Consider the following 72,089-nt stretch of genomic DNA (forward strand, 5'->3'; position numbering starts at 1 on the left):
CAGCCAATCAGAGCGTACTATCCAGACTCTTGAGGATATGTTGCGAGCTTATATCATGGAAATTCAGGGGAGTTGGGAGAATCACCTGCCGCTAATTGAGTTTGTTTACAATAACAGTTTTCATTCCTCCATTCAAATGGCCCCGTATGAAGTTTTGTATGGGAGGAAGTGTAGGTCACCGTTGTGTTGGGATGAAGTTGGCGAGAGTAAATTGATTGGGCCTGAGATAATTCAAGAAATGAAGGATCAAGTTCAATTTATAAGGACTAAAATGGCGGAAGCCCAAAGTCGCCAAAAGAATTATGCAGATACAAGGAGAAGAGACTTATCCTTTGAGGTAGGTGATTGGGTTTACCTTTAAGTCTTTCCTATGAAGGGGGTTAAGTGCTTTGGCAAGAAGGGAAAGCTTAGTCCGAGGTATGTTGGCCCTTTCCAGATTGTAGAGAAAGTTGGGCTTGTTGCTTATAGAGTTACCTTACCGGACTATTTTGGAGATGTCCATGATGTGTTCCATGTGTCATCATTGAAGAAGAGTTTTGGACAGCAAGAGCCGCGTTTTGTTGACCCTGAACGCATTGAACTTCAACCTAACCTTACTTATGAAGTTGCCTCGATGCAGATTGTGGATTGGAAAGAGCAAAGGTTAAGGTCTAAGACAATACCTTTGGCGAAAGTGACATGGGGCGATCTATTGGCTCAAGACTTCTCTTGGGAGAGAGAAGCTGACATGAGCGAGCAATATCCGTATTTATTTGAATGACTGGCGGTATGTTTCTTAAGTCTGCTCTTAGTTGAATCTTATTCCTGTCTTAGCTTTAATGTTTGACCTTACTAATTTCGAGGATGAAATTTTATTTAAGGGGGGAGGATGTAACACCCCGTATTTTAGTGTATTTTTATTGAATGATTATTTTTATTAATTCAAAATTTATTCTCTTGTTTTAAAATTGTCAGATTATTTAAATGGTTTATTTTTATGATTTTTAAATTGTGAAAATCAAATTTGATATGTTTCTTAATATTAATTATTATTATGCATTTAAACTGTTCTTTATTTTTTAAAATTAATTGATTGTTAGATTTAATTATTTTATTTTCATTTTATCATTACGTTTAAATTATTTTAATTGACTTGCTGTTTTAAAATCTTTTTCGTTTGATCATTATTTTGTGACCCAAGATGTGAGGATTGGACCTCATTTCTTTCCATCACTTTTCTTTTTCCTCCTTTTTCTTTTCTTCTTTCTTTTTTTCTCTGCATTTTCTTTTTTCTTCTGCCTCTCTCTCGCGCGAAGCATTGCCTCCCTCTCTCCCGTGCATTTCGTCGCCTCACCCAACCCACCGTCGCCGCGTCGCCGTGATCGGCACCGCCCAACCCATCTTCTTCCTCTCCCTTCGGCGGCGACCCCCTCCATTCTCAGCCCTTTTCGCGCCGTCGTTTGCCCCCACGAACCCCTCATAGCCGCGGCACATCTTGAGCTCGCACGCCGCCGTCGCGCCACCTCCAGCCACCATTTTTTCACCACTTTATCCTTGACTTCTTAGCAACCCAATGCACCCATCCTTGGCCCCAATCTACCATTGGTGAAGCACTTTCATCAACATTTCCATTTTGGACTTTTTGGCCTTAAACCGTCTCCTACGCCGCCACCCACGGCAAACCACCACCACCACTAGCTTCACCGACATCCCTAAGCCCTTCCCTATCAATCTCAGGTCTCGGTTTGTCCCCATTCAAAAGTAGGCTTTTGAGACCCACGGTCACAGTGCATTTGCATTGTTACGTTGCTGAGCTGCCACTTCTTGTACCTCTGTGATCCTTCGGAAATCATTATATAGCACTGTAAGTATTTTTCTAAAGAACTATCGTGATTTAAATATATTTTTGCACTAACTCATTTTATTGTGATCTGGTTGGTTATGCCGGATTGAGTCCGAGGAGTACAGGGGTTGGATGGATGGGAGGACGGAGTTGTTTGTGTGTTTGGTTTGTGTTGAGAGTTGTTGGTTGTTGGTTAAGGCGTCGTTTCATGTACATGGCATATTTGCACGCATGATCATGTTTGTAAAGGAAACTGGGCTTTCGTGTAATTGTATTCATGTTCATGTGTTTATTGAAAATTGGGTTTTCATGTGTTAAACGATTTTTGGATGTGTGTGTATCACGACCCCAAGCCGAGATGGGGCATTATCTCGGTAGAGCTCCTCTGGTCACTCGGGAGCGGAATATACTGAGTGACATCCCCTAGGTTGTCGCTGAGCGACAACGAGATCAGACGAGATGGTCTCATGCCGACTCCGTGGCCCCTCTGCATATGGTAAAATGGATTAATGGGTTATTTTCTGGAAAAATAACGTGTATTGAATAAAATGATTTTTATGTGATTCATTTTCTGGAAAAATGATGTTTTATTGATTTGGGTCATTTTCTGGAAAAATGACAGATTATTATTTTTTGGTCAAAATGGGATTTTGGCGTGTGTTAAAAAATATCCATTTTCGGAGAAAATGATATTTTTGGATCTGACGTATATTTCATCATATGCATGCATGTTAGTTGCACTAATATGTTTTTATCTCGTGGTTATTTGGTTTATACTTATCTGCGGTTCCGTTCTATGGTAATGCAGATTTTGATGCAGAGGAGGATGAGGGTGAGCCTGAGGATTCGGCTCCGCCCGAGGAGTGATTGGGATCACTCGTTCTTGTTTTGAGACTTGTATTATATTTTATTTGGGATGACTGTATAACTCTTTTAATCATTTTACTTATGTTAGTTTGTATTAAAAATCTAATACTTAGTTGACTTATTTATATTATCCACTGCGTTGTTTATTATACATTGTTGCATGTACACACACTTGGCACTATCGTTGGGATGCGTGACCATATTTTCATTATCCCGACGTCTCGATTCTCGTATTTCCTTACTTGGGGGTAAGGGGCGCCACATATTACGTGCGATCATTATTTGTAATTCGTGCAAATGTAAACCTTTCAATTGCCATAAACCAAATATACGTTCACTCTAATAGTTACGTACGTTCGCACGTATTATTAAATACGTTCAACAACTTCCTCACGTGTGAACGTGATATGGTTTATATGTTCCAACGTGTATATGAGCCGTCACGTTCGAACATTTATCATATTACATTCGAATGTTTATACTAGATAATATAACGTGCAAACATAATAACCAAAACATTCGCACGTATAAGCTTATCCTCCAAACGTTAAATTTTATGTTTGAACGTGTACCAGAAATAATTTATATTAGAATACATAATATGCTTCATAATATTAATATTGCTCGTTTTTTTTTTCTTTTTTTTCAGGATATGGCCCATCTTCTGACTACTAGGAAAAGGGGGAGAGAAGGAACAACAGAGGACATGTCTCAAACCGACGCTCGAACAGTGATGTCTGAATGAGAGGTCATGATCAATTTGAGACGTGTTCGTTATGAGAGGTTGGATGAATATCTGCATATTAAGGGGTATCTTATACCCCTCAATGGTTCGGGAGTTTTATATGCAAATGTGCTCCATGCCTAAGGATGGATCCTCTCACACCGTGACAGTACGTGGTATTTAGTTCGAGGTCTTTTATGATGTCATTGCCAAGTTTTTAGGGATCGGTTGCATAGATGAGATATTAACTGCAGGAGATGCTTAGCCTATGGATGGATCCCGAGTAGATGCAGATGTAGGCACTTTTGCATCATTTGCTGGCATAGTTGATCGGTCGGAGGCTGGGGATACTGATGAGGAGCATGACGACCGAGATGAAGATTTCTACATCCTCACTAGGACTAACCGAGACCAGATCGAAAGGAAGAACTCCTTCAGCCAGGTACAACTCCTTCCTTTTTTCCGTATGTTTGTATCTTATTGTTGCAATAAATGTAGATCATGTGGAACATAAGGCCACATTTAGCCGGAAACGCGCACAGTTCCTTATACAAGAGGCACGTGGAAACCCCATCAACTTGCCACTTCTTATTTTTGAGAGGATACGTTACAAAGTGAGTGTCGTCTCCACAGACAATGTAACGCTCCGATCCCAAAGGTTCAAAGATTTAGCTCTTAATACTTTATATCAGCTTCAATACCACAACTAAAAATCTGGAAAAACTCTATAAAATATTGATTCATTTACTCAATCCAAATATCTATGTTCGTTCATAGGGACAAACAAGAAATTCTCAATAACATAAATTAAAAAACTCTCAAAAGACTCGAAAATATCCTTAACTCATCAAATCAAAATAACCGAAATAAATCAATTTGCTAGCTATGACTCTCAAATAAGCACTTGTACCCTCAGACACTTATTCCACTACGATCATCACACCTTGCTAAAACTTCCTATTCTTGCTCTCCAGCTGGACCATAAAAAATATCTGAAAAATATTTGGAGATAAGGAGTGAGTTATCAATAACTCAGTAAGCATACAATATATACTAGTGTGTAAACATGAGCATTTATCAGAATTCAGAATGTTGAACAAAATATTTTCTTTCAGAATGCAAAATTAGAATACTTGTTTTCAGAATGCAAAATCATAACATATTACCAAAATATAAGAGCGAAACTTACAGAAAACATTCTTATGTAAAATTTCCTTTGGCAGAGCATAACTGAGCATATTCATCTTATCTTATCATATCAGAACGAAGACCATATTTAACCAACGTGGTAGGGTTGTGCAAATCCCGGTAGCTAACCGAGCAGAATAGGATGTGAATCTTTTCCTTATTCATTCTCAGAGCCTCGAGTGTGCAGATAGGAAAGACCACGCAGAAAATCACTTTACTTCCAAAGTGGGTGCACAAGAAATAAAAAAGTTGGTACCAACCCGAACTGAGGCCACAGTTTTACACCTGTGGTAAGGTCAGAATGGAACAGAAACATAAACAGAATGTTATGCCAGAGGTTTTCAGAAATCACATCATATCATATCAAAGTACAAAACATCTTCAGAACAGAACAAAATTAGATCACAAAATTCGACACCCCCACTTCCCCAATTCTGCCCCCCCCCCCTCCACTCCACAGGCCACACATCCCCTTTTCTGAAAAAGCAAGTCCCAGACTCCCAATTCCAAAACCCTAGCAGTCGCGCGACCGCCCTCCTCTCCAGCAGCCCATCCCTTTCATTGGGTCCCTTGAAAATTCCAACCGGCAGTCCGTCGTCTCTGCCTCGCTGAGTCACTGGTCTCGTGAGTCCGTGACCTCATCTCTGTCTCTGTCTCTCTGCAATCTGCCCAACTCAACCGGTCCGGTGCTGCCTCAGTGCCTCATTCTCGGTATGTTAGTTTCATTTCATCTACTTGTAATTTTAGGAGTACTGATTTATAAGTGTCACTTAGTCATATTTCCATTGAGAGATGTTAAAAAATATTCGATCCGTTTGTATTGGAGGCCGACAAATGACGAAGAACAGGAAAATTCAACTTGGAATATATATCCAATTTTTTGTGCGTCATGTGTGTATTAATTAATTTGTGGTGCATCATTTATAAGCATTTTGGCTCCTCAAAATTAAAGTCATGAATAACACCTATTATGACACCAATCCATAGTTCTCACCAACATTGATACTGATTAACAACCTAGACAAATAAATAAAAAAGATCCCGGAATCAAGAGGAACACCATATAGACAGATAAAAATTTGGACAGAAGGAAACAGGCAAATGCAAAGACCACTTTTATCTCGACTAATATTGTTCGTTCATACTTGCATGCTAATTACCAACTCCACTTTTTAAGTCTCAACTAATGGTCCTACAACAACCAGAATTGAGTATAGGAGGGTAATAAATGAGATTTAAGATTGTTTGGGAGAGACAAGTTCTTGAAACTTATAATGATTCCAATGGACTCTAATTGTAACATTGATTAACCATTATAAAGTATAATCCCAGACTTTTGAGAGATGATTTTTAATGGAGTATGGGAATGATGGTAATTGAATGATTGTTTTCCGTATTATTTGTCTTGACTTGTGACCCTGAACATTTGTCACTATTTTAGGATGACCCTCTAAACATGAATGAACCATATGATGCTGAAAGTCAAGTTGGAGTAGGCAGGATGGCTCTAAGGTGTTAGATGATATCATAAAGTAAGTAATGGACTAAATTAAAATCAAAAATCCCTTGTACTTGGGCTACGCCTACTTTCATATCAATAAAATTTTATTTTACCTATAAAAAAAAGTAACGAAGAAAATTGCATGGAACTGAGTTGCTCAAAATCTACAAATAGCTGCTGAGGGGTACACTATTTGGGATTGGATTATTAATATAAGCCTACAAATGATCAATTAATTCTAAACAAACAATAATATTTGTACGTATGTAATTCACCCCTTGGATCCCATGATTTGAGTATATATGTTTGCGGCTTGCTAGCTGGCTGGGTGGCATTATTGATTATTCTGTAGCCAAAATGGGTTATCATTGGAAATTATTTTACCAAGTCAGTATGTTATTTTCATTTAATTCCATTTCTTTCTTTTATAGATGGAAACTATTCTAGAATTATTTCCTCTACTATAGATGATGTAAAGTCAACATAGGCTACACATGGGCAAGGCATTCCTCCACTCCCACCCAATGTAAGTGTTAATACTACACAGAGTGGTAGTGGTAGATATAGGTCAATGGTTTAGGCTCACTTTACAAAAATACCAATAGGTGATCCAAGTAAACCTAGGGCTGCATGTAATTACTGTGGTGCTTCGTATGCATGTGATACGAAGACCATCGGTACAAAGTCCATGAAGTATCACATTGAAAAACAATGTAAGAAATGTCCATTGAGACAGACGGATAAGTCCCAAACTACTCTCGGTTGGAAGGCGGGTGTAGAAAGTGATAGTGGGGGATTTGTGCCCATATCATTTAGTGTTGAGGCTTGCAGACAAGCCTTAGCAGAAATTCTTATTCTTGATGAGTTGCCCTTTAGGTTCGTTGAAGGGGATGGTTTCAAGAAATTTATGCTCGTTGTTTGCCCTAAGTGGGTAGGGATTCCATCTCGTGTTATGGTTGCGAAAGATTGCTTTAGTGTGTATATAAGGAAAAAAAGTAAGTTGAGAAGTGCTCTTCAAGGGCAACGAGTTTCCCTCACCATGGATGCATGGACATCTATGCAAAACCTTAACTATATGTGTCTCACTGCACACTTTATTGATGATAATTGAAAACTACACAAAAGAATTCTTTCTTTTTGTTTGGTTGAGAATCACAAGGGTGATACACTTGGTAGGGCCATAGAGATGTGCTTACATGATTGGGGGAGATCGAAAGTACTTGCAATCACACTTGATAATGCAAGTTATAATAACGGAGCAATTTCTTATTTGAAGAAAAAAATCAAGTATAGGAATAACACTGTTTTGGAACATAAATTCTTGCATGTTCGGTGTTGTGCCTACATCCTAAACTTAATTGTCCGTGAGGGGTTGAAGGAATTTGATGAGTCTATTGTGAAAGTGAGATGTGTTGTGAAATATGTTAAGTCATCACCTCAAAGGTGGACTACATTTAAGAAGTGTATTGGGTTGGAAAAAATTGCAAGTAAAAGTGGCATTTGTTTAGATGTACCGACTAAGTGGAATTCCACCTATCTTATGTTGGAGGGGGTTTTAAAATTTCGAAAGCTTTTGAACGGTTGGAAGAAGAAGATTCAGGGTTCCTTAGTAGTGTTGGAGACAATGATGACGATGATGATCAAATTGGTGATGTGGTGAATAGGAGAACATCAAAAGAGTTAGGACCTCCCAATAATAACGATTGGGAGAAGGTAAAGTTGTTTGTAAGGTTTCTTAAACTATTTCATGATGCAACGTTATCTTTTTTGGGGAATCAATATGTAACTTGCAACTCATTTTTTCTGGAGTTAGTTAAAATATCCGATGCAATTGAAGTGGAGTGTGAAATAGGAAGCCCCATGGTGGGATTAATGGCCACAAATATGAAGAAAAAAATTGACAAATATTGGGGCGACTTAGGTAATATGAATATGTTGCTGTTTGTTGAGATTATTCTTGATCCTCGGTATAAGATGCGATATTTTGACTTTGTATTGGAATACATGTATGCCAATGATCCCACAAAAGCGGTTTATTTGAGTTGGAAGGTGAAAAACTTTAACCCACATGTATGAGGTATACGCTGATGATGAGGGAGGCAACAATTCTGGTCTACAACAGCAGCGCACAAGTCCCTACGTGAAGAAGTAAATTCTACAGATGGTAGTAGTAGTGGTAGAGTTGATAGGACGGCAAAAAGAATGGCCAAATTCAAGCAACGGTTACAGTCGGAAAATACTTTGGGGAGTAAGAATGAGGTTAATAGATACTTAGCTGAAAGTTGTGAGGAGGCATTCCCAAGTTTTGACATTCTTATTTGGTGGAGGATTAATTTAGTTAGATATTGTGTACTTTCAAAAGTTGCATGAGATGTATTTGCAATACCGGTATCTATAGTGGCCTCTGAATCTACATTTAGCATTGCAGGTCGTGTTCTTGATCCTTTTCGAAGTAGTTTATCTCCGATGATGGTTGAGGCTCTCATTTGTACACAAAATTGACTTCGTTCTTCTTATACTCCAATCAACCTTAGCACTTTAATGAATGAGGTGGGGGATTTTGAGAGGCAGTTGGGTATGTTTCTTACTTACTTCATTTTATAACTTTTTTTTTTATAAGTACTTCATTTTATAACTTTTATGATCTATAATACTATATGTTATGTAAATTTATATAATTTGTTTTGTTTCTTTATTGTATAGAACTTCTTCAGGACGGTGACAATTCTATGAAGGCTTCAAATACAATGTCTACAACCAATGCAAGTTAATGAGGTGAATCTATTTTAGCTTGTTAGTTTTCAATTTTCACTTTTGCTATTTGCTAATAATTCATTTGTTTATACTTTACAGCGTACTGTGAAAACTGAAAAGTATGCCAAGCCAAAAGATGTAGGAAGCTAGGACTTAGGAGCTGCAATGAGAATAATTGTATAATTTGTATTTAGAGATTTTAATTTTTCAGTTATTTGGGAATTGTATAATTTTTGGTTTTCATTATCTATGCTTGGGAATGATTTTTTTTTTTTTTTTTTTACTTTCTTTCTTTTAGAAGCTAAATTTGCTTGGGAATGTTATTTCAATTTTCTTTCATTATCTAGTATAATTTTTAGTTTTAACCTTGTTTAAATTGTTTGGATGGATTAATAGTAAGAAAATCAAGTAGCTATTCCTTTTTGGAAGTTTTTGATGGATATAGACAAAATTTATTTTTTGTAGTAAAACCTTTTATTCAAATTTATTCACTGTAATTTAGTTAGCATATTGCTTGGCAAACAAAATATCATGTCTCATACTCTGGCTTTATAAGTATTTTCTGGGTGGACCGTGGGTATGTCTCAGACTCTCAAGTCTCAATGCTGTTTACAATGCCGAATATATCATATGTTTGCAACACTAGTATACATTGGGAGATCCAGAGTAAGTATTATTAATTTATTATATTGACAATTTTTTTTATGATTATTTTTATTTCCCCTTCAAGTTCTTTTTTTTGTATTTTTTGGCTTCAAATTGGATAAAATGTTAGTGGGCTTTCACCATTGGGATAAAAAAACAGATGAATAAGATTGGGCTATTGGCCCATTAGGTATAGGGTTGGACCGACCGGACCGGACCGAACCGAATTGGACCGGTCCTTCTACCTATTCAGTCCGGTCCAGGGTGAGAAAACCCTGGACCGAATTGGTCCAGTCCGGTCAACAAAACCTCATTCGGACCGACCGGACCGAATTCACCCCTAGGTGCAACAGTCGGCAAGGCAAGGGCATGAGATACTCACCAAGAAGGGAGGCGCAACGAAGAATGTGGCGGTCCCGGTAACGGGGCACTGAGAGAGAGAGAGGGAGAGAAACGAAGAGAGAAAGAGGGAGAGAGAACGGCATGACGCAAAAGGGAGCTTACAGAGAGAATGAACAGACCAAAAGATAGACTCGAGGTGGCGTCCGGTGCTCAGCAGCAAGGGGAAAGAGGTTCCGGTGGCCTTCCTAAAAAGGTGAGGCGACTGGTACCGAGGCTTGGGAAAGATCTTCGTTGCTCTGTTTTTGGTATAGAAAAATAGAGGATTTTGACTTGGCAAAAGCCGTGGGTTGCCGTTTTCCGTGGCTGTGGAACGCTGCTCCAGTGGTTGGTCTGGACGAATGTTTACGAGGGGGTGCACTGGTGTAGCAGCAGTACGGACGACGGAGGGCTAGGCTGTTGGAACTTCACGTGGAGTAGCTGCGGTGTCGGTTTTAAATATGCCAAAGGAGGGTGATGCGGCCTGGAGTGGTGTGTCTGTGCTTGACGAAACTCAGCAGCGTGACCCACACTCTGTGCTTCGGTGGTTGGCTTTCCGTTGTGGTGAGGATGTGCAAGAGTTGTGATGTGGCAGCAAGTGCTTGAGTTGTTTCTACAAGCATGGGATAATGTAAGTGTGTGTATATATAGGTGACAGAAACCCTAAGGGAAAAACTGAGAGGAAGAAACGTGCATGCCAAGGACGTGAAGAATAACTCTAGGGGAGAAAATAGAAGGAAAAGAAAATGTGCGCGGAGAAAAAAAAAACTTCTCACGAATTGGGCTTCGTCTCACATTCTAACTGGCTTTGTTCCACAATTTACTGGGCCAAAAGCTCAAAAATAAATCACTGCTTGATCCAAAACATCATAACCAAAAATAATCTAAATATCAAGCTCAATAAAAAATCTATAATCCATCAATACAAATTATGGGTCTGTAACCTATTTCTAAAATTACTCGCTAAAATCTCAATTGGTTTTTCATCCATATAAAAAAAAAAAAAAAAAAAATCCAGCTCGAGGTCCATAAATAAAACAAATACTTGTTAACTTGAAGTAGGCTTTTCTTACCTATAAACTCAAAAATTTTGTAAAGCAGGCTTGGCTGGACCCGGGTGTTACAGACAACCTCTCGTATGGAGTCCTCATTACCAAGCTATTAATGGCCCGGGGTATGCAACCCATGGTGGAGAAGTGGAGGACAGACCAGATGAGCCCCATCGACATTACCACACACCGTTGGAGCATTGGACAGGAGAAGGGGCATGCTCGACGTCAACCTAGCCCTGTACCAAATCTTGTTCCTCTAATCAAGTCCGAGCCCGATGTTGGGAGTACTAATCAGCCGCTGACGGGTACATCTATGGGAGCTTCGCGGCCTGCTTGGGTTGATACAATGGTCTCAGATATTACTGCACTCATTGACCGAAAGGCCGAGTCAGTGGAACAGAGTGATGGAGATTTGTCGTCGATGTTCTCCATTGGATAGATATCCTAAACACAAAGGTCAATACATTGTCTGACGATTTTAATAAATATGTAACCAACACGTTTTGAGTATTTTGTACTTTATTTTTATCATATGTAATGAACAATATTATTATTTAATATATCTACCATTTTCAATTTCAATTCAATTCATAAGCCTCATACACCACATACCACCTTTTTTGTTATTTTTTTAATTTTTTCTCTTATCATATGTATAGTATATAGATGATGAGTAAAAGAATTCGGTTGTTTTAAGAAAACTAAAACAAAAATAAATAAAAATAAAGGAAATTATGGTGTTTGGTGTGTGGGGCTTATGAATATTATACAACTTTAATATTAGATCACTGCATTTCAATTCTCAATCTTTTTTAATTTGAAGTATCCAACTTTAATATTAAATCAATTAACATTCGCACGTGAGAATCAATACTGTTCGAACGTTGGTGCCAAAGTTTTTTACATTCGCACGTAAATGGACTCCATGTTCGAATGTCCAGGGAACGTTTTAACGTGAATATGTATACGTTTGAATGTAATGCAATTTCTCAGTTGCCTTCGATGATGATTTCCACAAACCATCACAGAAAATACTTTTTTGTAATGATTTGGGCACTGTCACAATTTCCAAACCGTCACAAAAATTAATTTTTGTTGTAGCGTAGGTTTCTTTTCATAATGGCCTCTCCTAAAGACAATCCAAAAATTATATATTTTGTTGAATTTCATATTTTATGACTATAGGTGAAAAGACACCTTCATAGTCAATCCCTTCGTTTTAAGCGAGACCTTTAATTCGTGCCTAATATTGTTTCTTTTAAGGTCTCTATCTTCCCATAATCAAGAATCCCTTTTCACACTATGGATTAACGCCCTTAGAAACCTCGATCTATAAGTTTCCAAATATTTTTGAAAGACAGTCTCAAATTCCGATCATAAGATATTATTCCTTCTTCATAAATCTTTTCTAAAAACATACGTTTATCAAGTATATATCTTGCTGATCCTCTCACCATCACGAGGCACAAGTGTATATATTAGGTTTCTCAGATATATATTGTATCCTATGATTTAACCATATGATCCTCAAAAGGGTTGGTTGAACGATTCTATAACAAGAAGTTTTCTTTCAACACCTTTAAGATAGTATTGTCGTTAAAGCCACACTTTGTGATCGTCCTTATTAGGATAACTAATTACACATGTCCAAGACATGATGAGGTACAAATTGAGATTATAAGTGAAAGTGATATAATGGTCATCTAATTAGCCGGAATTGGAATAGTGTCGTTAATTAGAAAGGAAAAAAGTCTATGAAAGGCAACGCTATTTGAAGTATAAGAAACTTTTGACTCGTATTCAAAGGTGCATCTTTAGAATCTTATATTTAGCATTAATCTTTCCCTAATTAATTTAAACATGATCAGCATCATCTCCCACCCGATCCATGCTTAGACTCCATTGTTCAGTTCAAATGCTTTTGGAGAATCGATCGGCAAAGTGACAGTGATAACAAGTTTGAACAATCCGATCAAATAGTTTCTTCTGATTGCTTAGCTTACTGCCATTGTAATAACATTTCCGCTTCATATTAATATATAATAGTCATAAAAGAACATTCTTAGAAAAAAGACTTTCAGAAAAATGTATTGAGTCTTTTAAATAATTAGATAAAATATTTGTTATTTTTATCAATCTGCCCTTTTTTTTCACAGCAGACAATGAAGAAAGGAAGACAGATAAAATGATGACAAATAGCATTTCCAAAGAAAAGTAATTCAGATAAAAGGTAACAATTTCTGATCTTATATACCACTTTTCTCTTTCTTCAAAATAGGACAATCATACAAGTGCGGTATGCACCATGGCTATACATTATCATATTCAAACTTATTTGGTGCTTTCAATATCGTCATTGCATTTATACTAAACCTCATGATTTTAGCTACTTTCAGTGATGAATTCAACTTAAACTACACGTCCGCTATTTGCAAACTTGTCAATTTGATTGACGTCAAGGATTCCAACCATTCCACTTGTCTTGAGAAACCTACAAAGTTTCAAAAATATAAATCACATAAAAATGTAAAATATTCATGCATGTGTGTGGACACTATAGGATGGGGGCGCGATGCGGCATACTTATCCCTGAAAACTCTTGTCATGGATTGGCATCCACCTGGAACTTGGGATTGCATATTTACTGCAATGTTTGGGTTGTGAATACTCTGTCGAAGGTGAAACCATCCATGTTCTCCATGCTCTTCATCAGAAACTTTAACCCTATATCAATTTGCAACATTATACAGCTTAATTCCAATTCAAAACTAAAACTTACAATTACTTTATGAGATTTGGCATATCCTCTTGTAAGTTTTGGCAATTTTTTTCACCTGTACATGTGAGCATCAATGGCAGCTGGGGTGTCGTTAGAGTCAACTAGGCATCCCTCACTCACCCAACAGTCTCCGCATGCATCCAGTTCCCACCCTTTAAGCCGACCTTCCTAAAAGTAAGTAATTTGTCCAAGTTACAACCCATATAAATTGATCATGAAATCATCCATTACAAACTAAATAGTGCGGTAAAATAATCTAAGTACCTCAATATAGCTTCGAAATTTTTCTATTGCCTCAACAGCTTTTGCCTTCGCATGTCTAGGCTCAGAGATTACATTCATCCTAAGCTCAACAGATTCCATAGGTTCTTCAAGATCTTTTATGAGACTACCAATCCCTTCATCCAATCCCGCAAGCTTCATCCTTACCATTTCAATGATGATTTTCACCACCATGTATGCGCCTTTACGATACATAATAAGAGAATAAGAGGATGCTAATTAAGCAGAAAAGAAAAACATAGCATGTAGAGAATGAGCAAACAAAGTTATGATATTTACATGTCTAATGTGCAGCACGTACATTACTACTTATTGTGAGACCTATTATATTAATTAATGAAAGCGGTCAAACTTCAAAGTACTACCATTACTTTTTTATATAAGTTGGCATGGCAGGCCTCTACATCAGCGATGTGTTTGATATATCAATAAATAGGTTTGCATAATATAGATTTATTCGAGCAAAACATTAGCATGTTATATACCATATACTAACCGTCATCAAGGAAATAATTCTCTTTAAGTGCACCGTGACCAGATGTCTCCATCATTAGATGTGTTTCAATACCATCCTGGTTAAGATGAACTCCCTTGTCAATGACATTTCTGTAGCCAACACGATACAAGCAATGATGACCACTTCTAGCGGTAATGAATTTCGTAAGTGCCATACTTGTACGAGCATCAGTCACTATAGTTGTTCCAGGGTGTTCCCTCAGTACAATAGCTGACATGAGAGCGATAAGCTTATCCCCATTGATTGGATTGCCTTTATTATCAACAACACCGCTACGATCTACATCAGTATCAAAAACAATTCCAAGATCTGCAGAGTTTTCCAACACTGCAGCTCGAGTTAGTGCCATGGCAATTTTATCCTCGGGGTTGGGGATATGGTTTGGGAACATCCCGTCTGGGTTGAGATGAAGAGAGCCAAATGTGTCTGCACCAAGCTTGTCAAGCACATCCCATGTGAAGAAGCCTCCTGATCCATTTCCAGCATTCACAATTATCTGCAAATATCAGTTGAATGGCATTTAATTAAAGATCATCAAGGTCCCAATTCAATCATTTACTCATCACAGGCAAACTTAAAAAATGCAATGATAGGTAGATTCTGGTTCCAAAGAGTACACATAATATAATACCTAAAGAAATTAACTAGCGTGATATGCTTCTCTACCTATATGGGCTCTCAAAGATCCCTCTATTCTTACTTTTGGAGATCTTTTTTTGTATTATCCGAATCCTACTATGTAGGTCTTTACGTCATCTATTAATATTTTTAAGTCAATATTTTAAAATAAAGATTTTTATTATTTTATTTATCTCATTATTTATTTTAAGGAGTGTGTGCTTTTATTTTATGAACGTCATTAAAAATAATTTAAGAATATATTTTAAGACTTTATAATATATTTTCTTTAAAATTTTTTACTTTTATTTAATTGAGAAGTGACTCAAACCCTTTCAACCCTTGGATGGGTTGGTGGGAGAAAATATCTCCCAAGGTTTAATCCTGACCGTTCAGCCCTTGGCTTGTGAGACAAGCCTATTGACTTTCCCATCCTCTCTTCACCGTCGGCTTCCTCAAGAATTCAAGTGAACTCATTTTCTTCCCCTACACGACAGCTTTCGAGGCAAGTAAGTGATTTCCCCTCTCTTTTCCATTCACCCCTCAATTCTCTCCAAACCGTGCGGTCTCTCTCTTCTCTCAAAGCCGATCTCTCTCATTCGTAAATCTAAGATTTTCCACCTTAAATCCTCAAGAAAAATCGACCCCGTAAGTAAATTCTATGGCTCTAATCTCTAGTTGATGTTTCGGATTTATAGGTTTAATCTAGGGTTTGTTTTTAAGAAATTTTCTGCTGTGTTCCAGCCCTAAATCCTTTGGATTTTCTCTTCCTCTTCTTGTTGCTGTGTGTTTCCGTGGCTTCAAGAGAGACCCAAGGAGGTATTACACCTTCCATGGGATTTTCTTGTGATTTGAGTTTCGAAACCTCCGTGTGAACCGACTTTGTGTGGTATTTCTTACACTAATTTCCCATTTAAATTCCTCTACTAGTTGATCTAGTGGGTAGCAACCAAAACCTCTGTTTTCTGGGCAAACCGAGCACCTTGAAGGTGTTTTGCCGTGTGTTCCCTATTATGGAAATGGTATGTTTCTTAGTTAGTTTAGTTGGCCTCAAGTGTTGATTAATTGGTATGTTAATATATAGATATATCCATGTGGACCAAGAAGTCGTGTGTGTGTGTGTTAGGCTCTGTTTTGATATTCCACCGTGTGTTGCACAAAGCATGATTTTGGTCCATCCTTGTGTTTTATCAAGCTCAAGCCATGTTTCAAATCTTGTTAAAGTCATGTCTTTATTAATGGAGTTAAAGTTTATAGTTAGACATGTTTTCCTAAGAGTTATGGCCTAAGTAAGCCACCAAGACTTTCAAATCAAATTAGTAAACTTATCTCAAGAATTTGTACCGTTTTCAGAATATATGTACATAAGGTTTCTTGAGTTTTTACTACTCTTGAGATATTAAATTATATGATTGAGACTTGGTTAAATAAAGGATGTTTAAGACCATGAATGCACTGAGATTGCTAGCTGTCCATGTATTACGGAAACTTGGAAATATATTCTGTTTTGAAAGCTTAAACCAGCCCACTTAACCTTGCTTAACTTCACCCCTTTTTGGTTTAACTAAAGATAAACTTTAGCATGAAAAACCATTGAGGAATAAGTGACAAAAGTGACTCTTTTATGAGCATTACCCCTTGTTGGATCTACCTTCCACATGATGATGCAAAACTGTCAAAATGCTTTTCCTTAAGAAAATTTCAGATTTATAGTACCTCTTCGTTCCTTACCTCTTCCTAAATAAATCCCTACCGTCCTGTACATTTTGACTCACGATTCCTACCGATCCCTTGTGTATAAAATAGTAGTCTTTAAAAAGGGACAGCAAGCAAACTTCGTACTTTCATGGGTTTCTTAAATATTGGAATAAGGATACTAAAGGTTGAATTAGTGCCATGTTGTAGCTAAGTGGGTTAAGGAAAACATTTTAGTTCCAAAATGGGATTAAGTGAGCACGTGAGGATCTCGGATAGCAAGACTTGATAAGAAACGAATTTTTAATACGTTCATTTTATTTTATTGGATAGGAGTCTATTTCAAGAATCAAGGAACTTAAGTGTAAAGCATCGAGGTAAGTAGCTATGACCATGCTCCTTACACACAAAGCTCTTTTATGAAAAAAGTCTCTCTCTCTCCTTCCAAATGTTTCTCTTATGAAAGAATAGATGCATGTATAGTATGTATAAGCATTTCTTGGTAACCCCTATTAAGTACATTAATAATTACCATTGTGTGTATATAAGGTAATGCATCATGAGATTTTATGCATGCTCTCTCTTAAGTAATTATGCCTTACCTATATGTAGCATGACATGAAACATTATTTTCAAAGAAACGCATACGCACTGGCATTAAATGAAGATAATGAAAACGTGATTTTTCTAATGAAAGGAAAGGAAAAGAAATGAAAGCATGAATGAATGAATGTATGTAACGGCCATATGAATGAAAAGGTACCAAAAGAATTGACAGATTGCAATGCCGGGTAAGTAGTACTGGTAGTGCACCCAGTGCTGCCCCCTATGAAAAGGGATTCCTAACCTGTGGCCACGGGCGGGATCCATGTCTAAAAGACTGCTAACCCCAACACACGAGGCATAATAGTGTGTATTGGCCTATGAAAGTGGAATGTAAAGTAAAGAATGCACTTAGGAAATGTTTAAGCATGAAAGTATAGCTATGCCTTAGACTATTTATGCATGAAAAGATAGTTAATTCTTAAATTATTTATGCATGGAAGTAATGGCAAGAACTGTAAATGTTATGTATGCATGTTTTCAAAAGAAAAATTTATGTGAGTAATAAGTTAACGGCATGGTGTACTGCTTACTGAGTATTAGACTCACTTTATGTTTATGTTTTAAACGTCCAGGTACAGACGATGAGGCTGTGGAGCAGGGCACTGTGGAGGAGGGTGGGGCTGATGCTTAGGGTCTCCCTAATGGTTTGACCATGATGAGGATGGTTATGTTTTCTTTTTATGTTCTATGATGGGTCCCATGTTGGGACGTTTTGTTGGTTTGACTTATAAACAATATGCCTATGGGCATGATGTAAATACTATGGTGGGGTGATATTAATGGCATAACTTCTATGGTAGGGCGATGGTAACCCCACATAAGATGGTTAAATGCCTTTTGTATGGTTTGTAGGGACTAAGTCCCCTTTCCTTAGGACTGTTATATTTGGTAAATGAATGATAGACTCTGAGAGTCCTTTATTTAGAATATTAAAGAAACTGTGTATCAGGTATCCTTGTTAAATTAGAAGTACAGAGTGCAGGCACGACATGTTCACGCATATCCCTTTCTACAAAAAAACAATAATAATAATAATATACATAAGTATATACATAGACATAAGAATAATAATAAATAAAATAGCACTAATAATAATAAAGAAAGAACAGGTTATGCGTCGCGATTCCATTCTAGTAATAGGACAGGATTGTGACATCTTTTGACAGAAATCCTTAGATAATGCTTACAGCATGCAGATTGGGGATCCATAAGAGATTTCATTCATCAAATATCCATACATGGGATCCTGTTCACTAAATATCCTTATTGGACTTCACATTAAGAGGATTTAGATCAATTGTCCCATCCTTATACATCACAGGGAGAAGCCAAATTATTGCGTTCGAACTGTTAGGACAACTGTCCCTTCTGCCCAGACTTTGTCCTTGAGGAAAAGAAGGATCAATATTTACTAAGTTGGCTAAATGAAACCCTGACTGACATTGTCCTATCATCAGTCTATGGGCTTGATACACCCAAGCAAGTTTGGAATCTTCTTGCTTCACATTTTGCCTCACACTCATGCTCTCGAGTGTCACCCCTCAAGAGACAGCCGCAATCACTTTGTTAAGGATCTAAGACATGCACAGAGTTCCTGCAAACAACTTAGTCGTGGGCTGATCAACTGGCCATTATTTGCAAACCAGTTGATGAAGATGATTTAGTTTCTTATATTATCAGTGGCTTAAACCCATCTTTTCATGACTTTATCACCTCATACTCTTTTGCAACTCGAGAATCCTCACTTACTTTTGATGATTTTCAAACTGAACTACTTAATTATGAAATGCTAATTAGCACTCAAAATCAAGCAATTGATTCAAATGCAGGTAGTCTTGCTCTTTATTCTCATAAACAAAATAATCACTTCAAGAAAAAAAAAAAAATCACTTGGGAGGTTCCTACAAGTAACAGCAATCCTTTGCATCAAATTAGAAGAAAGGAAACATGTCTGGATCCTCTTCCTTTCCTGCTCAAACCAAACCTCCTTGTCAAATATGTGGTAAGAGTGGTCACCAAGCACTGGATTGCTTCCACAGGATGGATTTTGCTTACAAGGGCCAACACCCTCCAACTCAACTGGAAGTCATTATTGCTACAAATTCTGATCCTAAAAACACTGTAGATAATACGTGGTTTGCTGACAATGGTGTCAACAGCCATATTACTGCACATATGGGTAATCTTCAAATCAATACACTAAGGTGAAAATGAGGTTACAGTAGGTAATGGCTCGAGTCTGCATATTACACACACAGGTTCTAGCCATTTGAAACACCAACCTCTCGCTTAGATTTATATAATGTTCTTCATTGCCCAAATGTTGCTGTCATTTACCTTTTAAGAAATTATGTCATAATAACTACAATTGGTTCTAACTAACCTCTGGTTCTTTTTTGCTGTGAAGGATAGCCTCAAGGGGCAAACTCTTTTACAAGGTCCAAGTAGGGATGGTCTCTACCCTATTCAACTTCCAACTTCAACCAATGTAGCACGTGCTTACATTGCCTAGATTGGAGTTTCTGCAGATTCTTCACTTTGGCACCTGCATTTGGGTCACCCAACATCTAGTGTCCTTAAGATCGATGTTGAAATCTCAATGTAATCTTCCAATTAAGGGCTTTGTAGACAATAGCTCAATTTGTGAGCCTTTTCAATTAGCAAAGTGCAAGTCTTTACCTTTTCCTATTTCTACTTGATTGTCTAGGACTCCACTTGAAATAATAAATTCTAACTTGTGGTGTTTTCCCATCTCTTCCGTAAGTGGTTGCCGATATTATATTATGTTTATTGATGAGTTTTCTAGATTTAGTTGGAACTTTGTGTGAAAAATATGATGCCTACCCAGTGTTTTGATAAGTTCAAATGTTATGTTGAAAACTTATACAACAAAAAATTAAAATACTTTAAATTAGATGGTGGTGGTGAATTCAAACACTTTCTCGCATCCAATGGAATCATACATGATATGTCCTACTCTCATACCCCACAACAAAATGGCATTGCTGAGAAAAAATATAGGCACATAATCAAAACTAGTTTGGCCTGCCTTGCTCATTCTCATTTGCCTTTAAAATATTGGGTCGAAGCATTTCGCACTATTGGGTCCTGCCATTTACCTAAACATGGGCACTATTGGGTCCTACCATTTACCTAATTAATCGACTCCCTACTTCTATCCTGGAAAATAAATCCTCATTTCAAACACTATTACACAATGATCCTGATTATAAATTAATCAAGGTCTTTAGTTATGCCTGCTACCCACTTCTTAGACCTACAATGACCACAAATTGCTATTTCATTCCAAAAATGCATCTTCTTAGATTACAGCTTAAATCATAAAGGATATATTTGCTTAGAGCCCTTAACTAATCTTGTCTATCTTAGTAGGAATGTGATCTTTCATGAACACTTGATTCCTACTCGTACCTCCACTCAATCCCTACAGAGGCCACTTGTCATGGAGTCTAATCTTGTAGGCTACACTCTCATTACAACAGCTGCTACTACTCAAGTATATTCTCATGCTTCTTCTCCTTTATTTGAACAATCCTCTCATATTTCACTACCTTTTTCCCAACATAACCCTGCCAAATAACCCACTTAGCCAAGTACAACCCCACATACTTTTGATACACTTAGCACTCCATCGTCCTTACTGTTTTGCCTCCCTCCTCATAACATACAAGTGGCAACCAGTCCACTTCCTCCTCTAGTGTTAGTCACCCTGCCTCCACACATCTTATGCTTACCAATGCTAAGAAAGGTAATTATCATCCCAAACACTTTCCTAACTACCACTTATATTAGTTGCACCAAGCATCCCTTGTGTGCATTGCATTCTCAAGGGATTCCTATAGCTCCCTCATCAGTGACTCAAGTAATAAAGTGTGCTGATTTGAGAATTTCTATGCAAGAGGAGTTTCGGGCATTACGGGCCCAACAAGACCTACTCTTTATGTCCTAGGCCTCCCAACATCATTAAGGACAAATGGGTTTACAGAGTAAAGCAAAACTTTGAGGGTTCAATTGAAAGATTTAAAGCTCGCCTTGTGGCTAAAGGGTTTCAACAATAAGATGGCCTCGACTATTTCGAGACTTTCGGCCCTATTATCAAGCGTTCCACCCTTTGAATAGTTTTAGCACTTGTTCACTTTGATTAGCCTATCTGACAGTTTGATGTGTCTAATGCCTTCTTGTATGAGACATTATAAGAGGAAGTTTTCATGGAGTAACCTCTCGGGTTCATCAATCCTCACTCCCAATCCCCAAGAACCTAGTTTCATCGACTCCCTCAATCCTTAATGTAGCTTGGCTTTAGCTCTTCACAGGTGGATCTATTTACTTATCATTATCACAACATTCATTTGTTCGTTCTGGTATATGTTGATGATTTAATCATTATTGGCACTCTTCTATCTATGATCATGAACTTGATTTCCTCATTGCAACAAGATTTTTCCATGAAGGACTTGAGACCATTATCTTACATTTTAGGCATCCAAATTCATTGAGATGCCACTGGTCTGCACCTATCTGAAACTAAATACATTGTTGATGTCCTTCATCGAGCCAAAATGGTTGGTGCAAAGCCTTGCTCCAGTCCTCTCCCTTCAGGAGTCAAGCTTTCCCAATCAACAAGTAATCCTCTCACCAAAGTCACTGAGTATTGTTATATAATTGGCCCACTTCAGTAGTACACATTGACATGCCTAGAAATTGTCTTTGTTGTGAATCTATTATGTCAATTCATGAACTCTCCTACCTCTACTCATTGGACTATTGCAAATAAGGTGTTATGGTATCTTAAGGGTACCATTCATCATTGTCTGTACTTTGGCAAGGGCTCCCTAGACTTGAATGCCTTTAGTGAGTCTAACTTGGCTATAAATGTGGATGTCGGTCACTCTACCACAGGTTATGATATCTTCCTTAGACCATGTCTAATATCTTCTAGTGCGAAGAATAACCAATTGTCTCAAGATCAAGCACAAAATCAGAATATAGGGCTATGGCTTTTGCTACTGCGGAATTGTATTGGTTACTTATGCTTCTTTGTGAGCTTCACCTCCATGTTCCTTCTTCCCCTACTTTGTGGTGCGACAATCTTGGTGCCTTGTCTCTTGTTGCAAATCCCATATCCCCTGCTCACACCAAGTATATTGAAATGGATTACCACTTCATTGAGAGAAGGTTGTCAGGAAGGATATTCAACTCAAGTTCATCTCCACCTTTGCTCAGATAGCTAATATATTTGCTAAAGGTTTGACCTCTGCTCACTTCATTCAACTTTGTGACAAGATGTGGGTCCTTGCCCTTCCCCTTAGTTTGAGAGGGGATGTTAGGACGACTTTCCCTTCTACACAAAGTTCAACAGAGCCAGAGTCCAAGTCCCACTCCTACTCCACCTCTGTCAGTATCAACGATAATCACCAAGAGAATGATAGAGATAAATCTCAATCAAGCCAATGCTAGAGTTTATCACTGTATGCATTAGTTAATATTATATTGTTATTGATCACTTGTAATTCAAGTATTGTAGATAAGGATAAATGATAGATAGAGATAAGTTTATGTAACAAACCTTTGTATAGAGTCGATGCTATGTACTCTATATATACTCAATGAATATATAGCAGGAGGTAGGCTGCTATTTCAAAACCATATTGTTATTAGGGGTGTAACCGGTCTAGTTTTGGACAAATTTTGAGACCGAACCAGTATATACTAGTTTTGTATTTTCAAGAATCAATACCGCACCTGTTACCCTCCTAAACTGGTGCTTCCAATTTTAGCGGTTCCGGTCTGGTTCGGTCCGGTTTTTCGGTTTTAGTATTAGTATTACTAATGTATTTATCAAAAAGAATATGTTAAGAATTTATAAGGCCATAAAATGTAATTAATATATATACTTTATATTTAAAATATATGATCAAACAAATGTTCATGTTTAAGATTTAAATTTATGTTATAAGTTATAATATAACATTATTTCATATATAATTATATATATTATATAAAATTATATTTAATATAAAAAATATTATATATATTATTAAAAATTAATTAATATATATATGAACGGGTCCGGTGCCGGAAAATCTAAAATTCGAATCAGACTGGTTTTAAAATGAAGGAACCGATCCCAAACCGAACCGATCCCAGACCGAACCGGTCCAAAACCGGACCAAACCAACAGGTCCAGGTCAGTTCAGGCCGGTTCGCAGGTTTATTTGTACAGTCCTAATTGTTATCTTTCACAAACCCCTTCAACCTCATTATAAGAAGGTGGCTTATGCAACTCTCCTTCCGCATGGAAGTTCTTCTAATTCTCTCCGACCCTTAATTCTAGACAAGCCTCTTTTTCACCATCAGCGGTTTTATTAACCGGCTGAGTGGTGGAGGGGAGTCCATCCCAATTTATAACCCAGCTCCAAGGGAAAAGAAACCAACTCACAATGGGTAGAAGAAAGGGGGAGAGAGAACTAGCTAGGAAGGATGGTCGAGGAGAGAAACAAGTTGAAGAAAGGGACAAAAACTCCAGCTGGGGTAGGAAGATCTCGAATCCATGGTGCAACATATTTCACACTCGCCAGAACGTGTTGCTAAGAGGATAAGGGCTGGTTGATGTGAAGATTGATCAGGTTCGTGTTGGCAATTACTAGCTTCCATGAGTTTGGAAACTTGCAGTTTTGGGATAGAGCATGCTATGTACAGCCTCCATTTGGGGACTACATATACAAGCCTAGTCAATTTTGTCTATAAATTTTTTTAAAATTACAATAATATCCTTATCAAAATTGTACCATTTTCATTTAATGAAGGTTTGCACATGCAGCCCCATTTATATACGCACATATGCCATCACGTGAACGATAACCCATAAAAACAGTGTAAGAAACAGACAAACAACAAGCATCTCAAGAAAGAAACGGATCAAATATGTGAGAGACGAGAAACCTGAAATCCTTTAAGTGGAGTGTCATAGTGCAAGGGATGGTTGACTCTCTCCTTGATGATGTCTCGGAGGTGCTTCGCATAACTGCTCATGAAATCTACTCTTGTTGGGGGAGTATTCAACATTGTCGACACTTTTGTGAGCCTATTTGCATACTTACGGGCAGCTTTATCGCATATCTCTTCCACTTCTGGCGAGGTAAGCCCTCCTTTCCTCGTGAAAAATTTCAGACCATTACGTGTGTAAGGTAAGTGAGATGCCGTCATCTGCAACCACACAGCAACAAGTTTCAACTCTTCCAAAATTATCAATACGTAATTGCTTCGATGAGCAGTACTATTACTATTTTATTATCAAATACTATAAAGATTCTATTTGTCGCCAAAGTAATAACGTTAAAACTCTAATTAATACAATGCATGAGAAAAATACATCTTTAGTTTCTCTTCTTTTTTCCTCTGTTGTCTTGAAAGAGCTAATATATATACATATATATCTATATATATAATTTTATTTAATATATAGTATTAGAGGCCGGAAACGCAAGCAAGCTACCATTATGGAAGCATCATAGGCAAACGGATGCAGCATCGTACTCATGAAACAAGCTGGAGTTGTAGCTAATCCCATGTCGAAAACCGAGCATCCAGCACGAGAAAGACCGGCAAACACAGCTGCACTCAACGATGCTCCCGAAATGCGTGGATCCCTGCCTAGAGAAACCCTAACTTCTTCAACAGATTCTCGTCCCTTCTCCAAGCCATTGATGACCCACTCCCCAAAACTTTCTGAAATCGCTTCTACAGCCGGCGGCGTGAGGTCTACGGTTCGACCCTTCTCGCCTTCCAATGCCACCCCACGAACATCGGACCCGTTCTGGAGCCTCCTAATCCTGTCCATTTCTTCGTCCACAAAAACTTCATTGTACTTTGCAGTGCTAAAGGAATTTACGCATATGACTTTTGTCAAAGGTGGTGGAAATGAAAAGGTAAGAGTTGTTCGGAGTGGCCTTGTGGACGTAGACGACGGAAAACTTGCTTTCCGGGCATTACCTTGCAAGTACAAGGACGGCGCTGAAGTGGATGCCATTGTTTTCTTGGTTAAGTTGGCGCTTTTGCTTCGTTTCAAAGTTTCCGTGGAGATTATTTCTGGGCCAAGCAATGAAGTTGGAAAGATAAGATTAACCCAGTGAAATATAACCTTACAATTCTCGGTCCAAATATCAAGGGAGAACGGAAATATCTTCCGACAAACTTCCAAACTCCAAGATTATTCCGTTTTGTGAGCCTATTTGCATACTGCAGACAAACTTCCAAACTCCAACGAAAAAAAAAAAACGCAATCTTTCATGATTTACGTACGTGCAAATGATGTTTCTGATCCACCAAGGAATATTCTCGATCATAAGGTACGTACCATCTAGATCAGTTCCTTCAATTCCTCTAAAACGTGTCTAACTTAAATAATACATTAATTATGATGAATTTTAGTGACGTTTTACGTACCTATTTACTTCGTTTCAAATGATCATCTTGCAAGCCAGAACAAACCACAAAAATCTAAGAAGCACATAAGCTTTCTCCATGCACGTTCACCCCCAAATATATCTAACAGATTTCATGAAACTATATTAATTTATGGGTTTACTATTGTACAATCTCTTTGTATCGATAGCAGTTCTCATTATGAAATAATAATAATTTGGAAAGTCTCAAGTGTAATATTGTGAAAAAATAAATTATAAACAGAAAGGTTGTGGCATTGGGAGCTTTCAACCACTAAAGTGTTAGAATTATTTAAATTAATAGATCTACGTAGATCATGAATCATACACTGTATAATTTTCAAATATAAGGTTTGGATAATGCCAATAAGGCCCAATAAATGTGATCACTTTATTGACATAACCTGGCCATTGACATATCTCTAAAAGCCTATGATTTTGCTCAAATCATAGACACTAAAGTGGTACAGGCCCAATTCATACATAGGGACACATTAAAGACCCATATAATTCCATTATTTTATGATGGACAAAATTAAAATTTGGGTATTATATATAGGTCATGATCCCCACTCTAGATTCATCTTCTTAACTATACACATCACATTGCTATAAGCTTTTCCAGAGAGTGGATCTTGGACGTGAAAGATCATACCGCTATGCTCTTCTCTCAAATCGCTATAGGTATGCTCTCCTGGCTAGATTTCTACACATATTTGACTAGTGATCTTAGTGATTTTGGATTTATATAGATCCAACAAGTGGTATCAGAGCCTCCTTGTTAGATTTGTGCGGAAACAAAACTGCATACTTGTGAATACGATTTTCATATTTTGTGAAGTTTTCACTACTCAAAATTCTTTATGATTCTATTTTTGGGGTGACCGAAAATTTTTCTTGAGTTGTTGTGGTGGTTGCTGGTGTGTAGTTTACCAGATCTTTGAAAAACCGCCACTTGTGGTGCCAAAAGTTTTTATTTTATTTTATTTTATTTTCGATTTTTGACTAAAAATGGGTTGTTGGAGGCATGGGAGGACACCAAAAATGTCCTCACCAACGTCACCTTGTCCAAATCTACCAAAAAAGTGGTCTGGTTAGTCAGACCAGTGGCCTGAACAATGCTAGAAGTGACGGCACTGGTGGCTTCTTTCTGCTTCAATAACTCAAGTCTAATGAGTTTATTTATGGGTCATGGTGCTTTAAATTAAGGTAGAGTTTCTTATGTGAATTGGACTTGGGTCTTAACACAAGCCTTGGGCTTGCTTTAGTTGGTCCAATTTAAAGTGAATTGGGTTAACTAAAGATTAGGTTTTATATGTGATGATCTTGTCCATGTGTTGGCCCAAGTTATAGGACCATTGTATTTAATACTAGTGGGCCAATTATGTCACAAGCCCATACCTATGGGTTGATCCCTACCCATTTTGATAGGTTGAATTTGACCCAGTTGGCCGGTTGACTGACCTAGTTTGACCCGAATCCGACAGAATATATTATTATTGTTTATTATTTTAATAATTTTTAAAAAAGTCTGAATATCTCTATTGTAGACATGTTGTTTAATATTGTCTTATTTGTATGTATAATTATTTTCTTTGAGATATTCAGTGGCAATTCATACATGTGGCTTAGAAAAATTAAAGTGATAAAAGTTTAATGACCCCTGTTATGGAGATTTTTTCCTTGGCCTCAAATGTAGAAGTTTAATGAATTACATCAAGTTACATCTATATTCATGCAAATAACAATCAGCCCAAAGGAAGGTTGTTGTTTAGCCAAGTCATAGATGGTATAAGGTGGTTATATGTGAATTGCATAAGTTTTTGGATTAACCTATGCATTCAATTGTCAGCCTAAATGAAGGCTATTATTTGGCTAGGTTGTATAATTTTTCCGATTAACCTATGCATTCAATAATCGATACAAAGGAAGGCTATTGTTTGGCCTGGTTATATAATTTTTTGGGATTAATCTATGCATTCAATAGTTAGCCTAAAGGAAGACTATTGTTTATCTAGACCTAGTTTTTGCATTATTTACGGTGGGAGATGACCACTTGCATGTTGTAATTACTATCCAAAGACTTGATTACAATAATGCATTAGGTATCTCATACTGGCCCACTTAAACAACAAAATTTTTGTTTGATCTTGCCATGTCTTCTGATTGATTTTGTTGTTCAATTGGACTAAAGTTTGCATGAACTAAGTTATGGTTTGTTTATCAATACTTCAAGATTGATGAGATATTTATTCATTATGAGTTCCTTTTATTTCTGTATAGTGAATATATCTTCGATATCTGCTAATTTGAATAACATTCCAATTCTTAGCAGAACAAACTTTGCAAAGTTAAAAGAGCATGTTACTATTGTTCTTGGATGTATGAATCTAGACTATGCACTTCAGGTTGATGAGCCTCCCAAGCCTATTGATCAGAGTTCTACTAATCAAATGACATCTTATGAGAAATGAGAGCGCTCTAATCGGATGAGTCTTATGATAACGAAGCATTCTATTTGAGGTGCAATGTCTGTAGAGAAAATTTTCAAGAAGTACCAAAGCCAAATAGCAGACCGGTTTGTTGCGTTGGAAAAGGTAGAGACAAGTACGCTTCTTAACAAACTTGTCTCAATGTGGTATAATGACAAAGGGAATATAATGGAGTATATTATAGGAATATAATGGAGAATATTATAGAAATGTCAAACTTGTTACTAGATTGAGAGTACTAAAGTTAGAATTTTCTGATAAAATTCTTGTGCATCTCATTCTGATTTCTCTTCTTGCACAATTTTGTCCTTTCAAAATTAATTATAATACTCAAATGGAGAAATGGACTCTTAATCAGCCTATTGCTCATTGTATGCAAGAGGAAGATATGATGAAATAAGAAAGGATCGAAAGTGCTCACATGGCAATTTTTCTCTCATGAAAATCCTAGCACCAAAAAAAGAAAGAGGAATGACAAAGGTAAGGCAATTGCGGATATTGAGACTTCATAGCCAAATGTGCAACAAGAATAAAATAAGGTCTTTACCTTTTACTTTTGCAAAACCAAGTGATGCTGAAAAATTTATTTGCTTGGGAGATAGTAATAAAGTTTGTGTGGAGGCAATCAAAGTCTGTAGATTAAAATTAAAGTATGGTTTTTATTTAAATTTAGATAAGAATTTTTATATGTCGTCATTTAGATGAAATCAAACCTTAAAGGACATGGTTAGAAGTATGATAACCCATTCTTCTTTGCCAGAATTACTATGGGAAGAGGGCGTAAAGACCTCAATTTACATTCTTAATTGAGTACCTAGTAAAGTAGTAATTAAAACCTAGTATTAGGCATTTACATGTTTGGAGTTGTCTAACTGAGGCTTGGCCCTATAAGCCTAATGAAAGGAAACAGGACTCAAAAACAGTTAGCTGCTACTTTATTGAATACTCTAATAGATCGAAGGGTTTCAAGTTTTATTGTCATTCAGGTAATACCATTCTTGAGATGGGTAATGTCAAATTTATTGAAGATATTCAAGATTGTGAGACTACACAACTCAGAGATATTATATTTGAAGATGAACATATTAAAATACCTATGAAAAATATTGAGGGTGGTGAGGTGGTCATATCTGTCATAATACAAGATACAGATGTAGATCATTAAACCATTTTTGAGTTGCCTCTTACTAATACGAAAAAACCTAAACAACTACAACAAGAAGTGTCATTAAGAAGATCAAATATGAAGAGGATATCAACAATTTCAGATGATTACATTGTTTATCTCCAAGAGCATGAGTTTGATATAAGGTTAGAAGATTATCCAATCTCTTTCAATTAAGTCAAACAAAGTGCTAACTCTCTGGGTGCAATGCTAGATGAGTTAAAGTCTATAAAGAACAATGATGTTTGAGACTTTGTTGAATTATCTAACAGTATTAAACCAATTAGTTGTAAATGGATTTCAAAAACCAAGCAAGACTCTAAAGGCAATGTCAAGAGGTATAAAGCACGTCTAGTTGCAAAAGGTTTTAGTCAAAGGCAAAGCATTGACTATAAAGAGACTTTTTCTCTAGTTTCATCGAAACATCTTTTAAGATCATTATGGCACTTGTAACTCATTTTGATTTAAAGATTCCTCAAATGGATGTAAGACTGCTTTTCTCAGTGGTAATATTGAGGAAAATATGATGCAACCAAAGGGCTTTGAGGCTGATGAATCGAGTCATTTGATTTGAAAATTAAATAAATTCATCTATGGTTTAAAGCAAGCATCTTGCCAATGGTATCGAAAGTTTGATATAGTAGTTTCCTCTTAGCTTTAAGGAAAACGCTGTGGATTAGTGTATTTATCATAAGATAACTGGGAGCAAACTTATATTTTTTATACTAATGATGAAATTCTATTGGCAAGTAGTGACATAGACCTGTTACATCAAACCAAGACATTTCTTTAGAAACACTTTGAAATGAAAGATCTTGCCAATGCATCTTTTGTCATAGGCGTACAAATTCATCGTGATAGATCACATGATACAATTAGCTTATCACAAAGGGCATATGTCGAGAAAATACTCAAAAGGTTTGACATGCAAAATTGTGCATTTGGGGATGCACCCATTGCAAAAGGTAATAGATTAAGTTTGCTCCATTTTCCAAATAACAATATTGAAAAGAAACAAATGGAAGATATCCCTTGTGCATCAATTGTAGGGAGCTTCATATATGCTCAGGTTTGCACACATTCAGATATTGCGTATGCAGTTAGAATACTTGGCAGATATTTGAGTAATTCAGGTATGGATCACTAGAAAGCTACTAAAAGAGTAATGCAGTACTTGTAAAGAACAAAAGACTATATGCTCACATATCAGTGGTCCAAACATCTAGAGATTATTGGATTCTCACTCTTATTTTGGGTTGCCTCAATAGTAGGAGATCCACTTCAGGTTATATTTTCATGTTGGCTAGAGCAGTTGTATCACGAAAAAGCCTCAATTAGACGCTTACAGCTTCTTCTACCACGGAAGTAGAATTTATTGCTTGCTATGAGGCATACAATCAAGCAATATGGTCGCAAGATTTTATCATCGATCTTCATGTCATGGATAGTATTGAGAATCCACTAAAGGTTTACTATAATAATAAGGTCGATGAGTTATATTCTAAGAACGAGAGGAATTTGTCAAAGACTAAACACATTGACATAAAGTTTCTTTTCGTGAAAGAAAGAGTTCAAAACCAATATCTAGTTGATAATTCTCAATAGGTTGACTGCCTTTTTGTAGGAAGTGAGATTAATACTCAAGTTGATAATTCTTGCGTTGGATTTAAGGGAAAAATTGCTTTCTAGTGCTTGCCACACTTCTTATGAAGTTTGGAGGTCAATCACTTGAGCTAAATATCTTTGGACAGAGAGGAAACAATGGCTGAGAGTAATAGTTGATCTTATTACTATCATCAAGAATAGTTTGGATTTGGAATGAAATCATAACCAATAGCATCAAATGAAGGTGATGGAAGGAGTAGAGATGGAGGTGGGAGGGATCCATCCACAAAACTGTAACAAACCTCCGTCGAAAAACCAAGCAAATGTTGCCCTTTCAAGTACAAAACTTGTTGGGCTTTCCATAGTAAGTAGTTTTCCGTATTGAGCTTAATGGCAATAAGATTATTGACATTGATAAGAGGGAGGGCGAAGAGGAGGATAAGGCAGACGAGAGACTGGTGTTTGAAGAATATGCCATGGGAAAAAATACAGGATAAATGAGGTTAGTCAAGATTGGCTCTAGATACCATGTGGTTACTAAGAATCCCATAATCATGGGGAAAACATATTAGTATTAAAATACAAGTGAATTCTAGTTGTATACATGATTTGCGGGAGCCATTGTCTTCTCATGAGCTGGAGCATGATTCTTGGAAGAGATTAACCTATTCATTGCAATTTGTGGGACATGATTGTGTGCTCTTAGGTAGCAAAATTTCACAAATAAATCAATATCTGAATCACTTTAATAACCAGATTATCTTATTCAATAGCAAAATTCTTTTCTAAAGCCTTAATTTTAACACACCTGCTACACTAGCATGTAGAAAAAGACCAAAAGCCCTAATGCCCATTCCCGTTGCCTCCTCCCCCCTCCTTGTTGCTTTCTTCTTTACTCTATAATTTTACTTCCTTCCTATGTTTCTCTTCTCGCCACCACCTGTGTTGCTTCTCCCTTCATATGACCTAATGTAATATCTCGTATTTTAGTGTATTTATTTTTTTTGTGAAAGATTATTATTTTTTTTTAATTAATTTAAATATTGGTTTGAACCTTTCTTAAATTTATCGGATTTCTCGTTCGATTTATTTTATAATTCTTAAATTGTGAAATTTACTTTGATGTACTTTCTTGATATTAATTAGTGTTTGCATTTAAATTTTCTCTTTGCTTTAATGAATAATTGTATTGTTGGACTTTAATTATTTTATTTTATTAATATTGAGTTGCTGTGTTTTTAATTAGCTTTTATTTATTTTTATTGTGCCTTTTTCTTTTCTTGGACTTTTCTATTTCTCGGATTGGGCCTATTTAAGTGTCTTTTAGTTTCATTTAGGTCCCAGCCCATTTATCGTACCTTACCCATGATCCCAAATACATGGAATGGACCAATAAGCCCAAGCCGACGCAACCAGGAAGCAGTTTTCACTTCCATATCTCATGCACATACGTGATCTTGGCATCTAGGGTTGTAATCAACTCTATAAATGCATGTTTTTTTTCTCTCTAAAGAAGTTGCCGCATCAACCTGTGCATAGCTGCACTCCACACTGCCGTCAACAACTACACTGACCTCCACCCCACATCGGGCACTTCTGCAGTGCACCACCCACGGCCAACACAGGTCAAACTCAACCACGAGTACTCGGATCATGGCAAGAAAACCACCCATCGAGAGCCACTCCATGAAAGCCAATCACGCGTAGGTCCACCGCACGGAGCCACCCTGCCCAAACCTCACAACCACCATTGAAGCTCTTCCAAGCTGCAACCCACACGGCAAGCCCCCTGCACGACAGAAGACGCTGCTTCACTACCACCGAACGACCCCTGTTTTTAATACTCAAAACAGAGCAATCTTGACTCAACCAACCCACAGCCCTTAAGCCACCGCCCACGCCGTTTGCCTCAGCCTCAAGTAACATCACTGCCCAGCCACCGAGCTCACTACAATCGACCTCCACCTAGCCCTCTGATCTACAGCGCACCACCTCAGGCTCACGGTGAGCTTCATTCTCTCTCGCGCCGAGCTCTCTCTCCGTCTCTCTCTCTCTTTTCTATGTAAGGCTCCTCTCTCTCTCATTAGCTGGTCTCTCTCTCTACCCAGTGTTCTGTCGCCGCCCCCACCACCGTAAACAACTGCCCAACTCGTCGCCTTCATGCCCTCGGTGGGTATGGCCCCATACGATTTTATACTGTGATTTATATGAACCTATCATTTCCAAAAGGGTCGTTATGTGTTTTGTTTAATCCCTATACTACCCTTATCATCAGACTAATTATAGGTTTATCATGATTCGGTTTATATATATTAGTAGGTTTTGTTTTAAAATACAAGATTTTATAAAGGAAATAGAGAAAGATTTGAGATATTATTAGTGATAAAATATAAATTTTAGGAAGTACATAGTAAGTGTAAAATTTTATTTAGAGATCTTTAAAGAGAAACTAATTAGTCTATTTTTATTAAATGAAATTTTTACTTCCTAACTCTTAATCAGTTTTGTTATAATTATGTTAAGAGAATTTTTTTAAACTAGAGATGTATTCTTGTGGCATAGTTGTATTTAGTATAATATTATTATGCAATTTAGAAATGACTTAGAGTATAATAGTGAGAAGAATTAAGTGGATATTGATGGTTTTAGAAAATGATTATATTTTAAGAATTATGAGAATTTTAGGTTTTGTGAATTTAAAATAGGTTCTTTTAGTATTTTAGGTTTAAATATCAAAATAAGTGGTTGATTGGAAATTTACAGTAATTACTTGATTATTTTATAGGTGACAATTGTTAATTATTCGACATTTTTTAGGAAAATTCTGAAAGGGCTAAGAAGTCCAGGTAAGCGGGGTTCCTATGCTAGACTTTGCATTAAAATAAAATGAAACGAGGTTGATTTTAAAAATATGCATGTTTGTTTTGAAAAGAAATTTGAACACAACCTCAGATTTTTGTTCTACTTATGCATGAAAATTTAGTATAAGAATAAGGTATTTTTCTGGTGTGATTGGTGTAGATATGAGCTTATTTTTGGCATTCTGTTCTTGAACTGGGAAAAATGAGTGAATATGAAAATTTGATAAATTTTGCATGTGACGTGAAGATGTTCTGAATCTATTTTGGAAAATGTAAAATGATCTGAATATCGGTACTCTATTTTGATTTGATGTGGCATCTGAAAAACGTTTGGCATGACTTTCTGATTCTGTTCCAACTTTGATTCTAATTCTGATATGGTGATTCTGATTCTGTTTTGTTCTGATATGTGGCCCTGTCACAGGATACAATAGTGACCTCTGGCCCTATCACGGGATATAATAGTGACCTCTAGTGTGATACCCCGTATTTTTAGTGTATTTTTTATTGAATGATTATTTTATTAATTCAAAAATTTATTCTCTTATTTTAAAATTGTTAGATTTTTAGTGGGTTTATTTTTATGATTTTTAATTTGTGAAAATTAAATTTGATATATTTCCTTAATATTAATTATTGTTATGCATTTAAATTGTTCTTCATTTTAAATTAATTTATTGTTGGATTTAATTATTTTATTTTCATTTTACCATTACGTTTAAATTATTTTATTTTACTTGTTGTTTTAAAATTTTTTTTGTTGGATCATTTTTTTTGTGACTCAAGATGTGAGGATTGGACCTCATTTCTTTCCCTCTATTTTTTTTTTCTTTCCTCTTTTTTTATTCTTCTTCTCTTTTCTTTTTATAGGTGACGATTTAGAGTCGACTCGACATTTTTTAGGAAAATTCTAAAAAGCTAAGAAGTACAGGTAAGCGGGGTTCCAATGCTAGACTTTGCATAAAATAAAATAAAATGAGGTTGCTTTGAAAATATGCGTGTTTGTTTTGAAAAGAAATCAGAAAACAACCTCATATATGTGTTCTGCATATGCATGAAAGCTGCATAGGAGAGTATTTTTGTCATGACTGGTGTAGACATGAGCTAATTTTATGTATTCTGTTTCTGATCATACAAAAAGGAGCGAATATGAAAATCTAAAAGTTTTGTTGTGAATAAATGAAGATGTTTTGATTCTATTTATTTTGAACATGAGAAATTATCTGAAGCTATTCAGTATTTGGTTTTGATATGATGTGGCATCTGAAAACCTTGGCATGAGATTCTGATTATGTATTCTGATTAAAGTCTGATTCTGATGTTCTGCTCGGTTTCCGTTATGGCCCAACCACGGGTTATAATAGTGAATAAGGCCCAACCACGGGTTATAATAGTGGATACGGCCCAGCCACGGGTATAATGGTGGTTTATAACCCTACCACGGGGGTTAAACATGGTATATATCCCGATGTGATGCTCCGATATGATGAAGATGAGATCTCAGATTTTTGACATGCCAAAGGATTTTGAATAAGAAATTTATTCGAAAGCTTCGCTCTGAAATTTTTGATAACATACTTTGATTATGCATTCTAAAAGTAAATATTTTGTACTGCATTATGAATTCTAAAAATGCTCATGATTACATACTAGTATATGTTCTCTGCTTACTGAGTTGTTGATAGCTCACCTCCCTTATCTCCAATATTTTCAGATGATTTTTTTTTATATTTCAGCTGAGGATCCGGACTATGAAGAATTGGTGAGATGACTTAAGAATAGTGGATTAAGAATAGAAAGCTTTCGATGAGTATTGGTAATTTTTTTTATAATTATATTGTTGAAATGTGAGTTTAAGTGACATGTAGAGAAGTTGGTAATTTTTGGGGTTACTATATTGATGATTTTATATACGAGTATGTGTGGTTAATCAAATTTGAAGTGTTTACGTTTGATTTGGAGTTTTTGGAAGTATATTAGCAATGTTGGAGTTGATTATCAGGTAACATGAGTTAACTCTCCGGACCCTCGGGAACGGAGCGTTACATCTGGCCCTGTCACTGGAGATAATAGTGACCTCTTGCCCTGTCACGGGAGATAATAGTGACCTCTGGCCCGCCACGAGATATAATAGTGGTTTTCTGTTCTAAGTGCAATCGCTTTGTTAACATGATAATTTATGTTCTGCTTGGATTTTCGCATGATGCACAACCCTACCACGGGGGTTAAACATGGTCTCTGTTCTGATATGATGCTACGATATAATATGATAAGATGAAAATATTCAGTCATGTGTACCAAATGAGTCTTTGAATATGAAAAGTTGGTTTCTGAATATAAAATGTTTGGAAAGTCGCTCTAATTTTTTGATAATATGTATTTTTGAGATTTGCATATTGATACTAAAATGTTTTGTTTCTACATTCTAAACTCTGTCAAAATACTCATGTTTACACACTAATATATGTCATCTGCTTACTGAGTTGTTGATAACTCACCCCTTACCTCCATATATTTTTCAGATGATTTTGAATAGTTCAACTAAGGATCAGGATTATGGAGTATCGGTGAGATGATTATTTAAGTATAGTAGATTACTCATAGAAGATTTCTGAGAATTTGCGGATTTTATTAAAAGATTTTTGTAGTATTCTAATGACTTTATACTTTTTGGAGTCTATAAATATATTGAGAAATTGTGAGTTTTAAGTTATAGGGAGTAACTCTTCGAACCTTGCAGGACCAGGGCGTTACACCTAAGGGCTTCAGGTTCTCACCGCCTGTGAATGCTAGATTTCACCGAACCATTTCTCATGCCTTAGAAAAGGAATCTGACCAATAAAGGAAGCAAAATTCAGTTGTATCTTTCAAATTTAGGGGGAAATGAGTAGTCAGATCCGGTCAACAACTGGAAAATCCTAAAATGATGTCACCATTTTCTCACAAATTACTTGGGTTCTCTAGATCTGAGGCAACCCATCTCAGCCTCTCATGCTTTACCTAGCTCTCTCTCTCTCTCTCTCCCAAACAGCTGTGACAATTAACCAAGAAAAAGACATTAAAAACGATATTGTCTTCTCTATTTCTCTATGCTTCTTTGTTACTTATTTCCCTCTTCCAGAGGATTTCTGAAAGTCAAGTACTTCATTTTCTTTATATTCTTTTTTTGTGTCGAAACCTGGAAGAGCATGAAAGGGAGTGGTAAAGAAAGAGAATAAAATAATTTTCAAAAATTATAATAATCAGGAAGCAAAAGAAAAAAAAAAAAAAAAAAAAAAAAAAAAAAAAAAAAAAAAAAAAAAAAAGGCAAGAGTGGTGCGCCGGTGCTTGTGAGAGGGATGGATGGACAAACTCAAATTCAGAAGAGCATATTAAAGCATCTCCACCCATCGCATGACTCCTTTCGTGCCCTTTCCATTCTTCAATCCCAAACTCCCATCATCCAAAAGCAACTTTTCCTATGTATTATAACAGTGTAAAACTGTGCTGAGAAACGGAGCAGCCATTAGTCATGATGCTGCATAATTTCTTGCTAAGAAATGGAATTTCATACGTCGAAGTCGACAGTGTGGCCAGTATTGGGAAGGTTTCACGGTGAAGAGGGCAATGTACGTTCATTTGGACTTGACTCCGAGCATTTTATTTGGATTCCATTTGTTTTATTTAAACAAATCCAGGTCACCCCACACACCGGCCGGTCTGTCCAATGTGTTAAAATGAGGGTTTCTCCCTAGCAGTTCTGTATCCGGTATAGAACTTTGAACAAGAGGAATATTCTTGATAACATTGCAATCATCATCATCTAATGATCTTAGTTCTTTAAATAACATAGAAAAACAAAAATAACTTGACATATAGTAAATTAGTCGAACCTATTTTTAATTGAAAAAATAGCTTGATGTACTATGTATATAAACTAGTACATTATTAATATTGGTAACTATAACACAAATTCTATATATTTCTTATACATGAAAAGTAAAAGGAAATACGACGAATATAAGTGGATCAAGCACGTGAAATATTTAATTAATGAGTAAAGTGCAAAGTCAATCTTTGAACTCAGAACCTCTATTTTGATACTAGGGATCCTACCCACCCTATATGGAAAGTAGCTACCCGTCCCGCATCCCATCCCCACCCACATCTCTAACCGTCAACATCTTGTTGCCGGGCGAGTGGATTGACGCCACTATCGTTCGGCCATACCGTCCACCAACAGATTATTCTAAAAAACATCATACAAAATGACAAAAAAAAAGGCAAATATATAGAAAAAACATCACACAAAACCAACAACAATCACACAAAATCAACACCAATTGCACAAAATAACCAAAGAACCTCATGGTAGTGCTCTAGTCTATAGATCGTACGAAGAAATATTAAATCCATGACAGCACAGTGGCAACCATGGTCTTGGATCATAGAGGCCAACGGCCAAGTCGTGATCGTACAACTCGTACTATTAGAGACCGCGGCTTGGCCATAGGTGTGAAAATTCTAGAGAAGAAAAGGACTGAGGGGAAAAGAAAAAGAATAAGAGAAGAAGATCAAGCCACCACATGGGAGCATACTCTAAAGTCTAAATATTGCAGACAAGCTTTCGATTATCAGAAATACATCAAACGCATTTCAACCAGCTCCCTTGATATAAAATAGCTTGACCCTGAATTCATAATACTGTACCATGCAGCAGCGACATATATATATATATATATATATATATATTTATATATATCCTTTTATTTCTGAGCGCTTACATTTAATTAGCTCTCATGCAGTTGACATAGCTTCACTACCTGGAAGATCAATCCACTCAAGTTGGATCACCACTTCACCACACTCCACATTTCTGAGTCTCAGACGCATTTCCTGCACAATTTTTCCACCCTCCCAAACACAAATACTCTCCTCTACAAGGCAGTTTGTCTTGCTTGGCTGAATTTTCTTTACTACAAAACCATTTGGCTGGTTTTCCAAGCCACCCCTCACACACTCAACATATGGTTTTATGTCTATCTCGGCATCACCCATTTTGTCATCAGACGTTAATATGTCTTTGTCATAAACTGTCTGCAAATATGCCGAAAAAAAAAAAATCCAATCAAACTCTTGCTCTTCTTTCATATCTTTTTTACCAATTCCAAAAAAAAAAAAAAGGAAAGTAATCGCCAAATAAAGAATAATTCACTTACCAGAGTGATAGGAACATCGAGATCTTTGACAGAAAGAGTCAGTGCGTCGTTCCACTCAGGATTGAGGTTATTATCTACCACACGAGACTTCAATTTCTGTCAGGGGAAAGGAGTATCAGCAGCCACAATACAACAAATTAAGGCAAAAGTTCATGTGTATTTGGGTATATATATAGCTGCCTTGCCCATATATAAAAACCAGAAAAAAACAGAAGCTTGGAAATTAAGCAGACTTGGAAACCTTAAATTAACTTCTTTTCCGAGATTTGAAAAGAAGAAAAGGAACAAGACTTCATTAGGAAAAGCTTGACAGTTAAGTTCTTTCTTGAGCTGAGTAAAAACTTCAGTAGAGATAATATTCATGGAAAATTCATATCTGTAGCCTAGCTGTACTGTACGCTAGTAATCTTCAATAACTAGAAATTAGGACCTCTCTTCATGAAGAACATTGATTATATATTGTTCAGAAACACTATATCCTCTCTCTCCCACACAAACACACACAAATCATCCGTCTTCACAAGATGAGAGGCCGGAAAAGAGGAAAAACAAACAGCAACTAAAATAGAGAGTGAAATAAATTAAAAAGTACTAAAGAAACAGGCCTGTTCGCCAAAGGTGACGACGACATAAGGGTCGCTGCTGCTTAAGGAGTCACGTACGGCAAGATTAATGCCTCTCTGAACCCGAATACGAAGAAGTCCCAGCAGATTCTCCATCACAAGAACCAGTACCCAAGTAAGCAGAAGAAAGAAAGAAAGAAAGGCCAAGTAATTAAACAGAAGAACAAAGGCTTTCATAGTTTACATATATATTACACAGAAGAACAAAGACTTTCATAGTTGACTTCTCGAGCTGTCTACATTAATTGCTACCACCATTAAATTACATATATATTTACCTTCATATATTATAAACAAATTATCACAAACTGGAGAATCCTGGGACACAAAAAAAAAAAAGAACATATCTATACATCCGCAAGGGCTCATCGACCGAAAGGAATATAGTTTTCCACGTGTTCTACGTTGCCTAAATCTAAAGCTAGCAAGCGTGTATGTTTTGGTGTGCCTTTACATGATGCACGCATTGTGCCAAAATTAAAATGCCAAGTCAAAATCATCTTTGGCATCTACTAAAGTTGCCCTGGTGGTCCATCGGTGTCCTCGCTAAGCCACGAGGCGCGCAAGATCAATCACATATGGAAAAGTTTCTTTGTCCACTTGTTTTGACCGTTGATATTTTTTATTTTTTTTCTATTTTTTTTATTTAATAATTAAAGAAATAATTTTAAGTATATTAATATATTTTTTTTTTACTTTTTTTAAAAATAAAAATGTGAAAAAAAATTAAAAAAAAAACTGAACGGCACGGCCAACAATAAATGCAGAGCCGCAGAGGAGCATTGGCCATCACATATATGCAGGGTACTCCATGGTTATCAAAGCTAAGAGACAAAAATAGCAGCTTGGGGAGCAAGAATAACTTGAAAATACTAGCACAAAACTAGCCTAACCCAAGAGGCTTTTTCCGGACTATAAAAAGGCAATGATCCGTATTCTTATATATAAATTTTAAGGAATTGGTTATTATTAATATTTAATATTCTAGACTACAACGTCTTTATTAGCAAAAAATCTTGCAAGAGATTGCCAAAGGGATCATAGCTTGAGAAGAACCAAGATTATTATGTCTCGTTTGGTTTTTCAGTTCAAATAAGATGAGATATTTTAAATAATAATGAGATTTTTGAGATAAAATAAGATGAGATAATTTGTAAACAAAATTATGTGTTTAGATAGTAGGATGAGATTAGATATTTTGTAAAATTTTAATATGTTTAGAATCTTTAAATAGTGAAATGAGATAAGATGGTTTTAACTTTTTAAGAATTTGATAAAGTGGTGGGTCCACTAATGATTGAAAAGTATGTTTAATTATTGGGTGGGAAATTTTATGAATATATTAAAAATAAGTAATATCTATTATTAATTTAAAAACTCATAAATATTTTAACTTTCCCAAAATATATTTTTTTGTAGTTGGCCGTGATTATTTCAATATTTTTAAATATGAACGCATTTATTTGTTAAACGAAATTATTCTAATTATAACATATTTATTATACTATATTTTATAAAATTCAAAATATATTTTTCTAATTATATATTACAATAAAATAAAAAATTCTAGCAGATAATTATATATTAAAAATGTGGTAATTAGCGTTACTGTAGAGGTAGATGAAACTTTGTACTAGATCAACTATAGCGGTACTATATTGTTACTGTAGCGTTATTGTAGTGTTACTGTAGCGATGGTTGAAAAATAAGAGATGAGATAAAATTTTGTATTCTACCATTTGGATAGACAAATGAAAGATGAAGTACAATTCAGATGAAATAGTTTGTATCTTATTTGGGCACCCAAATCGGGCCTAATCTCCGTGTGAATCTTTTAATTTGAACAATATAAATGTTTCAAAAATGTTAAAGGGTTCACTTCATGTAATCCCTTACTTTAAAGTCTTAAAGTTTGAACAATAACTTAAGGTAAGCTTATTCCTTCGCATCTTTTATGATCATTACAATTTTTTCAAATTTTCATACAAAATAAAATAAACTATTTAACTTTTTTAAAGTCCAAAAAATAATATTAAAAAAATATATTTTAATAATATTTTATTCAACTTTTGACTTTTATCTTTGCTGATAAGATGAGAGGAGATGAATTGAAATTAAAGTGAAAAAGTTGAATACAATATTGTTAGAATATATTTTTTTAATATTATTTTTGTTTTGGAATTTGAAAAAGTCAAATTATTTATTTTACTTTGGGATCTTTGAAATTATCTCGTCTCAAAACTTCTCATAATTTCCTTATTAAATATCACTGAAACATAAAATATTTTTTAATTTTAAATATTTAATTATTTCATCTAATCATTACAAATTTATTAAACTTACAAACAAAATAAAAAAAACATAATATAACTTTTTCAAATTTCAAACAAAATAATATTCAAATAATTTTTTTACTTTATAATATTTTTATTCAACTTTTTCTCTCTCCTATATAAAAACTCAATAAAATATCTTAACTCAAATAATTTCATTATTATTCACAAACTATTTTATTATTATTTACAAAGAAAAAACTATTTTGCCTCCCAATTTGACCTCTCAAGTTGACCGCTTGAATATTTTTTTTTTTTTAACTTAGTAATTAAGAAAGTGAGTTAAATGTATTGGGATATTTTTTTTATTTTTTTTAAATATTTAAATATATTAGAAAAATGTGAAAAAAGATTTAAAAATAAAGATTAAAAAATAAAAAGCGGTCCATTTGAGCGGAGTACTCTGACTGCAGAGTAGCCCAAGTCTACTTACAAAATTTTCAATTCTTCTCATTAGCCAAACATATCATTATTAGAAATGATTTTCCAATTAAGCCATTATTGATGCGACCAGACAGAGAGAATCCTCATCGTCATCAACACTGGGCCGGGTCAGAAAGAGGCCTTTGATCCTCAGTACGTGCTTCTCCGTCTATGGACCTCTCTATCTTAAGGGAAGGATTATATAAAAAATAAAAAATAAAAATTTAACTCATCTTTTTAAATTATTATAATTTTTTTAAATTTTAAATTATAATTATATTAAAAAATAATATTTTATTTAATTTTTATTTCAATTCACCTCAATTCAATCCACCTAAAACCTCTTCAATGCGTTCTGCCAAACTACATGACTTTACATTACAGAAACTGGGACCCAAAAAGGGTCTCGTCGGCCATTCCCATCCTGTTGTATCGATCGGATGGTGGAATTTGAGGTACCAATTTAAAGCTCTCTAAAGTGATCCAACAATATTCTCACCAACTCTAATCACATCGTTAATGTGTGGTAACTCTGTTAGATTCCAACCTCACATCAAGAATTTGAATTATATATCAACCACAGAGTGGTGGGTTATAAACGTACGTAATCATCATGGGTTCTAAGTTCCGTATAGCTAACTACTTACTACCTATAGGTCTAAATGTAGCATAAATGTAGTCCTTAATTATAATATAAATGTAGCAGCTAGCATTTATAATCAGTTTATTTTTAGAAATAAGATGAGATGAGTTAAGATTAAAGTTTAAAAATTAAATAAAATATTATTAAAATATATTTTTTAATATTAATTTTGTTTTTAGATTTGAAAAAATTAAATTGTTTATTTTATTTTATATTAGAAGTTGAGAAAGTTATAATGATTAGATGAACTGAGATGAGATATTTTCTGAAAACAAACGAGACCTTAATTGAGTCCTTTTTTATTAGCATATATTGGATGTTTGGGAACAAAATGATCTTAATTAAGCGCTAGGCAGTACACATGTCATTAGCAAGGAATTTTACACAAATACAGTACTTTGGATAATTCAAAAGAAAATTTCTCAAGTCTAATGACCTCTAAAAATTATAATTTTCACCCAAGTGATCGAATTTAGAATATGGGTGAGCATACTACCAAAACCAAAACTTTTACGAATTGTTTAATATGGATCATCAAATATGATACAATAAGAGTCAGTTAGTTAAACCAGTCATTTTAAAATTGAAAGCAGTGCATGAGAGACAAGGATGTTAGATATTTAAGAACTAGGGATAGTCTCACATTATATTAGCTACTTAATATGCGAAACTAGGCTTTATAAATGATTCTGAGAAGTTTCAAATTGACTAGTTTTGGTGGAGTTATAGTGCAAATATTTCTGGCTAGGAATTTTCTTAGATCATGACGTGTAGTAGCATTAGAGCCATGCATGCACCCAATAAGACGAGTCATGTGACATTGAAGTACTGCATGCATAGGTCAAGCTGAAAGCTTCAAATTGATTTTTGAGTGACAGTGCATCATGTATGGCTTGAAGTTTCATTCAGTTTCAAACCGGGATAAGACTAATGATATGGATATTCTAAGAATCTTCGGCATCTTTTTGAAATAACGTTATATATATATATATATATAGAGAGAGAGAGAGTGGTGGAGTGTATAAGTACTGTACAATCATTTTGAAAAAGAGTAAAATCTACTATTAAAACTTATGTAGCAGTACGTATTACAAGAAAACTACTTATTTGCAACTAATTATTTCTAATAAAATTATTATTTTTAACTAAAATGAGTCTATTTTTATCGTAAATAATCTTTTTTATTGTAAAAAATATTTACAAATATTCATTTTTCTTGCATACGTAGGTTTATAATTGAGTGAGTTATGGACCAAATTGTGTCTTCCAACTTGTTCTGATTTGGATTTGTTTTTCTTTTATTGGTAGGTGAATTATGATTTCTATTGTATATAAAAATTAATAATATTTCTCTTTTTTAAATAAAAAATTCTATTCTCAAACAGGTCATGTGTAAAACGTATTTGATAACGTGTTTATATAATATAATTTGATTTAAAATTTAAATTTTAAAATTTAAATCTTACCAATCAAATATTATAATTTAAAAGATATAAACACCGATTTGAGAAGAGAATAATAATTTTCTAAAATTGTTATCTTTTATCATCACATTATGTTAGGTAATATAAAAAACACCAATAAAATCAGAATGCTTTTTATATCCAAGAAAGTTTTCTTTACTAACATGTATAAACTCTCCAGTACGAAAAGGTGTTATCAAAATATCCTAATAGTCAAAAAAAGACTTCTCCCTTTACAAACTATAATACTTAAAGAAATTAAAATATAATTATTAAAAAAATAGGAATAGCACGTTCTAATAATCCCATGTTGAGGTGGAGCTTTTTTGTTAGAATATATTTTTTAATATTATTTTTATTTTTAATTTTAAAAAAATTAAATTATTTATTTTATTTTATATAAAAATTTATAAAATTTATAATAATAAAATAAAATAAAATAAGATAAATTGAGAAATTTTATAAAAATAAATGAAGCTTTTTAATTTCTACTAAAAACTCGTGTTCCGTAGTTTCAAACTTTCAAGTAGAATCAACTCAGCTCCACCTAATTTTTTATTTTATGAGAGAGAGAGGAAGACACTTGGTAAGACACTTGGTGAAGCTGGCAGTCGCCAACGGCTAAGAGCGTTGAAAGGCATCTTTTTTAGGAAGGGGCACCCCATTAGCATGACAGGCTTTTTTGACCTGGGGATTTCGAGAAAGGGTTGTCTTTGAATAAATCATTTTTAACTTATTTTTGTCAAGAAAAATACTGTTTATTGAATTTTAATAGAATAATCTTAAATATAGTTTTAAAATATATAAATTTTATATGTCATATTCGATTCTAGTATGTACATTTAGTTTTGTATACTCTTTATACATTCTATTGATGTGATTAGTCAAAATAATTATTTTATATTAAAAAAAGTGATGCAGTCAATCACATTAATGAAATACATAAGAAATACACAAAAATAACTGCACATAAAGATTATTATAAATTATTTTATTTTCACGTGATTGTCACATGTCTATATTACTTTATTTGTACATATTATAAATAATATACTTCACTTCACTTTTGTACTACATATGAATACACGAAATTGATCCTTCAATAAAATAGAGGTTTTATTTCAAGAAACTCCAAACCCTTCGAATGCTTCTCTCTGCTAGGCTTTCATCCCTTTCTTTGCTAGAGTTTGATCTTTTCATGGTATCAGACATTGTTTCCTTCCATGGCGTTGTCTCACAAATATGTTTCAGAGAATGCTACATCTCCTTTCTTTCTTCACCCTAGTGATGGTCCCAGTGTCCTTTTGGTCACTCAGCCTCTCATTGGTGATAATTATCATACCTGGTCTCGTTCGATGGTGATGGCTCTTTCGGCGAAAAATAAACTTGGTTTCATCGATGGATCTATCTCTATACCTTTGAATTCAACAAATCATCTTCTTTTGCTATGGCTCTGATGCAATAATATGATGATATCTTGGATCTTAAATTCTATTTCTTATAAAATTTATTCTAGTATTTTATATATTACTACTATTTATGAGATCTGGTCAGATCTTAAGGAACATTTTTCTTAGAAAAATGGTTCTCACATTTTTCAGTTGAAAAAATCGATTTCTGTTCTTTCTCAACGTCAACTTTCTGTAACTAATTATTTTACTCACCTTAAGAGCCTTTGGGATGAACTAACTAATTAGAAGCTTGTTCTTGCTTGTTCTTGTAGAGCCGTACGTACATTGAACTCATATGTTCAACAAAAGCATGTTTTACAGTTTCAGATGGGCTTGAATGAGTCTTTTGCACCTGCTCATGTACAAATCTTGCTTATGGAGCATTTGCCTCCTCTTAATAAAGTATTTCTCTTGTTTTACAAGAGGAACAACAAAGAGAAATTTCCTTTATTTCTCTCACTTATGTTGATTCGCATGTATTTTTTTCTCAAACTAATGGAACCAGATCTGTTAAGTCCTTTTCTAATAAGGATAGACCAATGTATAACTATTGTGGAATCATTGGTCACATGATTGAAAAATGTTACAAATTTGATGGTTTACTCTCAGGCTACAAACCTAAGCAGAAGCAACAGTCCGTGGCCAATCATCCTATCCTTAATGATAGCAATTGCTCTGCTGCTTCTCATTTCTCTTTAACTGAGGTTCAGTATCGGCAACTTTTGTCCATGCTTCATCCTCCAAACAATGTTGATGAGGCTCCTCCTAATGTAAATGCAGTTGTTTCGAATTCCTCCTTTTCTAGTATTATTTTTCCTCATAATAATACTCACTTTGTTTCTTCTGCTATTTAGTCTACTCCTTTTGATTCAAATATTTGGATCTTAGATACAGGGGCCACTAATTATATGGTTCATTCTATTGATAATTTTTCTTCTATTATCAATTAAGTTAATACTTCTGTTAACTTTCTTAATGGTCAATCTGTATTTGTTATGCATATTGGTTCTATTCACATTTTTTAACACCTTTCTTTACATGGTGTTCTAAGTGTTCATTCTTTCCAATTCAAATTGATTTCAATCAGCAAGTTAACTCATTCACTAACTTGTTGCTTCTTGTTTTCTTCTAACGTTTGTTTAATTCAGGACCTAATTCGTTGGAGGCTGATTAGAATGGGTAGACAACAGGGAGGTCTTCATATACTGCAATAATCAGGCTCTTCTATTTCTAAACCTAATTTTTTTTTTCAATACATACACTGCTTGCTTACCTGATAATTTGCCTTTACATACTTGTTCAGTTTCATCCAAATGCTCTAAATATGAGTTTTGGCATAATAGACTTGGTCACCCTTCTAATTCTAGAATGATGTTTCTGAATAAATCTATTCCAAAATTAACTGTTTCAAGCAATCCTTGTATGGTTTGTCCATTAGCTAAGCAAATAAAATTACATTTTCTTAATAATATTCATCTATCTACTGCTCCTTTTGATCTTGTACATTGTGATGTTTGGGGCCAATATTTTGTTCCTACTATTGAAGGTTACAAATATGTTTTAAATATTGTTAATGATTCAACTCGTGCTATATGGCTTTATCTTCTTGAGCATAAATCTGAGGTTTCACATATATTTCAGATTTTTTATAAGATGGTTAAAACACAATTTCATCTTAAAATCAAAGCACTTCGCACTAATCATAACACAAAATTTTTTTCTCTGATTGTCTTAATTCTAAAGGTATCATACATAACACAATTGTGTTGAGACTCCACAACAGAATTTTGTTCTTGAGAGAAAACATCAGCACAAACTTAATATAGCCAGAGTAATGAGGATTCAGTCTCATTTACCCATTAATTTTTTGTGTAATGATGTTCTAACAACTACCTATCTTATTAATAGATTGCCTACCCCTTTTTTAAATAAAAAATCTTCTTTTGAACTTTTGTTTAAAACTTCTCATTCTTATGATCATTTAAGGACCTTTGGTTGTCTCTGTTTTGCATCAACTTTGCAAAGATCTCACACTAAATTTGATCTTAAGACTCGTACTTGTATTTTTCTTAAATATTCTTTTGGCATAAAATGATACAAACTTCTTAATATTAAAACCAATCAATGTTTATATCCAAAAATGTTATTTTTCATGAACATGTTTTTCCTTTTAATTCTGAAACTTTCATTGTCTCTTCTTCAACTCCTTTTACTATTTTTCCTTGTAAATCTTCAACTTTAGATTCATTCATTGTACCTTCAACAACATCCTCAAATGATTCTCCTATTACTTCTTCCTCTTCCATTTCCCTTTCTTCAGTCACATTCATCTCCAATTTAATCTGCTCCTTCACCAATACCTGTCTTCACATCCTAAATATGATAGTTTCAACTTTCCTTTTTATGCTCATCTTTCTCCTTCACATAAGTCTTTTTTCATGTCCATTTATGCCGATACCGAACCTGAGTTCTATCACCAAGCTATCAAGCACTCTCATTGGAAAGATGCTATGTCAGCTGAGACTGCAATGTTGGAAAACAATAACACATGGACTGTTACTTCTTTACCTCCTAATAAGAAGCCCATAGGTTGCAAATGGGTCTATAAAATTAAGTATTGTGTTGATGACTCTATTGAACGTTACAAGGTGAGATTGGTTCCCAAGGGTTATACCCAAACAGAAGGTTTAGATTATTCTAAAAACTTCTCTTTTTTGCTAAAATGGCTACTGCTCCAACTCTTTTGGCTATTGTTGCCGTGAAAGGTTGGCATCTCATATAGCTTGATGTCAATAATGCTTTCTTACATGAGGATTTATCTGAGGAAGTCTACATGATTTTTCCTCCTGGTTTTCATATCAAAGGGGGGTCCAAAGTTTACAAGTTGAATAAATTACTTTATGGTTTGAAACAGGCCTCACAACAATGGTTTTCAAAATTTTCAGTTTCTATTCTCAATAAAGGTTTTTAACAATCCAAAGCTGATTACTTTCTTTTTACCAAGACTACAAGTTCATCTTTTCTTACCCTTCTTGTTCATGTTGATGATATTTTCATAGCTAGTAATGACTAAGTCTGTTGCGCTCTTGAAGCCTTTACTTGATGACAAGTTCAAACTTAAGGACCTTGGCAAGCTCAAATATTTTCTTGGTTTGGAAGTGATTCGATCTCCTACTAGTATGTCTTTGTGTCAAAGAAAATACTATTTGGAAATTCTTCAAGATGCTCGGTTTCTTGCCTCTAAACCTATTTCCTTTCCTATGGAGCAAAATATCAAGTTAAGTAAGGAGGCAGGATATTTATTGCCCGATCCTATTGTCTACCGTAGACTTGTAGGTAGACTCTTTACCTTACATTGACATGGCTTGACTTGTCATTTTCTATCCATAGGCTCAGTCAATACATGGCTCATCCAAAACAACCCAATTTACAAGCAGCCTACAGAAATTTACAATACGTAAAGAGCACTCTTGGTCATGGCATCTTCTTTCCAGCTGCCACTTCTCTGTCCCTTAAGGCTTTTGTTTATTTTGATTGGGCTTCTTGCCCTGACAACTGTCAATCTGTCAATGGTTATTGTGTTTTTCTTGAGATTTCTTTGGTTTCTTAGAAGACAAAGAAACAATCCATTGTTTTTAAATCCTCAACAGAAGCTGAGTACAGATCCATGGCTTCTACTGCTTGTGAAATTATCTGGTTTTTCACTCTTTTGTCTGATTTTGGTGTTTTACATACTAATAGTGCTCAACTTTTTTGTGATAGTCAGGCTGCCTTATACATTACAGCCAACTCAATTTTCCATGAAAGAACAAAGCATATCGAATTGGATTGTCATTTCATTTGAGACAAAATTCAAGCTGGAATTATTAAGACTTTTTATTTGGCTTCCCATCATCAACTTGCTGATGTGCTAACTAAACCTTTTGGCCATCAACAATTTCATCATTTAATAACCAAGATGAGAGTACATTCTATTTACGAGCCATCTTGAAGGGGGTATCATGAATTATTTTATGTTCTCGTGATTGTCACATGTCTATATTACTTTATTTGTACATATTATAAATACTGTATTTCATTTCACTTTTGTACTACACACAAATACACGGAATTGATCCTTAATAAAACAAAGGTTTTATTTCAAGAGATTCCAGGCCCTTCGATTGCTCCTCTCTACTAGGGTTTCATCCCTTTCTCTGCTAGAGTTTCATCTTTACAGAGATTTTGTTAAAAAATAATGGGATCCACCTCTTTTTATATGGATTTCAAATTTATCATTTTTTTAAAAAAAAAAAAAAAGTGAATCTTATACACTTTAAGACTGCACAACTCGTTCTCCCATTCCAATATTATTCCCGCAATCTTTAAATTTATTATTTTTAAAAGTAAAGATTGATCTAATAGGAGAATAAAGCCAATAATAATAATAATAATAATGGTGGATCGAGTATAGCTAATATAAATATGACGATACGAAGCCAACCATATTTATTAATTAGTATATATAAAGGAAATGATAATTAGCAGACACCTTTTTATGACATGAATAAATTTATTTATTTTGTTCCTTTTTTTCAAAATTTGATAATTTCTTTAAACAAAAATGACGTTTTATGATGTTGGTAAAAAATGATGGGAAGAGGGAAAAAAAAGAATATTTTTGTTAGGGTAACACTACAGCTATAGAGAATTCTCACATAAGACAATTTCAACTTTTTTTTTAAGTATTTTTTTTATATTTTTAAATATTTTTAAAAAATTCACAAAAACATTAAAAATATTTTATTAATTATTAAATTAAAAATTTCAAAAAAATTAAACGGAAAAAAATGTCTCGACCACCGATGAAATAGGATGTTAAGCAGTTTCAAAATTGATGGACAAAAATAGGGGAAAACCACAAATAAATTAATGAAAAGAGAAGAAAATTATAGATAAAAAGCGTGGACAGGACAGCTGAGCCAAACAAAGGAAACGAAGTAATTTGGAAAGAAAAAGAAGTTTGGGGGGCAATTGTGTGAGGTGCTCAAACAGAGTCGGCGCTACTTTACCCCCCCAAAAAATCAACGAATCCGACATAAAGAAGGTTTCTTTTATACAACCCTAACCTTAGACGCCACCCTCAATTGTAACCGACAAGGATTTGGATCCCAGAGAAGGTAACTCTATAAATTCTCTACCCCTTCCGGCTTTCAAAACCCATCGTCTCTAAGAATTCAAATCCTCCGGGTGGTTGTTGTGAATGGTGGAAATCTTAAGCAGTCGCAGTTTCATGCGCTCCCTCTTACACTCAAGGGCGAGCGCTGCTTTCACTTTCGCTTTCGGATCTTGCATGAAAGGCTGGTACTACCGCTGCCTCGGCCTCGACCCCTGAATCTCTCTCCCGACACCGATAATCCGATTTCTTGACATTCTTCTCCATCTCTCTCTCTTTATCTCTCTCTCGCTCTCTCCTATTTTATGTGTTTTTTCCCCTTGTTTTTTAACACCACACCCCCGTAGCCATTCCGCATCCATTCCAAACTCTGGGATTTATCGCCGTCGATACCTGAAAATCTACATCTGGGGTCCAACTGTTCGTTTTTGCATTTTGTTGTTCTGATATTTTTGGAGTTCGCGAAGATGGTGTTGTACAAGCCGAAGAAAAATCAGAACGCCAAGGGCAACAGGCTCTTGGTGAGTATTACGGTCCTGGGCAGCGCCGGTCCGATCCGGTTCGTGGTCAGTGAGCACGAGCTTGTCGCCACTGTGACCGACACCGCTCTCAAATCCTATGCGCGTGAAGGTCGGCTTCCGGTTCTTGGGTCGAATCTCGATGATTTCTTTCTCTACTGCCCCAATGCTGGACCTGATGGTAAGGGAATTCGAAACCCATCTCAATTTTCGATCGAATTCAGTCAAATTCCATCCTTTTTCCTGCATGTCTAATTGTTTTGTTGTCTGTTTGCCATCTTGAATTCAGAGCCCATCTCAAATTTTCATGAATTCTGTTCTAAATGAATAGTTTGGTTATCAAATTTGTTCTTTTCATTATACCGAAACCCAAACTTTAGACTTTTATCTCCGTCTATTACATAGAAATCTATTCGAATTTCATTTAATTTTTGTTTGGGTATGTGAATGTGGTTGCAGCTTTGAGTCCTTGGGACACAATTGGATCACAAGGAGCTCGGAACTTCATGCTATGCAAGAAGCCCCAGCCGGTGAAAGTTGCAGATGATGGAAGATCGATACCTGCAATGTCTCGAAGGGGGAATGGGAGTTGGAGGTCACGGATCAACAAGGCTCTCAATCTAAGGATTTCTTCCCATTAATCATTCTCTCAATTGTGGATGATTTTACCATTGGTTTTGTTAGTTTGTTTCTGGTAATTGGAGTTATGACAAGGAAAATGAATTGTTTCTGCTGTCATGCTCGATGATCAGACACTGCCGGTCCCTTTTTTTTTTATTTTTTTATTTATTTTTAGTTTCAATGTTATCGTTTGTGTCGGAGAACCTTGCTATAGTTTCAGGAATAAATGTCCTCTTTTGAGTTATAATTTTTCCGAAACCGGTTGTTGATTTTGTTCTTTCGTTTTTGTTACTCTTGTATGGTTTCAAGGAAAGTCTTGTTGGAAGCGATTTCGGGTATTAAATCGCCCATCAATTTTTTTTTTTTACATCTGTGGGAGAGGTTTCGAATTCGAAAAATTGGAGGATATGTCAATTAAGTCACAGGCTTTTGTAGTACTGCACATCAATGTTAAATGTAAGAGATTCGTTTAATAAAATAATATAAATTGAATATAAAAATAATTTTTGTAAAATAGAAGATTTTATTTTTCTTTTTTCAAAATATTTTTATTTTTATTTTTTTATAATAAAAAAAATTATGTGAGTGTTAATATGCTGTTTGGTATGTCAAACTGTTTATATTTAGTAAGTTTCTTTTTTAAATGTTTGTGTATATGTACATACATTTAAAATAGTTGCTGAGGATGTAATTTATATTTGTTTAACCAAGAGGTTGGTCAAGTGGTGAAGGTTTTGCTCTATATTTTATAACTATAAACAATTATTTGAAATCATATCCTTAATAAAAAGTTAACGATTTAATCACTTTCATATAAAAAAAAACTTTCAAAGGTATTAGAATAAGGATTTATTCTGCAGATATAGATTCGAAGGCCTGCCTGGTTCTCAATATTAAATAATAATAATTTGTGGCAAAATTTCATGGAAACTAGCACTGGACTCGAAATTCGAATCACGGATGCTACATCTACTGCTCTTCCTTTCTTTAGCTCTCTTCCTTTCTTTTTTGTTCTCTTTCTTTTCTTAACATTCTACTTTTTTTCTTTCTTTCAATAGTCGTGGCTTGAATAATCAAATTGAAATTAGAAGTTTGGTGAAGCCGGCATATGCCAAATGGGTAGGTGAGAAGTCTGTTTAAATGGTTGCCTCATGCCTGTGTTTAGATGGACGACTGAAAATGAGAAAAATTAAATTAAATTAAATTTTTGCATTAAAGAAAACATAAAAAAAAGAGGATTTTAGATAAATAAAGGTTAGCTGATGAGGTAAGTAATTAAACATATTCTTGAAGGGGTTTAAAAGTTAATTTGCTTTCATGATATTGTACTTAATTCAAATAAATGGTATTAGTATCTATTAATTATGGTTTTTTATTATGATTGTAGTTAAATGGGTATTTTTATTTTTTTAGTATTTTAATTTACATGATGGATTTATTATATAATAAATACTTTAATCACAATGATATTTCATTAAAATAAACTTTCAAACAATATTTTTTTTGTACGTATAAATTTACGAGCGTTATTATGATAAAATTCCAATCAAATAATCTATGCATGTGCTTATTAACAAGCAAATTAGGTATTTTATGATATATGCATAAAAATCAAGCATTTCAATTACATGAGAGGATCCCATAAATTGTGTGCTTGTCTATATATATATATATATATATATATATGTGTGTGTGTGTGTGTGTGTGAGAGAGAGAGAGAGAGAGAGAGAGAGAGAGAGAGAGAGAGAGAGATATAAATACCAAAACATTTAATGGCTAAAGTTTATTTTCCAAATATGGTACAATTCTATTCATTTCATTTAAATTCTTTTTGAACATTTTTATGAATTGAATATTTTCTTGATCTAATTCCTATTGGATTTGTTTGAGTTGATCTTTGGAAATTTCTTCTAACCTTATCAAATTCGTTATTTAAACACGACTAAAGAGGAAAAATTGAAAAAAAAAACAGTTTAAAAAACTAGAAAAAAAAATCAAATTATTAATCAACATAATAAAATAACTAAATCTTATGATAGGTAAACGTATGGTATGATGATAATTAAAAAGGGGGTTACGATTGACAAGTTATGAAATAAAGAAAATGATATTTTAAGTTAATGATGATGAAAGTCTTCGAGAAATATGACGTGTCATATGCAAGGTTAGGTTAGGGGAATAATCTGAACAAATATACTTGATAGACAACTCTAATTCAATTTTTTTATTAATAGAACTTGTTCATGAAAATGAAATATGATCGATTGTTGAACAATTCGAGCTATTAGTTTAGCTGAGGATTAGTTTTTACAAAGCCTAAGGTGCATTTATTTAGCCCCAACTCTTGTATCAGCCAAGATTGAGCAAGAAGTGTACTCTTAATTAAGGTTTGCTTTCAAGACTAAAACTCAAAACTTTGAAAATCTCTCATCTCATCATTACAATTTTCTCAAATTTCTACATAAAATAAAATAATCAATTCAACTTTTTCAAATCCTAAAACAAAAATAATATTAAAAAACATATTCTAACAATATTTTATTCAACATTTTAATTTTAGTATCAACTTATCTTATCTCATCTTATTTCATCTCTGAAAACAAACAAGTGTTGTGTGCTACCCAAGAAGTGTCTGGTTGACCAAATATGGCTTCCATGACATGTTTTGCTCATGAGCAATATAAGAGATACAATCATGAGTTGTGGTTATGTATTTTTTTTTTATAAAGAGTGAGGTACACTATTAAAAAATTAATTTTTTTATGTGAATTTTATATTTATTTATTTTTTTTCAAAAAATGTGTGCATCACTTACATACTCTATGACTGTAAATATTATTTCTCTTTGCTCATATTTTTGTTTATTAGCATTGAGTATATAAGAACGAAGTACATTTAAGTTCAAGAGAAAATTCTCTCAATCTAATAACGCCAAAAGTGTGGAGGCCAAGTTTTGAACTCAAAATGTCCGATTTATATGGCTTGCCCCAGTAACATTAGTACCCCACCCTTTAAAGTTATGATCTGTTAATTTAAATGGCCTAGAGATGGGCTTTGGGTAAGCTGCATGTACTTTTGTTAAGGTACAAAATAAATAATAAAATTTATCTCTTCCTATCAATTTAAACTTATAGGATAAATTATGATTCCACATGATTTCAGAGTAAATGTCTTCTGTAACACCCAAGCTCAATCTTGGCCTAGGCCCATATAAAAGCCAGCTCAATGACGTCGTTCGGTAAGATATTCTCCTCCTTTTCCCTTCTCCCTGTTTCATCCCCATTCAAGCCACTCCACTTCAGTTTTTTAACGGCGTTGCATCTCCCAGCTCTCGCGTGGTTAGGCCATGGAGGACTCCTGCTGTGATTATGTTGGACACCACCTCGTGCTGCTGAGACCTCCCTTAAACGAAGCCGAAACTTGAAGACAAGTGCAGCAAACATTACACTGCAGCTAGTAACCATTGCATGTAGCATCCCTTCTCTAGGCTACAACCCCACTGCCACCATCCCTATGACACCACGTGCTGCTAACCACCGTAGCCCTCTAGTCCAAACCAGCAAGCTGCCGCCACCACCTTTTGTTGGATGCAAAAATCGTAGAAACCACCTCCCACAACCCACAGGAAACTAGCAACCCCATGGCCCCTTATGGTTAAACCGCCACAGTTTAGCCGCTGCACCTCTTAACGCCACCATCGTAGCACAACCTTGAACCCATAAATGGAGCCATCGTAAACCACCGTCACCAAGGCTTTGTTTTAGAAAATCGAGAATAGAGAGAATGCCCGCACGTTGCACCATCTTGGAGACAGTTGCCAGCCACTATCCAACGCCGTCTCTGCACTGCCTAACCTAAGGGTGCCTCTCAGAGTCTCCCACTATCAACTCCGGCCGATAGCACCTAGCCCCACTATGGGTGCTCCACCTGACCTCACGATTGCACTACCTATAGCTAGCCCCTGTTTTCCCTTGCCAAAAGCCACCTATAGCTGTAGCGCCGTCAATCTACATCCAGATTCACCTACTCTCGGACCTTCCTTGTTGCACAGCCAGTTTCTTTCGCAAGTGAGGTTGTTGTGTAGTCTTCTATAAGGATAATACTCAATTAGGTGCGATTTAGATAGTGAGTTGAGATGAGATGAGGTGGGTTGAAATAAAAATTGAAACTTGAATAAAATATAATTTTTTAATATTATTATTGTTTTGAGATTTGAAAAAGTTGAATTGTTTATTATATTTTATATGAGAATTTTAGAAAGTTATAATGATGAGATGAGATAAAATACTTTCACTATCCAAATGGGCCTGTTTATTACAGATACCTTGTATGAATGTTGAGTTGAATTGAGTTGAGTTGAGTTAAGATGAGTTGAGTTCTTTATGAATAGTAATGAGTTGAGATTGTGGAGTAAGTTTTGTGGAGTCTACCTAAGATGAGCTGATATGTTTGGATGTTAAGATAAATTTATATGTATTTATGAGAAGTTGAAAAGTTTGTGGGTCTAGCATGTAAAGAGGCGTTGAGTTGAAAAAAAATTGTGAGTCACAATTGTAAAGAGGATTTTAGTTAAGATGAATTTAGTGATTTGAGAACTGAGTGTTTGAATGTTAGACTCATCTTAAAATTAAACTGAACTGAGTTAATCTTAATTCAGTCTAAGTTCCAAATGGGGCCTTAGTCTGTAAGTTATGGCAGTAGCCATTTTGGTCATCCTTTCATGTGCAACATATTCTAAGTTGGGCTTAATTTTTACCTTGGCTTACTGGTGGTTGGTTTGATTTTAAATCTTTAATTTATATATTAAAATAATTAAGGGTTTAAATTATATTACTAATTATTAGTTTTGAAACTAAAATTTTAGTAGTAAATAATAAAAGTAAAATTTATTATTAACACTTTAAATGAATAAATCTATTTTATGAAACGAGTTTTCACTATTATTTAACATATTTAAATAAAATATTTTAAGCATGTTGATCTTTCTGATGAGTTAAATTTTTAAGTTGAATTGATTTTAATTATGACGGAATACCACTATAAAATTCTGTAGTAAGCTAGGCTGAGAAGAGAATTCTCACGATAGAATTTTAGGTTTAGGATATATGGGTTTATTCAAGCATTCCAAGTTTTTAATTGTAAAATACGTGTTTAATTAGAGAGTCTCTCATGATTGGAAATTGATGTAAATTACATGTCTATTTATAGGTAATGATTGATATTATTATGAAAAAATTCAATTAAGTTAAAAAGTTTAAGTAAGTAGAGTTCTTATGTTAGACTTTACATGAAAAAAGAAATGGACCGAGATTGATTCGTGAAAAAAATACATGTTTTGTTTTGAAAAAAAATTTAAAATAATTTCAGTTATTTATTTTGCATTACTCATGAAATGAAATCTATATAAAAGAGAAAAGTATTTTCTATTATAAATGGAGTAGATATGAGTAAAATTTTGACATTCATTTTTTAGTTGTATAAAAAGAGCGAAATTTTGGCATGACTCCTTGAATAAAAATCTTGACTTCATCTTTGCATGCTTTTAATTAATTTTAATTTTAAAAGCTAGCTAGAAAAAAAAAAAAAAACTACATGTATTTACTTAGAAAAAAACATCTATTCATTATCTATTTTTACATTATCCTCTTATTATTCTATAATTTGACATTAGAGGGAATGATAAAAATCTAATATGACATCATATGATGATGAGAGGATGATAAGAATTAAGAAGATGAGTAGCATTACTCATTTACTTATCATCTTAGGCCTCATTTGGCAGCACAACTCTTATCAAATACTCTCAGATATTTCTTTTTTAAATATCACTCAAACATAAAATATTTTTTAATTTCAAATTTTTAACTTTTTCATCTAATCATTACTTAATTATTACAACTTTTCTAAACTCACAAACAAAACACAAAAATAATACTACTTTTTCAAATTTCAAAACAAAAAAAAATATTAAAAAAATTATATTCAAATAATTTTTAGCTTTATAATTTTTTATTCAATTTTTTCTCTCTCCTCACACACAACCCAATAAAACATCATAACTCAAATAATTATACTATTATTCATAGATATATAAGATAGTTTAAATATCCAAACCAACCTTTAATGAAAACTTGTTGGGACTTAGACTTGTTTTAGATAGTAAGATGAGATGAGATGATTTATGAATAATAGTGAAATTGTGTGTGATTAGTAGTGAAATGGTTTGTGAATAATAGTGAAATAGTTTGTGAATAATAGTAAAATAGTTTGAGTTAAGATGTTGAGAAATGATCTGTATAGGCCCCAAATAGACAAATCTCATATAAGCCATTTTAAAAAAGTGGACCCACCTAAAAAAAATTTTAAAAAAACTATTATTTATTAGTGGAACTCACTTTTTTACAAAATGCTTGTATAAGACTTGTTTATTTGAGACTTGTACCTCGTATTACTTGTTAGAATATTATTTTTTATTTTGAGATTTAAAAAATTCAGTTGTTTTTTATGTTTTGCTTGGAAGTTTAGAAAATTTGTAATAATTAGATAAAAAAGTTAAAAATTTGAACTTAATGTGTTTATAATATTTAGATATTAAGATAAAATGAGACGAGATAAGAAAATCTTGCAATCTAAACGGAGCTTTATTCCTTTGGACTGACTTATCCGAATTTGTTGGGAGTTAGCCCACAGGAATAGAACATGATTGTCCGTAGGCCTAATAACCACAGGCTACAAGAGCCCTTACCCGTTGCGCCCAATAACTTTTTATTCAGGGGATTTTCCAAAAGCCCAGAATCCCTTCAATGAAATCCATCCTATTGTTTGGAGCCCACATATCCCCCCACATAATCTAGAACTCATAAAAATGAGAATCGGTATACCACACGAACCAAACTACAAATTTTATCCAACTCTCTATTAAAATATTATTGTCTTTTATATTCAAATTTATTAAAATAAAATAAAATTCAAATAGCTGCAAAATAAATTAATATTCTAACAATGAGTTATGTAAAACGTTGTGGATGGATTGTGTGAATAGTTTTTCCCATAAAAGTATACCAACCGCCTACTCTCTAGATCTATCACTTGGAGCCAATTTTTGTAAGAAAAATACTATTTATTATACTCACACCATATGCTAATATATAATTTATCATTTTTATTCTTCAATTTAAACATACATATTTACACATCAATATGTGTGTCTAAATAGAAGGACAAAAATGACAAATCACATGTTGATGTGTGGTGTAAAGATGATAAATAGAATTTTTCTTTTTGTAAGGAGACTTTTCTTTAGTAAGTTGGTGCGGAGAACACACTCACTACATTGCTCATTATTTTGTAAGAGATTTGATACTTAGGTTTTTCTTACAAATCAATTTCTGTCGTGAAAAATGATACTCTCACCATTAATTTTTTATTGCTGTAATTTTTTATTTAATTTTTTAATTTTTCTTTTTACTTAATGATTAAGTATGTACTTTTAATAATATTAGTTTTGTATATTTTAAAAAATATTTAAAAGTGCTAAAAAATATATAAAAATAAAATATCAATTATGCCTAATATAGCTCCCAACGGGAGCTAGGAGTGGTCTTTTCTATCGAACAATGTATAGTGTGTATTCTCTACATTGATTTGCAAGTGAAATTTTCATTTATGTTAATAATAAAAAAGTTTCCAAATGCCAAAAAAGTGTAGCACTCGAAAATTGATTGACAAGTCAAACACTCCTAATTATTTTGCAAGGCCACGACAAGGTGGAACATTGCTAATAATGATACGAATATAAGTACTTTATAAGAATCATGATACGAATATAACTATTTTATAGTTCATTTGGTAATAAGTCAATGTGATAGTATCGTTGTTAGCATTATTTAAATTAACCGACCTACATAAATTATGAATATTACATTGTACATAAATTATGAAAACATTTTATAATTGACAAATATAAGATTTGAATAATGTTTGTAAAGCCCAATAAGTATAATCAATAAAGTGATATAACGTGACAATTAACACATCTCTAGAAATCCATGATTTTGGTCAGATCATAAATATAAAGGGCTCAATTCATGTGTAGAGACTCATTAAGGACCCATATAATTCGATTGTTTTATGATGGGCAACATTGAAATTCAAGGTATTATATATAGGTCATGGTCTACACTCCAGATTCATCTTTTTCTCTACTCTACACATCTCATTGTTGTGAGTTTTACTAAAGAGTAAATGTTGGACGTGGAAGATCATACCGCCGCGCTCTTCTCTTCAATAGCTATAGGTACGCTCTCTTTGTTAAATTTCTACACGGATTTAACAAAAGATCTTGGTGTTTTCAAATTTTATACAAGATCGAAAAAGTGGTATCAGAGCCACATTGTCAAATTTGTGAGAAAATAAGGTTTTGTACTTGTGAAATACGATTTTTGTATCTTGTAAAGTTTTCACCGCTCAAGTTCCTTGTAATTCATTTTTTGGAGTAATTGGGGCGATCAGAAAGTTTGTTTTGAGTTTATGTGATTGTTGCCGGTGTGTAGCCCATCAAATCTACCAAAAAAATTGCCACTTATGGTGGTCAAGAGTTTATTTTAATTTTATTTTATTTTTAAGTTTCTTGACTAAAAACAGGTTGTTGGAGACATAGGAGGACGATGAGAATGTCCTCACTGGCGTCCCCTCATCTAGATTTGTCGAAAAGTGGTTTAGTTTGTCAGACTGGTGGTCGGAATAATGGTTGGAATAGTGACGGCACAGGTGGTCTCTTTATGCTACAATCACTCGGGTCATAGGATTATAAAATTCGGATACGATTAAGTGTGAATTGGACTTGGGTTCTTAACACAAGCCTTGGGCTTGGTTTAGTTGGTCCAACCTTTTAGCAAATATAAAGTGAATTGGGTTAAGTAAGGATTGGATTTGTGTGTGCTTTTCTGGCCCATGTATTTGGTCCATGTCATAATGTGATTATAATTAAAACCTGTGAACCGACGAATGGTTTGATAAGCCCATACCCATGGGATCCCTTATCCATTTGACTGGTTGACTTTGACCCATTTAGTTGACTCGTTGACCAACATGTTTGACCCGTCCAATTGACCTGTTGACTCACTTGGTTTGACCCGAATGCAGATCTGGTAGAATATAATATTATTATTTTAATATTAAAAAAATTCTGAATATCTCTATTGTAGACATATTGTTTAATATTGTCTTATTTTTATGCACGATTATTTTTACTTGAAGTATTCAGTGGCAATTCATACATGTGGCTTAGAAAATTTAAAGTAATATGTCACCTAAGTGACCTCTATCATGGAAATTTTCTCCATAGCCTTAAATGTAAAAGTTTGATGAATTGCATAAAGTTACATCTATATCCATGCGAATGACAATCAGTCGAAAGGAAAGTTATTATTTGGCCAGATCATAGATGGTATAAGGTGGTTATATGTGAATTGCATAATTTTTCAAGATTAACCTATGCATTCAATAATCGGCCCAAAGGAAGGCTATTGTTTGGCCATGCCCAGTTTTGCGTTATTCACAATAACCAGTCTTATTGAGAGAGGATTACTTGCATGTTGTAGTTATTGTTCAAAGACGTGATTGCAATGATGCACCAGGTATCTCATATGGGCTCACCTTTATAAAATCATAAATTTTGGGTTTAATTTTGTCATATTGTTTGATTCATTTTGTTGTTCAACTGGACTAAAGTTTGCATGAAGAAAGTTAGGGTTTGTTTATTAATACTTCAAGATTGATGAGATATTTATTTATTGTAAGTTTCTTTTGTTTCTTTATAGTGAATATATTTTCGATATCTGCCAATTTAAATAACATTCAAGTCCTTATTTGATCAAATTTTACAAAATGGAAAGAGCATGTTACTATTATTATGGGGTGTATGGATCTAGACTGTGTTTCAAGTTGATAAGTCTCCCAAGCCTATTGATCAAAGTTCTACTGCTCAAAGGATAGCTTACGAAAAATGGGATCGCTCTAATCGCATGAGTCTTATGATAATAAAACATTCTATTTCTAATTCTATTCGAGGTGCAATGTCTGAAGAGGAAAATGCCAAGAAGTGCCTGAGCCAAATAGCAAACCGATTTGTTGCGTTGGAAAAGGTAGAGACAAGTATTCTTCTTAGCAAACTTGTCTCAATGAGATATAATGGCAAATGGAACATAAGAGAATGTATTATGGACATGTCTAATCTTGTTACTAGATTGAGAACACTAAAGCTAGAATTTTCTGATGAAATTCTTGTTCATCTCATTTTGAATTCTCTTCTAGCACACTTTGGATCTTTTAAAATTAATTATAATACTCAAAGGAAGAAATGGACTCCTAATGAGATTATTGCTCATTGTGTGCAAAAGGAAGAGAGATTCAAACAAGAAATGACAGAAAGTGCTCACATGACAATTTTCCCTCATGAAAATCTAGGCACCAAGAAAAGAAATAGGAACGATAAAAAGTTAAGGCAACTGCAGATGTTGGAACTTCACAAGCAATTATGCAACAAGAACATGATAAGGTTGATGGAGCTGATTTATTGCATATTTTATACATTTTGAACCAATATATTTTATTTATTTCATTACATTATTATTGATTTTAGATGGAAAAATAGTTAAGATGAATAAATCCAAGTTGTGATTTAAATTGCTTTATAGCATAGTTAATGCTTAATTTTTATAACTTGTGATTTAATTGGATAATGTTCTGTCACATGCATTTCTTTTTATTTTATTTTATTTTATTTCATTTCTAATTTTATTTTATTTTTTTAGGCAAAAAAAAAAAAATGCAAAGAAAAGTCAAATGAACTCTCTCATTTAAATGAAGATGTTATTTAAATATAAGAGCTGATGAATAAAAGAGAAAAAAATGCATGCACAAATGGTTAGGCACAAATAGGATTTTATTCTTCTATAGGCTTTCACACGGACTGACAATGCAATTGGAGTTTTGGTTTGACTTGGTCTTCATGGAGTTGGACGTGGGAGACACATGCTAGTAGTTCTTTTGGTTTGACTTGGTCTTCATGGAGTTGGAAAGAGACAGGTTGGGCGAACGAAAAGGAGGGCTGGTCTTTGGGTTTTTGCACGCAAGCACAAGGGGATTAATTTCTATTTCAGACGGACGCAAAAGGAGATAGGAGTGCTGCACAGTTGAAGAACTCCTCAAAGGTTCATCTGCCGCTACCTCCATTGCCTACCACCTCCATCTCTATTCATTTGGCATGCTCTTTTTATTCCCCACTTTTTATTTAATTTCAGTTTAAAGTTTATGGAATATTTTTGATATATTTGGCTTAGACTTTTGGGCATTTTATTTACTATTTATTTACTTTGTGTTATTTATTTTTCTCGCTTCTTTAAGCTTTCATTTAACAGTGATTACAATTGCTATAGATTGATTTTGAGAATTTGTGATTTGAATATAAGGATGAACTCTAGAATCTTGATTTTGGGGCTTTTCAATTCTCAATTCGTATTTTATCAATTACTTTCTAATCTAGTTTAATTCTTAGATTAGTTTTATTAATCTCGTAGTTCCATTGAATATTAGATTGATTAAAGTTCAATTAGGACTAAAATAATTTCAATTTTATTGTTTAATTTTTAGATTAATTAAGATTGTTCAGTTTAGTTAATTCTTTGACTGTTAATTTCAATTTGTTAGTATTTTACATTTCATTTCGACACTGAAAAATCTAAAAATATGAATCTAGTCCATGACTAGTGCTATTTTCATTCTTGTTGCACTCTTCCATTCATTGCACATATCATTGCTTTTATTTTCTTTTTGTGAATATTTTCACCATTTTGAACGAGTTTGATTTTAAGTAACTTTTCATGAGGAGATGATCTAAGAATTTATTCCTAATTATTATGCGACATTCTCCTTCACTTGGGATAGCTTTTGTGCTGCTTATTTTTGAGTGAGTCAAGTTTTTGGCACTGTTGCTAGGGACAGTTGCTTGACGTAAATTTAGACTCGTTATTTTTTATTTTTTATTTCAAATGTTTCTTTCACTTTCTGATCTCTTATTACACATTTCACTTGTCACCTACTACTCAGTCACTTGAACCTTACTTATGCTATTTGGATTGATGTTTAATGTCATGGGTGAGAGAGAGACAATTTAAATAGGTTGGTTAAAGTTACATTGAGCACTGAGAGTAGTATACACAGCTCAGAGATAGATAGCTCTTCTGTTTTTTCTACAGACGAGGACATTGAAATTGAACAAACCATGGCTGCACCTGCACCACGCACTCTCAGGAATTATTTGCAGCCCACTCGCACCACTACACCATCATGCATTATTTACCTGATGATGCACCTAATTTTTCCATTAAGCATGGCATGATGTCAGTAATACCTCAGTTCCACGGAATGGATTCTGAGAGTCCTTATCAGCACCTAACAGATTTTGAGTTGGCCTGTACTACTTTTATCAATAGAGCCACTACTGATGAATTTATTTGACTTCATTTATTTCCTTTCTCTTTGAAGGATAAATCGAATATTTGGTTTAATTCTTTGAGGCCTAATTCTATTTCTAGTTGGTCTGATATGCAGCGTGAGTTCTTACAAAAGTTTTTTCATTTTCAGAGAATTCAGTATTTACAAGAGCAGATCAGCCAGTTCAATCAGAAATCTGACGAGATTTTCCTAGCCAGCTAGGAAAGGTTTAAGGATTTGGTGAACATCTGTCCACATCACAGTTTTGAATCATGGAGGTTGGTGAATTATTTTTAGACTAGTCTCACTCAACAATGCAAGCAGTTTGTTCAAACTATGTGCAATGAAGAATTCTTTAGCAAGGAACCTGATGAAGCATTGTCATTTTTTGATTATCTTACTGAGAGCGCACAACAATGGAACACTCATACTGATCGAGTTTCATTGACAGCATAACCACTAAGGGATATTGCTGGTGGGACAAATATGAACTTAAGGAGGACACTGGCATTCAAGCCCAAATAGCTGCATTGACTAAAAGATTAGAGGTCATGGAGATTGAAAATGTGAAGGCCGTGAAAATAGTAGAGACATGCTTTATATGTGCTGATTCAAACCACAAGACCCAAGATTGCTCGATTATGCTAATATTTCAGGAGAGTGGCTCTGAACAGATGCAATCAACGAACTGGTTAAATAGAGCACAAAATCAGCCTTTCTCCAATACATATAATCCGGGGTGGAGGAATCATCCAAATTTCTCATGGAGGAATGATCAACTTGGCAGGTCTCCACCACCTTCTCAGCAGCCATTTCATCAGGCTGCTCCTCAGCACCAGTATTAGCTATATCAGAGTTCTCAGAGCTATCCTTTTGTAGCACCTCCAGGATTTCAGCCTCATATAGCTGCACAGAGTTCTCAGCCTCAATCATCTGCGAAGAAGTCTCTAGATGACAGTATGACACAGATGACCAATACACTTCAGCAATTCATGCAGATTCAGGCCACCACAAACAATCAGAACACTCGGGCCATAAATGACTTGCGGGGCACCATCAATAAGATGAGCATGACATTGAGTACTCTAGAGAAAGAGAAATTTCCAGAACAACCTCGGCCTAATCCTCAAGTATATCGACAACAGTAACAACAAGTGCATAATGTTTCGGGGGAGGTTTTTGAGATAGCGAAGACTGTTCTTACTTTGAGAAGTGGAAAGGAAGTTCCCCAACCAGAGATTACTATGGACATACATGTAGTTGTTCCTACACCTGAAGATGCAGCAGAGACTGGTGAAGCTGAAAAAGAACAAGAGGTAGTGAGACCAAAGCTGAAGAAGCCTGTGAGAGCAGATGCTGAAACTAGTAGGGGTACCAACCTGTGGTTCCCTATCCTTAGAGATTGGCAGCTGGCCAAAAGAACAAATACCACACTGAGATTCAGGAGATTTTCTAGCAAGTAAAGATTAATATTCCACTCTTGGATGCCATACAACAAGTGTCTTCATATTCAAAACTTTTGAAGGAATTGTGCACAGTGAAGAGGAAGCTGAATGTAAAGAAGAAAACTTTCCTAACGGAGCAAGTCAGTGCATTGATATTGAGTGAGACTTATCAGAAGTTCGGAGATCCCGACTCTCCCAACATTTCCATTATGATCGGTGAGTCACGTATTGGGAGAGCTTTACTTGATTTGGGGAGTAGTGTGAACTTGCTACCATTCTCAGTGTATGAGCAGTTGGGATTGGGTGAGCTGAAAAAGACCTCCATCATGCTACAGTTGGCTGACAGATCAGTTAAGGAGCCAAGGGGTATTGAAAAGGATGTGCTGATCCAGGTGGACAAATTTTACTACCCAGTAGATTTTGTAATTCTTGATATACAGTATTCAGCCTCCACTATTTACCAAGCTCCTGTCATTCTTGGAAGACCATTTCTAGCTACGTCAATGCTTTGATTAATTGCAGAAGTGGAGTTTTGAAGCTTACTTTTGGAAACATGGCACTTGAGTTGAACGTTTTCAATGCTTGCAAGATGCCAGCACATTTTGATGACACAAGTGATTTGAATGCTGTGGAGAGTTTGACACCAACATAATTTATTTGCTCAACTTTTCCTTTCTCTGATGATGATTTTATTTTTCAGACACCTGAATTTTTACTTGATGAAAAAATTGACCATGTTGATGAAAATGTTTTTGAATTTTTGGACTGTTTTGCATATTCTTCTTTACCACTTGAAATACAATTTGCAGGCGCAAGATGGAAGCACAGTTTGAAACTCTACCACCACCAGACATACTTAAATCTTCAGTAGAAGAAGTTCTCCAGTTGGAACTGAAACCACTTCCTCAAGATTTAAAGTATGTGTTTCTTGGTCCTGAAGAAGGCACTTTTCCTGTGGTGATTTCCTCAAATTTAAATTAGAAGGATGAAGCATAGTTGATTGAAGTCTTAAAAAAGCATCGAGGCGCAATTGGTTGGACAATAGCCGGCATCAAATGTATTGATGCTGCTGTTTGTACCCACAGAATCCATCTTGAAGATGATGCTAGACTGGTTCGTGATGCTCAATGTAGACTCAATCCTACCATGAAGGAAATTGTCAAAGAGGAAGTGCTTAAACTGCTCGCAGTGGGTATCATTTACCCCATCTCAGACAGTAAGTGGGTAAGTCCAACTAAAGTGCTACCAAAAAAATCTGGTTTAACTATTGTAAAAAATGATAAAAATGAGTTGATTCCAATTAGAATGGTTACTAGTTGGAGAATGTGCATTGATTATAGAAAACTTAATTCAGCTAGAAGGAATGATCATTTTCCTTTACCATTTTTGGATCACATTTTAGAAAGAGTGGCTAGAGAAGCATTTTATTGCTTCTTGGATGGATACTCTGGTTATTATCAAATTGTTGTCGCCTGAGGATCAGGAGAAAACTACTTTCACCTGTTCTTTAGGCACCTTTGTTTTTACCAGAATGCCTTTTGGTTTGTGTAATGCTCCAGCTACTTTTCAGAGATGCATGATGAATATTTTTTCTGACATGATTGATGATATTTGTGAAATATTCATGGATGACTTCTCTATTTTTGGGAAATCTGTTGATAGTTGTTTGCATAATTTGATACGTATTCTCCAGAGATGTGAGGAAAAAAATCTTTTACTTAATTGGGAGAAATGCCAATTTATGGTTACTCAGGACATTGTCTTTGGACATATTGTTTCTTCTGAAGGTATAAAGGTCGACAAGACAAAAATTGAATTAATATCTAAACTTCATATCCCTAGGAGGGTTAAGGATATTCGTTCTTTTCTTGGTCATACTGGCTTTTATAGGCAGTTTATTCAATGGTTTAGTTCTATTGCAAAACCTTTGTGCACTTTTTTACAAAATGATATTGAATTTGTTTAGACTGATGAGTGCCAAAAAGTTTTTGATATCCTTAAAAAATCGCTTACCATTGCCCCTATTATGCTATCCCCGCAGTGGGACCTTCCTTTTGAAATCATGACAGATGCAAGTGATTATGCCTTAGGAGCTGTTTTGGGGCAGCGTGTGGATAATAGACCTTTTGTGATTTATTATGCCAGTAGAACCTTGAATGATGCCCAGAAAAATTATATCACTACTGAAAAAGAATTGCTTGTAGTGGTTTTTACACTTGATAAATTTTGGACTTACATTCTTGGTTCTCCTGTTATTATTTTCATTAACCACTCTGCTCTTAAGTATTTGTTGGCTAAGAAAGATGTAAAACCATACTTGATTCGCTATATTCTACTACTTCAAGAGTTCAACATCAACATTAAGGACAAGAAAGGAGTTGAAAACGTGGTAGCTGACCACCTCTCTAGATTGCCATCATCCTCCTCTTCAAATGTCAGCCTTCCTTTTGATGATAGTTTTCCGGATGAGCAGCTGTTTGTGATTAATAGAGCTCCCTGGTATGCTGACATAGTCAATTATTTGGTGACTGAGCGAATGCTTTCTGAATGGTCCACCCAAGATAAGCGTCGATTTCTCTCTGAGGTACGACACTTTTACTTTGATGATCCATATCTTTTCAAATATTGTTCGGACCAATTGATTCAAAGATGCATTCCTGATGATGAGTTTTCTTCTGTGTTGATATTTTGTCATATGGGTGCATGTTGTGGTCATTTTTCAGCAAAAAAAACAGTCACTAAAATTTTGCAAAGCGGTTTTTACTGGCCTTCCATGTTTAAAGATGCTTATAATTTTTGTAAGGCTTGTGAGCCTTGTCAAAAATTGGGATCCATTAGCAAAAGAGACATGATGCCTCTTTCCCCTATTCTTACCTTAGAATTTTTTTATTGTTGGGGAATAGATTTCATGGGACATTTTCCAGTTTCCTTTGGAAACACATATTTTATTAGCCGTGGATTATGTTTCAAAATGGGTGGAGGCCGTCGCTTGCAAAACAAATGACCATTGTGTTGTCCTAAAATTTTTGCAATCTCTGTTTACTCGCTTTGGCATGCCTAAAGTTATCATTAGTGATGGGGTTCTCATTTTTGCAACAAACCATTTTCTACACTTATAAAGAAATATGGTATCACACATCGAGTTTCTATCCCTTATCACCCTCAAACAAATGGGCAAGCAGAATTGACAAACAGAGAGATCAAAATCATTTTAGAGAAAACTATCAATCCTAATAGGAAAGATTGGTCAGTTAAGCTTCTTGATACTTTGTGGGTTATAGGACATCTTTTAAAACAAATCTAGGGATATCTCCTTATAGATTAGTTTATGGCAAAACTTGTCATTCACCTGTTGATATTCAGCATCGAGCTCTTTGGGTTATAAAACATGTTAACATGTTACTTGATGAAGTTTCAGGGTTGAGAAAATTACAAATCAATGAATTGGATGAAGCTCGTCAGGATGCTTATGACAACGCTCAACTGGCGAAGGAACGCATGAAAATTCTACATGATTAGAAAATTCATCCAAAGCATTTTACACTTGGCCAGGAAGTTCTTTTTTATAACTCTCGCTTACATATTTTTCCTGGTAAATTGAAATCCCGATGGAGTGGGCCGTATATTGTAAAGAAGGTTCATCCTCACTGCGTGGTAGACATTGTCGATTCGAAGAATGGCAATTGCTTCACTGTCAACGGACAACGTCTAAAGTCATTTCTGAAGGTCTTTGATCCACATGAAGAGATCTTGCTTGTGCAAGATTTCAGGGAAGTGTTTTGATTTTTTCCCTCTTTACAGTTTTCTTTACTTGCATTTTGTTTATTTTTATTTGTTGTTTTGCTTTGATTTTATATTTCATGTTGATCTTTTGTTTTGCTTGCTTAATTCTGTGCACTTTGTTTTCTTTCGTTCGATTCATTGAAGACCATGTCTCTTACTAGTTGGGGGTAGAGTGTGTGCACAGATTTAAAAAAAAAAAAAATTAATATGATGTGCATTGATACATATATGATTGACACACACTCCATTTCTGGTATTTTGTGAAATTTGAGCATCTTGGTGGAGTAGTTGAGCGGAATCATTTTATGAATATTTATTTTCAAGCTTAAGCATAGAGCATGATTTTTGATGCCTCATATTTTGAAGGACATGTTCACATGCTTACACTTATAGTATTCATTATTTATTGTTCACTGATTTAATACAGGAGAAGTAAATTGCAAGACCACTGAGCCATACTTAAAAAAAAAAAAAAAATGAAGAGAATAAAAAGAGAAAAGAAAAAAAAAAAGATTTGAAAAGAATAGAAAAAAGAGGGATAAAAGCGACTTAGTGAACTTTCCAAAGTAAAAGGGCTAGAAACAGTTACCCAAGACTTTGGGGGTTGAGTATTCAACCTTTAAAAACAGAGCTGGTGTGAAAACCGCTAGTCCCTTGGGCTTTAAGGTAGTTAGAATCAGTAATGATTAATCTTAAGGTTGAAAAATCCTATGACAAATCATGACTAGTAATGAGGAACACACAACTAGTTTCAAAAACTTGACTCACTAAAAAATGAGCAGCACAAAGGTTATCCCAAGTGCAGGAGGATGTCGCGTAATAATTTGGAATAAATTCCTAGATTGTCTCCTCAGGGAAAGTTACTTAAAATCAAACTCGTTTAAAATTGTGAAAATATTCACAAAGAGAAAATAAAAATAATAGTATGTGCAATGAATGGAAGAGTGCAACAAGAATGAAAAGGGCACTAGTCATGGACTAGATTCATATTTTTAGATTTTTGAATGTCGAAATGAAATGTAAAAGACTAATAAATTGAAATTAACAATCAATAAATCAACTAAAATGAACAATCTTAATTAATCTGAAAATTAAACAATAAAATTGAAATTATTTAAGTCCTAATTAAACTTTAATCAATCTAATATGCAATGGAATTAAGAGATTCATAAAACTAATCTAAGAATTAAACTAGATTAGAAAGTAATTGACAAAATACGAATTGAGAATTGAAAAGCCTCGAAATCAAGATTCTAGAGTTCATCCTTATATTTAAATCACAAATTCTCAAAATCAATCCATAGCAATTGTAATCACTGTTAAATGAAAGCTTAAAGAAGCGAGAAAAACAAATAACATGAAATAAATAAACAGTAAATAAAATGCACAAAAGTCTAAGCCAAATATCTCAAAAATATTTCATAAACTTTAAACTGAAATTAAATAAAAAGTAGGGAATGAAAAGAGCAAGCCAAATGAATGGAGATGGAGGTGGTAGGCAATGGATGCAGCGGCAGATGAACCCTCGAGGAGTTCTTCAACTGTGCGACGCTCCTATCTTCTTTTGCATCCGTCTGAAAAAGAAATTAATCCCCTTGTGCTTGCGTGCAAAATCCCAAAGACCAGCCCTCCTTTTCGTTCGCCTAGCCAATCCCTTTCTAGCTCCATGAAGACCAAGTCAAACCAAAAGAACTACTAGCATGTGTCTCCCACGTCCAACTCCATGAAGACCAAGTCAAACCAAAACTCCAATTGTATCGTCAGTCCGTGTGAAAGCCCATAGAAGAATGAAATCCCATTTGTGCCTAGCCGTTTGTGTATGCCTTTTTTTCTCTTTTACTCAGCAGCTCTTATATTTAAATAAAATCTTTATTTAAATGAGAGAGTACATTTGACTTTTCTTTTCTTTTTTTTTTTTGCCT

At 34.6% G+C, this 72,089-nt stretch overlaps 3 protein-coding genes and 1 pseudogene across 4 annotated transcripts; 2 read left to right on the top strand and 2 right to left on the bottom strand.

Annotated features, from left to right (window-relative positions):
* Positions 1–13,155: 13,155 nt before the first annotated feature.
* Positions 13,156–25,574, bottom strand: LOC121258160 (phosphomannomutase/phosphoglucomutase). The gene is made up of 7 exons (XM_041159546.1): positions 24,945–25,574; positions 24,392–24,655; positions 14,489–15,005; positions 13,975–14,174; positions 13,766–13,878; positions 13,515–13,655; positions 13,156–13,422 (listed from the first exon to the last, which is right to left on the bottom strand). The coding sequence occupies exons 1-7, from the start codon at positions 25,476–25,478 to the stop codon at positions 13,341–13,343; spliced, it is 1,851 nt and encodes a 616-aa protein (XP_041015480.1). The 5' UTR covers positions 25,479–25,574; the 3' UTR covers positions 13,156–13,340.
* A 13,016-nt stretch (positions 25,575–38,590) lies between these two features.
* LOC121257908 (protein C2-DOMAIN ABA-RELATED 7-like) lies at positions 38,591–40,101 on the bottom strand. 2 transcript variants are annotated; one of them, XM_041159178.1, is made up of 4 exons: positions 40,057–40,101; positions 39,820–40,009; positions 39,215–39,310; positions 38,591–39,092 (listed from the first exon to the last, which is right to left on the bottom strand). In XM_041159178.1, exons 2-4 carry the CDS (start codon positions 39,931–39,933, stop codon positions 38,793–38,795), a joined length of 510 nt encoding a protein of 169 aa, XP_041015112.1. In that variant the 5' UTR covers positions 39,934–40,009; positions 40,057–40,101; the 3' UTR covers positions 38,591–38,792. The 2 variants fall into 2 exon arrangements, with proteins under 2 accessions (XP_041015112.1, XP_041015113.1); XM_041159179.1 differs by lacking the exon at positions 40,057–40,101 and having other exon boundaries at positions 39,820–40,011.
* An 11,017-nt stretch (positions 40,102–51,118) lies between these two features.
* On the top strand, positions 51,119–52,687 carry LOC121257909. The gene is made up of 2 exons (XM_041159180.1): positions 51,119–52,004; positions 52,283–52,687. The coding sequence occupies exons 1-2, from the start codon at positions 51,773–51,775 to the stop codon at positions 52,462–52,464; spliced, it is 414 nt and encodes a 137-aa protein (XP_041015114.1). The 5' UTR covers positions 51,119–51,772; the 3' UTR covers positions 52,465–52,687.
* A 13,906-nt stretch (positions 52,688–66,593) lies between these two features.
* On the top strand, positions 66,594–69,903 carry LOC121258656 (annotated as a pseudogene).
* Positions 69,904–72,089: the final 2,186 nt, after the last annotated feature.

The sequence above is a fragment of the Juglans microcarpa x Juglans regia genome, chromosome 3S (genome assembly GCF_004785595.1).
Source record: "Juglans microcarpa x Juglans regia isolate MS1-56 chromosome 3S, Jm3101_v1.0, whole genome shotgun sequence".
Classification (NCBI taxonomy): domain Eukaryota; kingdom Viridiplantae; phylum Streptophyta; class Magnoliopsida; order Fagales; family Juglandaceae; genus Juglans; species Juglans microcarpa x Juglans regia.

Bases quoted from the DNA above. Each gene is read 5' to 3' on its own strand.
- LOC121258160 (XM_041159546.1), bottom strand. From the start codon at position 25,478: ATGGCATCCACTTCAGCGCCGTCCTTGTACTTGCAAGGTAATGCCCGG. The intron at 15,006-24,391 runs GTTTCTCGTCTC...TGATATTTGCAG, and splicing joins CTCCACTTAAAGGATTTCAG to ATAATTGTGAATGCTGGAAA. The intron at 13,656-13,765 runs GTGAAAAAAATT...AAATTGATATAG, and splicing joins ATTGATGCTCACATGTACAG to GGTTAAAGTTTCTGATGAAG.
- LOC121257909 (XM_041159180.1), top strand. From the start codon at position 51,773: ATGGTGTTGTACAAGCCGAAGAAAAATCAGAACGCCAAGGGCAACAGG. The intron at 52,005-52,282 runs GTAAGGGAATTC...ATGTGGTTGCAG, and splicing joins CCCCAATGCTGGACCTGATG to CTTTGAGTCCTTGGGACACA.
- LOC121257908 (XM_041159178.1), bottom strand. From the start codon at position 39,933: ATGGAGAATCTGCTGGGACTTCTTCGTATTCGGGTTCAGAGAGGCATT. The intron at 39,311-39,819 runs GCCTGTTTCTTT...TTCCCCTGACAG, and splicing joins TCGTCACCTTTGGCGAACAG to AAATTGAAGTCTCGTGTGGT. The intron at 39,093-39,214 runs GTAAGTGAATTA...GCATATTTGCAG, and splicing joins TCGATGTTCCTATCACTCTG to ACAGTTTATGACAAAGACAT.